General features: G+C 52.7%; 2 protein-coding genes across 2 annotated transcripts; one reads left to right on the forward strand and one right to left on the reverse strand.

The window, feature by feature from the left end:
* The first annotated feature begins 11,205 nt into the window (after positions 1-11,205).
* Positions 11,206-14,132, forward strand: LEP (leptin). The gene is made up of 2 exons (XM_035127222.2): positions 11,206-11,349; positions 13,692-14,132. The coding sequence occupies exons 1-2, from the start codon at positions 11,206-11,208 to the stop codon at positions 14,049-14,051; spliced, it is 504 nt and encodes a 167-aa protein (XP_034983113.1). The 3' UTR covers positions 14,052-14,132.
* Positions 14,133-26,073: 11,941 nt separating this feature from the next.
* On the reverse strand, positions 26,074-55,109 carry RBM28 (RNA binding motif protein 28). The gene is made up of 19 exons (XM_060279355.1): positions 54,908-55,109; positions 53,419-53,571; positions 51,549-51,643; positions 49,984-50,059; positions 49,549-49,641; positions 48,259-48,333; positions 47,136-47,256; positions 46,739-46,947; positions 46,262-46,340; positions 44,174-44,283; positions 42,564-42,637; positions 42,293-42,428; positions 41,982-42,046; positions 39,128-39,286; positions 37,995-38,144; positions 37,722-37,796; positions 35,397-35,740; positions 34,512-34,611; positions 26,074-32,570 (listed from the first exon to the last, which is right to left on the reverse strand). The coding sequence occupies exons 1-19, from the start codon at positions 55,047-55,049 to the stop codon at positions 32,430-32,432; spliced, it is 2,397 nt and encodes a 798-aa protein (XP_060135338.1). The 5' UTR covers positions 55,050-55,109; the 3' UTR covers positions 26,074-32,429.
* Between the last annotated feature and the right edge of the window lie 14,673 nt (positions 55,110-69,782).

A 69,782-nucleotide genomic window follows, 5' to 3' on the forward strand; every position in this document is an offset into this window, starting at 1 on the left:
TCCACCTCTCTGGAGACGTCGAGCATAACTGGGGTGGGGGCAGAAGCAGAAAAAGTGGGAGCCCCCATTCTCTCCTCCCCATTTACAGCCGTGCTGCGCAGACGGGCACCGGCGCCTGAGGTCTCGCACAGAATCCTCTCCCGGAAACATCCCAGAAAGGCCCCACCTAACTACGCCCGGACTCCTCGGATCGCTCCCTGGAGCGCAGAGCGCCACGTTGGAAAACGACCGCATTAGTGCAGGCGCGTCTCCAGAAGCTGCAACCCTCCCTAGGCGCACTTCATAGGCCCCGGGCCCAGTGCGCCAAACGGGGCTGGCTTCCGAGTCAAGGTGCTATGGATCGCGCTGCGCCGACCGCCTCACCGCCTGGGAAGAGTCCCTGGGCAGATTCTTCTGCAGCCGCTTTGGTCCAAGTTTGGGGGGGGGGCGGCTTTTGGTTTTTGTTTGTTTGTTTGTTTGTTTTTGGAACGCAACGAGAGGGGAAACATGACGTCACGAGGTGAGAGGGGCAGCTGCCGCCAAGGGACTTCGACTTTCTGAAGGGCTGCTGCCACGTGGAGGGGGAGCCACCTTGTTCTCCTGCTGCTTCAGAGCAGAGAACCCGACCCAGTGGATTCAAATGACAAGGAAGCCGATTCCTACTAAACCAGATTCCTGCATTGCAAGGGGGTAGACTAGAGGACCCTTGGGGTTCCTTCCAACCCTGCGATTCTATGACGGGGCGTTTTGTCTGCATAGATAAGTAGGAGAATCCAGAAATGGGGGTAGGAATGAAACCCCGAATTGCGTCATACTAGTCATTTGTGGAGAGAGCTATTACTACGCATTTTCATCGGACAAATAAACTCTCCTGGAGCGTCACGCGCATCCCAGTAGTTCCTTTGTAACTTCAAGGTGTTGGGTGTTTGGGGGCGGGGGGGCGGGTGAGCCATGTGGCCTCAGGTGGGCTCTCTGCGGTATTATTTCTTCCTCTCTGTTTCATTTTAGATATTTATATACCGCTTTTCGGGCAGACCCCACCAAAGCGGCTAACATAGGATGACCGTCAGGAGAAACGTCCCTGGGAAAAGCAGTTGTCCTGCAAGGCGAAGAAATGCGAGTGGCAGCGGAGAGACCAGGGTTCAAATCCTCCACTCGAGCATGAAGCTCGCGGGCTGTGACCGTCTCTCGTCCCGACCTACCTCACAGGGTTGTTGAGGGGATTAACGGAGGAGGAGGAGAGCCATCTTGAGAATGTGGGGTGTAAATGCAATACATAAACGAAATCAATGAAAGGTGTTTGTTTAGAAACAGCTGCCAGTGCGGGTTCTGCCCTCCCCTCGGGGCAGAGGAAGGAGACAACTTCGCAATGGCCATCCCTGCCTCCTGTGGCAGAGAGTTCCGTGGGTTAACTTTGCTCTGCGTGAAGAGGGACTTGCTTTGATCCGTCCTGCTTCCTCCAAGCTTCGGCTTCCTGGGATGTCCACGATTTCTCCTGTTCTGAGAGAGGCAATGAAACTTCTCTCTTTCTCCTTTCTCCTCGCCATTGCATAATTTTATAGACTTCCTGCCCCTCGCCTTTTCTCCGTTTCTTCTCAGGGATTCGCTCCGTCCCTTTTTTCACTCGGGCGGCCCTTTCCTGGCACTTTCATTAATAGAGCTTCCATGACCACCAAATGGCACCGGCGTTCGCCGTCCAAGGAGAGCTCTTCTCGGCCCACAAATGCAGAGCCGGAGAAGGGATTCCGGCAGACGCCTTTCTAAACCGATCCCGCGCCAGCTTTAAATCCCGCAGGATCTTCCCTCTTCCCTTTGCGGAGCTGGGAAGCGCGGGATCTTCCCGGGAGAGATCTCGCCGCTGCTGCGCCCGCTGGAAAACTCCCCGCTTCTTTCGCAGCCAAAGGTCCGAACCAAGAGTTGGCGAAGCCTGATCTCAGGCACGCGGCGGGCGATTCCAGTTCGGGGCCGCGGGCTTTAACTTCCCCAACCCCCAGTGATAGGGGAGGCTCGGCAGCTCGCCGGCAGAGCACCTGCCCTGCATTGCAGAGGGTTGGACTACATGTCTCTGGAGGTCCCTCTTCCAACTCCACTATTCTGTGCTTCTATGATTCCATGCAGAAGGTCCGGTCCCCGTTTCCAAAGGGCCACCAGGCAGGGAGCGGCTGGGGAGCTGCTCGGCGGGGCAAAGTTGGGATCGCTCCGTAAGGATGAGGAGCCTTCGCGTGTCATGCAGTCACAGTATCACAGAACTGTAGAGCTGGAAGGGGACCCTGCGGGGTCATCTAGTCCAACCCCCGGGGATCGCAGCCCAAGAATCCCTGACAGGTTAGCCAGCCACCCAACCTCTGCTTGACAAGATCCAAGGGAGGGGAATCCGCCACCTTCCGGTGTCTCCCTATGAGGCAGACTTTCGTGGCTCACGCAATTCCCGGAGAGGCCTGGCGTTCTCTAAGCTCCGTCTCAAATGCGACATTTCTAAGGGACGCAAAATCCCGCTTCTGCCGATTGGAACGTGGGCACCGCTTCGTGACCGCTAGAGTGCGGCTGTTGTTGTTGTTGTTGTTGTTGTTGTTGTTGTTGTTGTTGTTGTTGTTGTTGTTGTTGTTGATTTTCTTTGTTTACAAAAAGTACGCGCATTTTTGTCTCTTTTTCCAGGTTGTATAGAGCGCGGTTCTGAGGGGGCCAGATTCCAGCCCCACCTCGGAGAAGGTCCCCCTGGGCTCCTCCTTCCCGCGGTCCAATCTCAGTTATCCATCTGCAGACTGGGAATATAAGGATAACACGGCCGTGGGCGGGGGGAGGGCGATCCAGGGGCAAGGAACAGAAGAACCTAAGAAGAGCATGCCGGATCAGGCCAGCTGGACCATCTAGTCCAGAATCCGAGAGCAAGAGCCCCCCCCCGCCCCCCGCGGCTCCTAGCAAGTGACCTTCAGAAGCCTTGCCGCCTTCCACTGCGGAGGCTGAGCAGAGCATCGCGGCCAGGAGTCAACTCCCTCCAGCATTGGTCTTTTATAAAGCCGTCCAAGTTGGGGCCATCATTGCCTCCTGTGGAAGGGAGTTCCATAGTTCGTCTCTGCGCTGCGTGAAGGACTTTTTTTCTGTCTGCCTTGATTTCACCCACATTCAGCTTCTTTGGATTCCCACGAGTTTTGGTGTTATGAGAGAGGATGAAAAACATTTCTCTCTCCACTTTCTCCAGGCCAGGTATAATTTTATATACTTCTGACCTGTCGCCTTTTCTCCGGACTAAAAAAATCCCAAGCGCTGCCATATTTCTTCCTAGGGGGAGTGCTGTACCCCTTCGATCACCTTTTCTGAATATTTTCCAACTTTAGACCACTGGAAACCTCCCCAAACACGCGCTTATATTTCCTAGCCTAGCAATAGAATCCAGTGTTGGACAGGGGTTGAACCCTCGCTCCCGTCCCATTTCGAGGTGGGGGGGGGGGGATTCCACCAGGCGGAGTCTCTGCAAAGGGGGACCGTGGAAACTCGAGGCTTCCCGCCTGGCATATACTACTTGAAAATGCACCAGCGAAATTAAGCGTAGCATCGTTGCAAGCAAAAAGTCACTTTTGTTCCTGGCGTTAAATTATCCCTTGTTTTAACTTCCTGGGAGGGTCTTCGTTCACATTTCGTTACGCCAAAATTATCGCCCCCGATTGGGGGTTTATAAAGATTTTTCAAGGGCGCAAGGGAACGTTTACAAAAAGGGGATGGAGGCCGAATCAACAAATCCGAAATAATGCTGTAAAAGTTTCTAAAATAATTCTATTGACACGGAATGGCCGAGGATGGGATCCCCAGACCCCGTTTTTCCACCCACCCACCCTCTACGAGAGGCGCGCTACGAATTCGGGGTAGCCAGTCGAGCTGCAGTCTTTAAAACTTTCTGTCTTTTGGGGCGGAGGTTGGAGTTTCGAATTTGTTTTTTATATAGAATTTGTTTATATGTGCATGTATATAGAAAGCCAAAACGAATTCTCAAAGCGTTGGCTAATTCGGTTTTATGCTGTATTTTGCATTTGTAGGTCGCTTAGAGATAAATATCGTTAATAATAATTTTCATTGTGAAACAATATAAAGCATCGAGTTACGGTTTTCCTCTGGACGAGATACATGAGTTGAGGTTGTCAGCCTCGATGGCACCAGAACAACAGCTCAGCCACCGAGTGAAATCCAGCGACGACAGCACAGGAGGAGACCAGCGGCGGCGGATCGGGCCCAATCCGGGGTCCCCGCGCGGCGTCTCCGGCCCTCCTTTTCCCGCCCGGATGGATCCTCAGGATCTGGCATCAAGAAGAGGGAGAAGGAAGAGCCCCCGGTCAGTTACGGCCGCTCTTCCCACCCTCTTCTAAAGCCGCCCAAGTTGGTGGCCATCCCATCCTCCTGAGGGAGGGAGTTCTGTGGGTTAACTCTGCGCTGCGTGAAGGACTTTTGCCTGTCCTGAAACTGCCTTCAGTTTCGCGAGAGAGCAATTTTTACGAGAGCAAAACCTTTCTCTCTCTCTCCACTTTCTCCACGCCGGGCTTCCTTTTATACCCTCCTATCACGTCGCCTCTTCCTCGCTTTTTCTCTTTACTAAAAAGTCCCCCCCAAAGCTGCCCCCATCCTTCGCAGGGGAGTCGCTCTACCAGCTTCAGGATCTTCGACTGCCTTTTCCGAAACGTTTTGCGCCCGCAGCAGCGCCGCACCGCAGACTTGCCCATTCGACGCCGGCGATTTCATTTTCTATCCCTTTCCTTGTGATAAAGATCGTTGCTGGTATTTCCCCCTTGTTGTTGTTGTTTAGTCGTTTAGTCGTGTCCGACTCTTCGTGACCCCATGGACCACAGCACGCCAGGCACTCCTGTCTTGCACTGCCTCCCGCAATTTGGTCAAACTCATGCTCGTAGCTTCGAGAACACTGTCCTTCGAGAACACTTTCCCCCTTAAAAATCATTTCTAGAGATCACCAGAACAGCCTCGAAGCCGAGGGAGGCGTGGAACCGGAGCGGCTTTGGAGCGCGAAACCGGAGCGGCTTTGGAGCGCGAAACCGGAGCGGCTTTGGAGCGAATTCTGGACTGAATTCAAATCCGGGGGGTTTCCCCAAAAATCTGGACCAAAGGTCTCTCCCCCATCCCACGACCAGCGCGCACTGCCCCGATCCCTGAAGTTCACCAAACACAAATTCAGTAACCATTAATTAAGCTAAAATATTTTTAATTTTTTTCCCAGGGGTTAGTGGGGACATGCAAAAATACATTTCCTCTTTCTTGTTTTTTTTTCTTTCCTGGATATTTTCTTAGAAAAAGGCTTGGAAATAAACGCGTTTGGTTGCGGGCGGGGTCAGTTCCTACCTGGACGTCCCTTTGGGGCCCCTTTTCTCTAATACATTTGGGTGGCTCGTTCCCCCCAAAGTCTTGCCCCCCTCCCCTCCCTCCGGGGCAGCGCTCGGGGCTCCCGGGGTAGCGGCGGCGGCGGCGGCAGGGGGTGTTGCGCGCGCCTCGGGGTCCCCGCCTCCCCCGCCCGCCCGCGCCGCCTCCCCCGCCCCAGGCCGGGCAGGGAGGGGCCGGGCCGCGGCCGGGCGAGTTGTGCAACCCGGCGCGCCTTATAAAAGGGTCGCGGCGGCGATGGAGCCTCAGAAGCCCGGCGGAGGCAGCGCGAGAGAGGTGAGCCGAGCTGGGGGGAGGAGGCGGGGGGGAGGGAGGGCAGGGGTGATGGAGAGGTTGCTCCAGGGGTGAACCTCCCTTATCGATCCGCTTTGGACTGTCAGGACTCCTGGGGCCAAGCTGTTTGCTCGCACGGCGCTGGAAGCCCAAGAGTGCCTCTGAGCGCATGCAGACATCCTTGGTCGCTTGGTCGCAGGCTAGGCGTTGAGGCTTCCAGACTAGAGGAAAGTCACGAAGTTTTGCCTGTCCGGTGGGGTACCCGGACCTCTCACTTTTCTTCCCACAAATCCCCATCCCTCTGGGAGAAAAGGCTGGAGGAGCTCAGCCGGCCTTTCCCTCCACGTGCGTCTAGCTCCGGCTTTTTCCTGACTGCCGCTTCCCTCAGTTCCCAGCGGCAAGGTGGATTGTTTCCGCCTGTCCCGCCCGGGCACCTCTTCCGAAGGCCAGCCCTGCAAATTGGGAGGCTGGGAGGGGAGACGCTGGGCCTCCGGCGAGGGTGCGGTCTTCCCGGACCCCCTACCGTCTCCATCTCCCATTCACTGCCTCGCCAAGGAGACTGACCAGTTGAGGAGCGGGGGAGGGCAGGGCGGCGTGTGTTGGGGTGGGGAGTCGGAGGGCTTTCCGCCCCGCCCGAGGCCGAGGGGGCGTCCACACTGCCGCCCCGGACTGACCTCGCTTCACCCCGGGAGGCCGGGCTGGGCCGGTTCTGAGGAGGAGGACTAACTCGCTCCAGCTCCGCTTGCTTTTGCGAAATGGAAAAGGCAGATCAGCTGCCACGAAGGGAGGGAGGCGGAGGGGCCGGAGGAAAGACCCCGAGAGAGCATATGCAGAGCGCCCGTGCTGGGCTTAGCAGGCCTCGCGGTGCGGCTGGACAAGGGTGAGCCTCGGGATCTCCCGATTCTGAAGTAAAGAGGCGGGGAGGGGGAGGTCAGTCTGAAAAGGGGAGCCCCAGGGGTTTGTCCGCCCCCCCCCCTGGCATCCTTCATCCGAGCCCCCTCCCCCAAGCTCTGAACCTGGGAAATTGGAGCAGGATGAAGCCAAGCAAGCGCCCAGATTTCTCCCTGGGGCTCTGACTCTGAGAACTGCTCTTCTAGACAAGCTGGGCCTGGATGGGGAAGAGAGTGAGGAACGTGGGGTGTGGACTGGTGCATGAGAATTGGGGGTGGGGGTGGACTCTGCTCTCCTAGAAAATGGTCCCCCCAGTCTTTTCGGGAAGGTCAGTGGCTCAGTGCACTGCTGTGTATGTAGACGATAAGAAGAATCATGGAATGACAGAGTTGGAGGGGACCCCCAAAGGCCATCTAGTCCAACCCCCTCCAATGCAGCAACCACAACCAAAGAATCCCCAAAGAGCCTGGCAGGATCAGGCCAGGGGCCCATCTAGTCCACCCTCCTTTTCTCACAGCGGCACAGAAAGTCACCACAAAGGTCGCTGGCACAATCTCCATGGACAAGGCTGGGGGAGTTTCCCCACCTGAAATCCTGGAGGGTCCACTAGAACTAGACTGAGCCCAGTGCTCTGCCTCTAATGTAGGACAGCCGCTTCCTCCATTACTTATCTGATCTGCTGGCTCCAAGGTCCTACTTCCACAGGAGGCCTGTCGGCACCAGGCTCCTGCAAACGAAACAGACCAGGGGGTAGCCTGATCAGCCCCAAATGCCAGGCTGGGCAGTGGGCACCGTCAGGTGGCAGTGGAGGGGCAGAACCCAAGTGGTGAGTGACCCAACTTTGCAGGCCATGGGTTTGGGTAGCCTTCTGCTCAGGTAAGAGGGATCCTTAGATATCCTTGGACTCTGGGTTTCTCCGCAATACTCCAAGCGCAGGCCTAGCATTGCTTCGCTTTCTTAGGCCCATTGAATCCTAGAATCGTAGAGTTGGAAGGGACCCCAAGGGTCCTCCAGTCCAAACCCCTGCAATGCAGGAATCTCAGCCACTGCATTCAATGACAGGTGGCCATCCAACCTCTGCTTAAAAGCTCTTCTCGGGAGGCACTTGGAGTAGCTTTTCGAGAGCTTAGGAAATTCCCTTTGGGTTTCAGACAGGGAGTCTCTCCCAACCCTAGCTGGTCAGAGCATGGTGCTGAGAACGCCAAGGTTTCAGATTTGATGAGCCCTGTAGGGAACAGCTGCATATCCCTGCATTGCAGGGGGTTGGACTGGATGGCCCCTTGGGGTCCCTTCCAAGTTCAGAGAAGCCTCCACTTAGCTGTGCTGCTGGCCCCGGATTCCTCATTTAGCCGTCGTGTTTCCCGCTTTGTTATCACTGCGGTCGGATTTATGTAACACCCGTTTGTGGGGGGGGGGTGATGTGCAGCTGGATGGCCACGGGCCTCGGCCCTAAGAAGGCAGGCAGGCAGGCAGGCAGGCTCTGTTCCTGCTTGCCACTGACAGCCAGATGTTGCCAAAACTGTCAACGGCACTGCTTGGAATTCTCAGAAAACACACATGCCCAACGGGCCCTGCGGATTTGCTGGGTTGCCTTAATTTCCTGCCCACCTCTTGCACGGAGTCCTTCTTCCTTGAGATGTTTTTGAAGGGAAACTCCAGAAACATTTGGATGCGGCCGGGATCTTGCCATGGTAAACACCGTCAGTGGGAACCTGAGCGGGGGAGGCAGAACCGCCGGTGCCCTTGGTGTGGCAGCTGCTGGGCGCCACGCCTCGTGCCAGGCAGCTTGAAAGGCGCTTCCTGGAGGAGCCTTCCCTCATCCCTCGCAAGACCAGCACTCATGAGAGCCATTCAGACAGCCAGTGTGGTGTCGTGGTTAGTGAGTGTCGGACTGGGGCCTGGGAGACCAGGGTCAGTCGCAATGCCTCTCAGCCTAATCTTCCTCGCAGGGTTGTTGTGTGGGGAGGGAACTGTGTGAGCCAGCCTGGATAGCTCAGTTGGGTAGAGTGTGGTGCTGAGAACGCCAAGGTTGCAGCTCTGGTCTCCATATGAGACAGTTGCATACTTCTGAATTGCAGGGGGTTGGACTGGATGACCCTCGGGGATCCCTTCCCATTCTGTGATTCTAAGCCACCTTCAGCTCCAGGGAGGGAAAGGTGGGGTGTAACTCTGCTGGGCCATCCAGGAAGCTGGATGTTGGAAGATTGGGGACTGGGGTTGCGTTCAACTGAGTTCAACTTAGGGTAGACTCAGGGCCGGATTTACGTATAAGCTAAACAAGCTATAGCTTAGGGCCCCACTCTCTTGGGGGCCCCCAAAAAATTAAAGGGAAAAAGCTGGATGTATATTTCAAAAATATAAGATAAAGAGCAATAAAATAAAACCTACATACAGCAACAGTGTTTTGTGTTGTGTAGGCTCCTAGGATGTAAGTCATGGGCCCCTAGCCTGCTTCCTCAAATATCCCTGGTTTGCTCATTTCTATATATTAGGTGCCTACATTCTGCATGGACTGGTTGCACGGCAGCATGTGCAAATGGCTTGAGATTCCTATTAGGTCCATAAGGTAAAGGTAAAGGGGCCCCTGACCATCAGGTCCAGTCGTGTCCGACTCTGGGGTTGCGGCGCTCATCTTGCTCTATAGGCCGAGGGAGCTGGCGTTTGTCCGCAGACAGCTTCTGGGTCATGTGGCCAGCATGACAAAGCTGCTTCTGGCGAACCAGAGCAGCGCATGGAAACGCCATTTACCTTCCTGCCGGAGCGGTCCCTATTTATCTACTTGCACTTTGATGTGCTTTCGAACTGCTAGGTGGGCAGGAGCTGGGACCGAGCAACGGGAGCTCACCCCGTTGCAGGGATTCGAACCGCCGACCTTCTGATCAGCAAGCCCTAGACTCTGTGGTTTAACCCACAGCGCCACCTGGGTCCCGTAAATGACCATATAGCATATATTCAACACAAAAAACAGCGATCATTTGTTGTTGACAAAGCTTAGGGCCTCATCAAACCTAAATCCGGCCCTGAATAGACCCGATGAAGTCAGTGAACCAAAGTTAGCTATGTCCAATAGCATCAGTGGTCCTACTCTGAGTAGGGCCAGCATTGGACACAACCTAGAGGAAAAGGAAATACTTTTTTCAGACAGCACAAAACTACTGTTGAATTTTCTTCCCCAAGAAGTAGCAACTACAATGGACTGTGATGTGTATTCTGTTGGCTTAGTGAGCACGCAGGATGGTATCTACTTATGGAGGCTTTGTAGATTGAGCATCTTTGGTTTTGAGAAATGGGCAGGTGTGCAAGGGCAGGAAATCCCTCCCCTACTGCGAAATTTCGCAACATACCTTTTGGCATCTGGGGTCCAGGTGAGCCCCATCACTCCTCTAACCAGCCGGCCTGAACTTTCAGGTGCACATCACCTCCCTCTGTTGTTTTACAATGTCACTCATTTGTGTCACTCTAATTTTAATTTGCTCCGTTCATTAAGTTTGTGCTGGCATTACTTTTTGCACACTGTAAGGAGGAGGTGGGGGTATATAAGGAAATTGATTCTCAAGGGCCTCTCACACCCACCTGCTTTGGCAAACTTCTCATCCCAAGTGGACTTTGCTGCCTGGAAGCCAGCTAAGATCCCTTCTAGATAGTTGAGAGGAATTAGGGAAGCAAGACCCCCACCAGGGAGGGGTCTGTCACTCCAGAGGTTGACCAGCTCAGCACACCCAGCTCCTTTGCCAACAATGTGATGAGTAGAGAGGCCAAGGAAAAGGTTAATATGCAAGATAATAAAAAAAAGGACAACTTAGAATCATAGAGTTGGAAGAGACCACAAGGGCCATCCAGTCCAACCCCCTGCCAAGCAGGAAACACCATCAAAGCATTCTTGACATATGCCTGTCAAGCCTCTGCTTAAAGACCTCCAAAGGAGGAGACTCCACCACACTCCTTGGCAGCAAATTCCACTGCCGAACAGCTCTTACTGTCAGGAAGTTCTTCCTGATGTTTAGGTGATGTTCTGTTCTTCCCATTTTGTTTTTCACTTGTTTTTCCCTTCAGGGAGCGTGATGCATGCCCCCCCCCGCCCCATCTTTTATCTCCCAACAACAGCCCTGTGAGGTTGTTCACCTGTGCATTTGTTTCTAAAGCACCCTTCGAAGGTTAGTCTCTTTTCAAGTTTAGGAAGACTGAGACATAGTGGAATGGAAGGGACCTCAAAGGCTCCTCTAGTCCAACCTCCTGCAGTGCAGGAATCACAGCATCTGGTCCAAAGTCAGACAGGGAAGGAGTCATGGCTGGCCAGGAGATCCCACAAGCAGGATCCGAGCACAAGAGGCCTCTTCCCCAGCAACTGGGGATTCAGAAGCATCGCTGCCTCTGACTGTAGAGGGCAAGCCAGCAAAAGCCCTCTCCTCCTCCATGTCTCCTTCTCTTTTAAAGCCATCTAGTTTGGTTACCTTTATTTCCTCCTGTGGGAGGGAGTTCCATAGTTCAACTGTGTGCTGCATGAAGAAGTCCTTTCTTTTCTCTGTCCCGAATCTTCTAACTTTCGGCTTCTAGTGTTACAAGACAGGGAGAGAACCTTCTCTCTCTATCCACGTTCCCTGTGAGGAAACCTGAACTCACTTTAGGAAACCCAGAGGAGTTCCCCTAACTGGTTTCCCTCTTTATCTGCGCAGGCTGAAGGAGAAGATGCGCTGCCCCAACGTCTCCTTGTGTGGTTTGCTATGGATCTGGCTGCCCCTCTTCCACGGCCGGCCTGTGAAAATCGACAAGGTCGTAGCTGACACTAAAAGCCTCACCAAGACCATCATGGCCAGGATCCAGGAGCACCAGGTAAGAACAGGCTCCGCCCCCTCCTTCCCACCTACTTATAGAAACATTGGATGGTAGAGCTGGATGGGTCTCCCAAGGGTCATCTAGTCCAGCCCTGCAAAAGAATCATGGCCATTTGGTGTCTGACTGTGTCTTCCTGGAGCTCACTGCAGTCTGCAGGACGTTCTGCTCTCCTCCCAGCTGATGAGAGCAAGCCAGGCTTCTCCTGCATTAGTACTACGGTAGCTACCCAGGCAGACGGCATAGTCAGTCTCATGGCACACAAACCAGACAGCCCCGAATGCCCCCTCCTCGGTGCCTGTCTGCTGCAATGGGCTAACAGAGTAGGGAGTGTGGATGAATTGCACCAGAGCCCAGGCTTTCAAAGGGATTGGGTGCTGAGCTTTCATTCAAAAAGAACTAGGCTGCTAGGCTTCCTAGAAGGAAGTTACGCAACAAAATGTGCAGGCAGCCTTCTGGGTGGTTTCTGTCAAATGAGCCGGCCTGGCTGCCCCTGTCTTTGTGTTTTAGCCAATGAGTGAAGTCAGAACTGTGATTGATGAGTGAGTTGTTTGGAAACCAGCCAATAGACTTTCCTGGGGTCCTAAAGAACTAGTGTTTTCCCCCTTCCTTTTAGTTCCCTCCCTTCCACCTTGTAATCTAGTCTTTTCATCCCCCTTCCCCTTTCCATTCTCCCTAGCAACCAGGACACACCTTTCCTGTGGTAGGTTCACTGCGGTCGGGTACACCCTAGAAGCTATTTTATGCAAATACTACTGCACAATAAGTGCAGCTGGATGTTACATAATTCTCCCCCTGCAAGCGGCAAATGCAAAGAGGCCTCGGACGGCAGCTCTTTGTGCACGCTAACCTGGGAATATGCTCAGCAGAACACAAGTGGTTCTTAGGCATCTGAAGCATGCAAGAACTAGGCCCAATTAAGACCAATTGAAGCCTTGGAGCTGTACTAATTTTCAGGGTTGTAGAGGAGAATAATATGCAGGTGCTTGGAGAGTTGATTTAGGTCATGGGCCAGGACTTCTCTGTGGTAAACATTTCAACCCTCCCTGCCAAGCCTGCCATAACAACAACAACAATAATACTTCATTTCTTGCACCCCGCCCATCTGACTGGGTTCCCCCAGCCACTCTGGGCACCTTCCAAGAGAGGATGGGTGTCAGTTAGGCATTCTGGGTAAAAGTGTTCAAAGCATGCGCCTGCCTCATGAGCTCCAGAGTGGTATCATAGAATCGTAGAGTTGGAAGAGACCACAAGGGCCATCGAGTCCAACCCCCTGCCAAGCAGGAAACACCATCAAAGCATTCTTGACATATGCCTGTCAAGCCTCTGCTTAAAGACCTCCAAAGAAGGAGACTCCACCACACTCCTTGGCAGCAAATTCCACTGCCGAACAGCTCTTACTGTCAGGAAGTTCTTCCTAATGTTTAGTAATAATAATAATAATAAATTTTTATTTATACCCCGCCCTCCCCAGTCAAAAACCGGGCTCAGGGCGGCTGACACCAACAGAATTACAATAAAACATAAAAACAATTAATTAAAATACAGATTAAAATACAGTATTAAAATTTAAAGTGCAGCCTCATTTCAAGTAGGCCATAAATCCAAGCCACGAGGGAGGAAAACACAGGGGTCAGGCTGAGTCTAACCCAAAGGCCAGGCGGAACAGCTCTGTCTTGCAGGCCCTGCGGAAAGATGACAAATCCCGCAGGGCCCTGGTCTCCTGGGAAAGAGCGTTCCACCAGGTTGGGGCCAGTACTGAAAAGGCCCTGGCTCTAGTAGAGGCCAATCTAGCCATCTTATGACTCGGGATCTCCAGAATATTATTATTTGTGGACCTTAAGGTCCTCCGTGGGGCATACCAGGAGAGGCGGTCCCGTAGGTACGAGGGTCCCAAGTCGCATAGGGCTTTATCTCGCATAGGTGGAATCTTCTTTCTTGTAGTTTGAATCCATTGCTCCGTGTCCGCTTCTCTGGAGGAGCAGAAAATCTTTCTCCCTCCTCTATATGACATCCTTTGATATATTTGAACATGGCTATCATATCACCCCTTAACCTTCTCTTCTCCAGGCTAAACATACCCAGCTCCCTAAGCCGTTCCTCATAAGGCATCGTTTCCAGGCCTTTTGACCATTTTGGTTGCCCTCTTCTGGACATGTTCCAGCTTGTCTGTATCCTTCTTGAACTGTGGTGCCCAGAATTGGTATGAGCAACAACACACTGGGTGACACTCTTGCTTTGGGCAAGCAGCCCTTCCTCCTTCCCTCCATTCTCCTTCCTCTTGCTGTCATCTGCAGCAGAGCTTGGCTTAACCGCCTGTGATTTCCCTCTTCCCGTTGCAGTTTCCTCCAGTGAACTTGAAGATCAACGGGTTTGATTTCATCCCTGGGCAGCTGCCGGCAGAAAGCCTGGAGTCCATTGACGAAACCCTGCAGATCTTCCACCAGGTCCTCTCCAGCCTCCCTTTGGAGGCTCCCGTGGCACAAATCTCCAACGATGTGGAGAACCTCCGCAGCCTCCTTCAGATGCTGGGCTCCCACCTGGGCTGCCCGCTCCGCAGACCTTCTACGGCCGACAGCCTGGGCAACCTCACAGAGCTGATGACCGTCTCCCCGTACACGACAGCCGTGGTGACCTTGGACCGACTCCACAAGTGCCTCGAAAGCATCGCGAAGTACCTGGACCACGTTCAGAACTGCTAGGGTGTGTGCAAACGCGCAAGAGTCCCTTTGTTTTCCTGGCCGGGTCAAACTCACCCACAGGGGGCGACACCTATGCAAGAAGCAAAACTCCTCAGGTTACGATATCTGTGACGACAGGAAAACCAGCCTCGGAGCAGAACAGTCACACATTCACTTGCGCCAGGAACTGATCTGCGAATGTTTTTGGACCATCCCTGTGTTCCTGGGCATCATCTCTCAGGGTAGACTTGACTCGGTTTGGGGGCAGCTCAGTTTGCAGGGAGGGACGGGGGGGGGGTCACTCGATCGTGTCTGGTTGTGGTTTGCATGAACGGGAGACTGCAGGGGAATCTTAGAAGGGTACTGTTGGCAGGGACCCCTAGAGCACAGTGGGACCTCGGTTTACAAACACAATTGGTTCCGGAAATCTGTACTTAACCTGAAGCGAACTTTCCCATTGAAAGTAATGGAAAGTGGATTAATCCGTTCCAGACGGGGTCCGCAGAGTACTTAAACTGAAAATACTCAAACCGAGGCGTACTTAAACCGAGGTATGACTGTAATCTAGTCCAAACCCAGGAGCTAAGGAGCTCCGGACTGACGGCCAGTCAACATCCATTCCACTGTCAAATGGTTCTTAGTATCAGGAGGCCCTTCCTAATGTTTTGTTTGAAACTCCTTCCTTGTCATTTGAATTCAATGGTTCGGGTCTTCCTCTCCAGAGCAGCAGAAAACAAGCTTGCTCCCCGTGAAATGCGTGGTTCAAAAAGGGGCACTCCCTATCCCTTGGAGGGGCTTCCATTTTTTCTTTTTCATTTCGGAGGGCCGGTTTGGCTATCTCGTGCTCTCTGGTGTGACTCAGATCAGGCAAAGTGACCCCCACCCCACCCCCACCCCCACGAAACCTGAATGCCAGAAAACAGGAGCAGAAGTTGTTCGTGACTAGCACCGCAGGGAACCCCACAGCCCTCTTCTTCTCTGCCTGAGCAGAGCCTCCAGCGGCACAGAGCTCTTCTGCGGGGCAAGACAGGGCAGGGTGGGGCTGGTTTAAATTTCTATGGGTGGGGGGGGTGAGTTGTTCCAGGGGGGGGAGGTACAATTCCGCATGGTCCAAGTCTTGCTTTCGGATAGGTTCAAGGTTATATACTGCAAAAGAAAAAGAAAGGAAGGAGCAACGTATTTGAAGAGCTGGTCTCGCTGTTAACTTTTCAGACCTCGGAATAACTGATGTAGCAATATCCCCCACGTGGATCCTAATTAAGCCAAACTGGGGCTTGTGTCTTTGGCACACAGGGCAAACCAGTGCTTCCTTCTCATTCTTCAGAATCACTGCTGGGCAAACGACACTTTAGTGCATGTAATGACGAAACCCACAATTTAATTATTATTATTTTGTTATTTTCAGCAAAATGCAGCCTCAGGTGTGTGTGTGTGTGTGTGTGTGTGTGTGTGTGTGTGTGTGTGTGTGTGTTTCTGAGCTGAGCAGCAGGGCAAGCCAGGGGGTGTGGGCGTGGGAATGTTTGGTGATTCCCAGTCCCCATTTCACGCAGAACATGCCCCTACGGCTCACCCGGGGCCCGGATTCATGTTTACGAAGGAAGACACGTTAATAAGCAACAGGGCATTAGACGCAGGCCGTCCCAGACTTTCCACTTCAGAGTCAGAATTGGAGAATTATCTGGTCCCAACCCCCTGCAAAGCAGGGATCACGGCTGAATTATCCCGGGCAGGTGGCCAACCAACCTTTGCTTTTAAACCTCCACCACCTTCTGAGGGAGTCTGTTGTGCTGCCAGGCAGCCCTTCCCACCAAAATGTTCTTCTTCATGCTCAGAAGGTTCTTCTCCTGCAGATCGAGATTCCAGAAAATGCCCACCTCGCCCTCTGTGGATGGAGATGGTGGTTTGTGGAAGAGTTCACTTCCCATGTGCAAAGTGCCTGCCTTCAGTTCCCCTCAGACAAGTTCTTGGAACAATGGGGAAGCCTTCGAAATGTGCTCAGCAGAGGGAAAGGATTTGGGGGGGTGAGTATCCACACTACAAGCAGCACCCCTCTCCCCCCCCCCATTTCCTACTGCCTTCAACCCTCTGAGAAAAATGATTGCTGAGGGCCTCTCAGCTGCAAGGCAGGGGGTTGGACTGGATGACCCTTGGGTCCCTTCCAACTCTACAGTTCTGTGATACTAAGGCAAGTGGCACAAAGGAGAAAGAGAGGAGCTTGGCAGCTTCTCCGCCAAGTGGGGCATCCCTTCTGTGATTCTGCAGCAGGCGGTTTTCCTGCACCAGCTGGGGGTTGGGCTGGATGACCTTTGGGGGGATCACTTCCGATTCTGTGATAGTTCTTAAAGCTGTAGTGAGTGGGGAATGGATGGGCCCCACTGCAAACCTGCCTGCCTCAGTCCAGGCTTTCCGCTCTGCAAAGGTCTCTCCCCCACCTGGGTGCTCATGGATTCAAGCACAGCCGGGCGCAACCAGGGCCTCATCCATGACTCTCGCAAGGAGGAAGGAGGCCTCTGTGCCTTTGCACACAGGGTGCCCTTGTCTGACTCCCTTCCCTTTGAGGCAGGGGGAGATCCCCTCCTCCGCCTCCCTGCGTCTGCTCTCAGCACCCGGGGGTTTCGGTGCAAGGATGGGTGGGAGAAATTCCGCGTCAAGGGAGCAGCTAAGGTGCTTCGCTCTGACTTCTTAGAAAGAGCCTTTTACAACTCTCCCATTTCCCCTTAGGTGGCATTTCAGTTGCAAGACCAAAACGTTTTTTCCGAGGGTGTGATGGGTCATTCAGGGTATTGCATTCCTTCCCTGCTCTGTGAGCTGGAGGGCTCTCTTGCTAGTGTGTGTGTGTGTGTCTTGTGGGGAGGGCTGCTCTGAAAGACTCAAGTCAGGAAGAGAGCAGGGGAACTTCCGAAGCAGACCGGAGAAAGCCTCCGTACTGTTAAACTCGCCCTTCTTATTTATTTTCGTTTTCCATTATGACGTTTGTTGACGATTTTTGCTTTTCTTTCTGTGTCTGGAATAATATTTATATTTTATAAACATGTGCTGCATTTTGAATAGTGACGAGTTTTTGCTTTGCTGGCCCCCAGGATCCTTTGGGGGGGGGTAGTTTTCTTTCTGGTGGGTTGTCATGGGTGGAGCAGGGATAAGGAAAAGGAGGAGGAGAACATTAACACATTCAGGGTAAATGTATGAGGTGGGGGTCCTATTTCCACCCTGCACTCAGCTCTCACCTGTGGCTCCTAGAAGCTGTCCGCATGCGACAGCAGCCACAATCACGGAAAACGGCTTTGACTGGCTGGCTAAACCAGGTGGGGAAGTGAGGTTACAGGGAACCAGGCAGAGGGCCTTCTTGGTGGTGGCGCCCTCCCAGCAGAGGTCAAGGCAATAAACACCTGACTTTTAGAAGACATCTGAAGGCAGCCCTGTTTAGGGAAGATTTTAATGTTTGATGTGTTTATCGTGTTTTTAATATTCTATTGGGAGCTGCCCAGAGTGGCTGGGGAAACCCATCTGGATGGGCAGGGTATAAATAAGAAATGATGATGATGATGATGATGATGATGATGAAGCTGATGCCAAATGTCCCCCTTGGCTCTGCTATCCTTTGGACCTCATCTGTGTCCCCCGGGGAGGTCAATCAGTGCTACAAACACAGCAAAACAGCAGTGGTCCTTGAAAGTGTCGTGTAATCCACAGACATAGTTATGAGAGGTAGACAAAGGAAGGAGAGAAAGAGACAAAGGCTTTGCAAAGATTCCTTTCTCAGTTTAGCTGGTGAGTCATCCGAAAATCTCCCTCCTTGCCAAGCCAGGGAGCTCTGGGGTATTCCTCGACTTTCGCGGCGTCTTCCAAATATGGTTTTAAAGCTGAACGTCAGAAGATTCAGGTCCGATCAAGAAAGTCCTTCATGCAGCACCTGGTTAAACTATGGAACTCCCTGCCTCAGGAGGCAGCGATGCCCACCAGTCTTTAAAAGAGGATTAGGCCAATTCCAGGAGGACTATGGAAGGCTGCCAGCCGTAATGCTGGACTAGGTAAGCCACTGGCCTGATCCAGAAGGCTCTTCCTACTTATGTTCTTATAGCCTCCTTCATGATTACTAGCCACCGACTGTCCTATTCTCCATGAATTTGTCCAGTCCTCTTTTAAAACCACCCAAAAACCATTGGACTCTGTGGAGCTGTGGGGAAAGGAGACAGGGCCTTTTTGGTGGTGGTCCTCAACCTTTGGGACTCGCTAAGGAGAGCAACAGGCCCGTGCCTTGTTTTGCAGCAACAGGCCTCCCCTGGTTCCCTTGTTACGAAACCAACTGCCTGAGTCACGAATGTCCATGGGGGCGGGTGTGCCTGTTTTTGTTATTCTGTGAAGAGCCAGAGAAGAAGCTGCTGGATCAGGCCAATGACCCATCATCCTGTTCTCAAAGTGGCCAGCCAGATGCCTTCATTTTGTGGTGGTGACTCAATGTGCCACTTCCTCCAGATCCTCCCGAATAGCTTTCTCAACCTGGTAGGGCTCCCATCTGCCCCACCCTGGATGCCAGGAGATTCAGGGAAGGCTGTCCCAGAACTATGCCCTATCTAGGGCATTCTGGCACAGCAACATGGGGGTGCCAGGAGGCGGGTGCCCCAATCACCTCCCTGGGAGCTTTATCTCCAGCTTCTTATTTGTAAAAGCATTTATACAGGGCCACATCAGAAGCCAGCAGGGGTTTTTCTTTATATTGCCTGGCCAAGCGGGAAGACAGGAGGGATAAAAGAAAGAACTTGCTGGCTTTCAAAGAGGACTGGGTAAATTCATGCAGAAAAAGGCTATTGGTAGCTTCTTGCCATGATGGCTCTGCTCTGCCTTCAGTCTTGGGGGCAGCGACGCTTCTGGGAGCCACAGGAGAGGAGAGTTGCTCTTGCGCTCGGATCCTGCTCACTGGTTTCCCATAATGGGAGGAGAGGCACATTGGTGAGGAGAAGATGCTGGACTGGATGGGCCGTTGGCCTAATCCAGCAGGCTCTTCTTCTGATGTTCCTCTAAGACAGGCGTCCCCAAACTGCGGGCCTCCAGATGTTTTGGCCTACAACTCCCATGATCCCTAGCTAACAGGACCAATGGTTGGGGAAGATGGGAATTGTAGTCCAAAACATCTGGAGGGCTGAAGTTTGGGGATGCCTGCTCTAAGACATAGGTAATGGTAAAGGTAACCCGACCGTAAGGTCCAGTCACAGACGACTCTGGGGTTGCATGCTCATCTCGCTCTATAGGCTGAGGGAGCCGGCGTTTGTCCGCAGACAGCTTCCGGATCATGTGGCCAGCATGACTAAGCAGCTTCTGGCAAACTAGAGCAGCACACGGAAATGCCATTTACCTTCCCGCTTGGAGTGGTACCTATTTATCTACTTGCACTGTGTGCTTTCGAACTGCTAGGTTGGCAGGAGCTGGGACCGAGCAACAGGAGCTCACTCCGTCACAGGGATTCGAACCACCGACCTTCCAATCAGCAAGCCCAAGGCTCAGTGGTTTAGACCACAGCGCCACCATTAACAATCCATGCAGGTGACTTGCTGATGAAACCAACCAGTCAGTGACATTTAATAGCTGCTGTGATTTACTAGAGGCATAAAGGAGCAGAGCTGGTACAACTACTGGGCGGAGGGAGGCAACTGCTCCAGGTGGCAGTAGCTGGGGGGGGGGGCGAAGCACCACTTCCTTGGCTGCTCCCCTCTCCTGGTGAGCAGGAACAGGAATGTTCTGCACCCCCTAAACTAGCCAGACACCCTTGGGTGTGCTGGGGGATGCTGCTATCCTGAGTCATCTCTCAGAACATGGAAGGGACACACACCGAAGCTGCTGAGGATGTCAGAAGGGAGCCTGGCCGCCTCGGCTGCGGTAGCTGCCACACTGCATGCCCAGGAGATGAACCAAGTGTGCCACTTTGAACTCCTTGTTGTTGTTTAGTCATTTAGTCGTGTCCGACTCTTCGTGACCCCATGGACCAGAGCACACCAGGCACTCCTGTCTTCCACTGCCTCCCACAATTTGATCAAACTCGTGTTCGTAGCTTTGAGAACACCGTCCAACCATCTCATCCTCTCTCGAGCTCCTTAGAGCAGTGTTTCCCAACCTTGTGCCTCCAGCTGTTTTGGGACTACAACTCCCATCATCCCCAGCTAGCAAGACCAGTGGTCAGGAATGATGGGAATTGTAGTCCGAAAACAGCTGGAGGCACAAGGTTGGGAAACACTGCCTTAGAGGATATAAATGCAAATGATAGATAGACAGACAGACAGATAACCATAGAACTGTGGAGTTGAAAGGGGCCCTGGGGTCATCTAGCCCAACCCCCTGCAATGCAGGGTTTTTTTTGCCCAACATGAGGCTTGAACCCACGACCCGGAGATCAAGCGTCTCGTGCTGTACTGGAGCCAATCACTTCCCCCTTTGCTGTTAAACAAATTAAAGTAAAACTAATAAACTAAATTAAAATAAAAGCAGGTAGACCACTTTACAAAGAAGGCAGGAGACCACGGAGATGGCAGATTTTCCTCCCTAGCCTAGGGCAGGGTCTCCTGGAGGTATTTCCTGGAGATCGGACTAAAAGCCTATGATAGAGATAGATAGATAGATAGATGATAGATGATAGATGATAGATAGATAGATAGATAGATGATAGATAGATAGATAGATAGATAGATAGATAGATAGATAGATAGATAGATAGATAGATAGATGATAGATAGATATAGATAGATAGATAGATACTTTTCCGGTGGAAATGGGGCTTGCTGAGGTTCTCCGTTCCTGCCCCGGCCGCGTGCGCCCCCGCCTGTCCCGCCCCCTCCTGCGAGGGATCATCCTGCCTTGGCACAGGATCACGCGCTCCCTTCAATTAAGCAGGCGACTCCTCCTTAGCACGGAAGCCCCCAGGTGGGGACCCGGGCCCGGACTTGGCAGCCGGCCAGAAATTTGGGGAGGGAGGGGGGGCGCCCACGACCTCCCTCCCCTCCCCTCCCCGCTTCCTCCCTGGGGTCCGCACAGCCCGCGCAGCGTTGCTGCTGACTTTGCAAAGGGGGTGGGAGTGGGGGGTGGGGGTGGGCTTCGCTGGAAAGGCGCTGCCGGCCCCCAAACAGGAGCGGGAGGGTGAAGTCTGCTGCAAAGAGGGCCTGGGGCTTGGCTGCCCTCCAAGGAAAAAGCCGCCCCCAGCCGCGTCCTCCCGTAACCTCCTCCCCCCCCCCTCCCCACGGCAGTCAAGGAGGCCTCTCGCGTGTGTCACGGCAAGAGGCCACGTCGGGACGCACCTGCACCTGGGACGGGGAGGGAGGCGGGGCGGGGAGGAAGAGGGGGGGCTGCTGCTGTCACCGCCCCTCCCCAACCCCAAAGCAGCTCCCTCCCCGCAGAGCGCAGGATTCCTCGGGGTCAAGAGGCAGGCTGCGGAAGAACGGGAGAAGGGCTTGCAGGATCAGGCCCATCTGGTCCACATCCTGATCTTTCCCTCAATGGGAAACCCTCAAGCGCGACCCCCAAGAAGATTATTTTACGCTGGATACTGCCCTGCGATCTTCCAGTGATAAATAAATAAAGGGATAACTAAGAAGACAGGAGTGTCTGGCGTGCTGTGGTCCATGGGGTCGCGAAGAGTCGGACAAGACTAAACGACTAAACAACAACAAGAAGAAGAGCCTGCTGGATCAGACCAAGGGCCCACCCACCTGTCTACCTGCAACAGCAGCCACAGCCCAGGAACAGCTTCAACCGGCCAGCTAAACCAGGTGAAGATAGCTGGTGGCCCTCAATTCCTTGGTGGGTTGGGGACTTCTGCTGCGGATGAAGGCAGGCCCTGGTGGATGGAGAAGATGAGAACAAGTGTGGATCCAACCGTCAAGAAGGTAGTTTTTGCAGGTGCTGTAGAGGGAAGTGAAGGGCAGATGGACTCATCCGCCTGGGAAGGGAGCCCGTCCAGGAGAAGGAAGGACAACTCTGATCCTAAAACGCCACTGTCTTGTGGGATATCTTTGGGAGAAGATAAGGCTCAGGAGTAAACCCTACACAAATCTGGAGTGGAGTCCCTAAGGTGCTTGGATTGCACCTCGTATAGCTCCTTCCCACAACTCCTGCAGCCAAGCTGGTGCTTCCATCATTGAGGCTGGGAGAGGGGTCTTGTCTTCTGGGCAGCCTAGGCCCTCCAGGCACACACGGCCCAGGCTTTTGCCCTGGGGAGGCCACTTCAGTGCTGTTAATGCAAGGGTTTGACTCTCAGAGGCAGGTGGATGCCAACAATACGTCCCATGGAAAGATGGAGCAAGCTCGTTTTCTCCTGCTCCGGAGAGGAGCGCCTGAACCAGTGGATTCAAGGAAGGAGATTGAGAGGAAGTGTTAGGAAGAGCTTTCTGAGGGTTAGAGCTGTGGAACGGACTCCCTCGGAAGGTGGTCAAAGGTGGCATGGATTTTGAAGACCCTCGAACTCAGGGCGAAAGGGAGAAACGTGCTAAGAGGAAGGCACGCTTGGCAAACCCTCATCGTGATCAAGTCCTGCTTGGAAGCCAACGTCCCCACTGTGGAAGGACGTGTGGATCCAGAATTGGCCTCCACAGTCACTTACAGACTCACCGTTAAGACCGCGTACGTGGAAGACAATCTTACTCGGCTACGAGGGATCGCCAAAGAAGAAGAAGTTGAGATTCCTGCATTGCAGGAGGTTGGACTAGAGGACCCTTGGGATCCCCTTCCGACTCTACCATTCATCGAAACTTTGCTGCAGTTGCAGCTCCCGTGAGGATCAGGTGCCGGGAAGCCCAGGCCTGCAGGGTGGAGGAGATGGCATCCGCCAGGCGTTAAGTTGCAGCTGGCGTCTCCACGGCAACCCCAGGTCACCGGAGGATACTCCGAGTGTGAACACCGGCCAAGCCCTTGGCTCCTCCGTGAAAGAGAGAGTAGCTGGCAAGCGGCCAGACCAGGGCTGGGGGAGAAGAGAGGGGAGACACGCAGGAGGAGAGACTGCCAGCGGCACGCAGAGCAAGGAACAGGAGGAGGAGGAGGAGGAAGAAGGTGCAGGCCGGGGGCTGCTCCTTCTTGGCAGCCTCCCCAGCAGCATCACATGACCTGGGAGGGGAGCCCAAAAATGGTGGCACTTGGGATGACGTGGCCGGGGAAAGCTCAGAGTCACCGACCTCGCATGACCTGCTGAGGAATGAGAGAAGCTGCTGCATCATCTCTCACCCAGAAGCAGCTGTCCTGGGCCAGGCTCTCTGCTTCCCTCCAAACCTCCCCCCCCCCCGTGTTAGGCCGCCTGCCCACAGCCCCACCCGGCAAGGGTGTCGTCATCATGCACCGTTAGCCCTGGCTTTGCTGCACCCTCCATGGGAGGAATGTCAGAAGAGCCTGCTGGATCAGGCCAACAACGGCCCAGCTAGGCCAGCATCCTGTTCTTCTCACAGTGGCCAACCAGATTCCTCACTGGGAAACCTGCAAGCAGGATCCGAGCACAAGAGCAACTCTCCCCTCCTGTTGGAAACTGGCCTTCAGAACCATGGCTGCCTCTGGCTGGGGAGGAAAAGCAGAGCCAGCCATGAATTTCTCTAACCCTCTTTTAAAGCCATTTAGGTTGGTGGCCATTGCTGGACTAGATGGGCCACTGGCCTCATCCAGCAGCCGAGATCGTCTTATAAGCAACTTCTTAACAATATCAGTGTGGCAGCCAACTGAAGCCCTAGGAGCTGCTTGCTGAGCTAAATGCAGGACTCCCCACCCCACCCTCGCCATATATCTCTTACTGAGTTTCTAGGCAGACTTGTGCTGCTGGCCGGCTGCCTTGAGCCTGGGGGGAGAAGTTCGCCGAGACATATCCAGCATTCAGCCCCTGCTGCAGCTGAATGATCTAAGAGCGCCTCGGGGCAGAGACCCTGGCATCCACCCCCACTGCTGCCTGCGCCGCATGGGCGTAGCGTGGGTTGCCAGTGCCCGGGGCAAGGCAAGTGTTGCGCCCTGCTGGTGGAGTGGTGTGTCCCTTTGCCAGCCAGCGTCTCATCAAGGGAATCTCTCCTTGCAACTAGCTCCTACCTGGGAGCAGAGATAAGGCAGAGAAAGCGCCACCATGCCACCTCACCAGGGCCGTCTTACCCATAGGTGCTTGGGGTGCGGGGCACCCAGGCACCGGGCTCTTAGGGGCGCCAGGCCAAGAATCCGGGGCCTGAGAGTTGAGCTTGGGGAAGAGCCCGTCTGTCCGTCGGAGCGCCATGGCAGGCTCTCCTGATGCAGGTGGCTCTGCGCCACGAGTATAGGGGTTACCGAGCCAGCGAGACACTGAGGCGGCCAGCCGGCTCTGCCCTCCTGTGTGCCTGGGACTGGGCAACCTGGGGGGGGGAGACGGGCAGAGCTTTGCACCCCGGCGCCGCATATGCTTAAGACAGCCCTGCACCTCACCCTCCTGTCCTTGCAGTGAGGCGCTCTGGGCAACGCACATGGCTCCGGCAGTGCTTTCCTACCTTCCTTTTCCTCCCTTCCTTCTCGGGGGGCGGGGGGCAGTGGTGCTCTCCCCTCATTGGCAGGCTGAGGCAGAGCATGTGGGGGCATCCCTTGGCCAGCTGCAAGGAGGCAGCGCTGCAACCTCCCAGCCTGGGTATGGCTTGCTTCCCTACGGTTCTGGCCTCGACAAGGGAGCCTGTCCTGGGGGCACTTGGTTTCACCCCCTTTTCAATTTGCACTCGGGGTCACAGCCCCGTGTTACTGCTGCCCAGCCAGAGGTGCAGCTAGGTCTGGACTTTGAGGTGAAGGCCCACTGCTTACAGAGTCCCTAGACACCCCCTTGGAGAGAGGGAGGCAGTGTGGACAAAGGCAAGCGGGCCCAAGTCCCCCCCTGGCCTGCTGACCTCCGTAGCGGATGCCTCTGGTCACCATTTTTAAACAAGAGGTTATTTTAAACGAGGTTTCAAGGTTGGAGGGTGACGTTTGGGCACGCTCATGGTCGCAGAAGCCCCTTTCATTCTGCTCGCTTGGAGAAGAGCCTTATCTTCATTTTGCTGACTTGAAACATTCCGAGGCCGCCTTTCCCGAGGAGATGCCCTTCGGAGGAAGCTCGCAAACAAAACAAAAGATGATAAAAATAGAGCAAAACTAAAATCAGGGCAGGCCAACTGTTCTTTGCTGCTCTAATAGGAGGAAGGTTGAAACCGCATGAAATTGCGGGGAGAGAAGGGGCATGCAAAAGAATTTGTGCCTCACAACGGAAGGAAGGAATGCTCACGGCTGCCTAGAGCCTCCCCCCAGAAACCCCTTCCCAGCAAGGCCATCAGGCCCTTGGGTCTAGGACAACCTGCCCGCCCCCGTCACCCTCATCCTATTTCATCATGACGCAGAGGTTGGCTCTTGCCTGAGCCAAATAGAAACGGCTCCCTTCTCGCCTCGGGGTGAGGAAACAGATCCTGGGCTCCTGGCCCAGACTGTGTTGCCCGGGCCAGCCCAATGTGAGCGTTTAGCCCCCCCCCCCCGGGAGCTTCCCTGGCAGACAGGAGACGGGGATTTTAATGAGGCAGAGCGAGAGGCATGAAATGGCAAAGGTGCTTGACGTCAGCCGTGACGTGAGGAGGATATCGACCGGCAAGTCAGCATATTTAGGGACTGCCCTCCTGTTTAACCGCAATGGGTTTGTGTTTCGGGATGGGAACTGTTTCCCTAGAGTTTGAGAAGTTAATTTGAAGTTCACGTGATGGGCCAGAGTGATTTGGGTCTGGCATGGCAGAGAGCTGTCTGTCTTCTGGCAAAGGAGCGAAGGCCTCTGGGAAGGAAGGGCAAGAGCTACTGGGCATCTAATACATGCAGAAAAGTAAATTAATAAATCCCACGAGATGAGCCCAATGGCCCACCTAGGCCCGCATCCTTTTCTCACCATGGCTGAACAGTTTATTTATTGAACTTGTGTTCATCCACCTTCATCCACAAATCTCAGGGGGGTTCACGGTGTTATAAGCTCTTACAACAACGGCATAAAAACACAAAACACATCATAAAAACAAGAACAAAACAAGCCAATATCCCCCCTCCCCCCCACCTCCTCTGCACGTTCGCCTCTGCAAAAAGCAGCAAGCAGGATCCGAGCACAAGAGCAACTCTCCCCTCCTGTGGTTTCTAGCAACTGGGATTCAGAAGCACAGCTGCCTCTGACTGTGGAGACAGAGCAGAGGTGGGCAGGAGCTATCCATTGCCCTCCAAGAGTCATTTCGTTGTCTGGAGAGGTCACTTCCTGGTTTGCATGGACATGCCGTTTTTAACAGAGCCCAGCACCGGCTGGAAGAGCGCAGCTGTATGGAGGCAGAACCGGGGGTTGAAATTTTGTGCCCCAGACAATTTCGCACCCCTGTGGCCCCCCCTCATGCTATGCCACTGTTCTGGTGCTCAGATCTTCCTTGTGGGTTTCCCATTGGGGCATCTAGTCAGCCACTGTGAGAGCAGGATACTGATGCTGCTACTACTACTACTACTATTTATACCCCACCTATCTGGCTGGGTTTCCCCAGCCACTCTGGGCAGCTTCCAACAGAATTAAAAGCACAATAAAACATCAGATATTAAAAACTTCCCTAAGCAGGGCTGCCTTCAGATGTCTTCTTAAAGTCGGATAGTTTTTTCTTCCCTTGAATAAGGGCGTTCCACAGGGCAGGCACCACCACCAAGAAGGCCCTCTGCCTGGTTCCCTGCAACTTGGCTTCTCGCAACGAGGGAACCGCCAGAAGGCCCTCAGAGCTGGACCTCAGTGTCCGGGCTGAACGATGGGGCTGGAGACGCTCCTTCAGGTATACTGGGCTGAGACTAGATGGGCCATTGGCCTGATCCGGCCTGCTCATCGTAGGTTCCAATGTAATTATTTGCATCTTCAGCTTCCCCCTGCTGCCCCCTCGACTCTTAGCAACCCGCTATGTAATCCTACTGCCCCCCCGGGGGGGTTGCACCACCCACAATGGGAGCCAGGGCATTAGATCTCTCATGTAAGGCCTGTAAAGTGGAATAAAAGGATGCCCAGGTGGCGCTGTGGTTAAACCACTGAGCCTAGGGCTTGCTGATCAGAAGGTTGGCGGTTCGAATCCGTGACGGGGTGAGCTCCCGTTGCTTGGTCCCAGCTCCTGCTAACCTAGCAGTTCGAAAGCACATCAAAATGCAAGTAGATAAATAGGAACCGCTACAGCGGGAAGGTAAACGGCGTTTCCATGTGCTGCTCTGGCTCGCGAGAAGCGGCTTTGTCATGCTGGCCACATGACCTGGAAGCTGTACGCCAGCTCCCTCGGCCAATAATGCGAGATGAGCGCGCAACCCCAGAGTTGGTCATGACTGGACCTAATGGTCAGGGGTCCCTTTACCTTTACCTTTACCTTATGTATCTGAAGACGTGTGCAAGCGCACGAAAGCTCATACCAATAACAAACTTAGTTGGCCTCTAAGGTGCTACTGGAAGGAATTTTTAAAATTTTATTTTGACTATGGCAGACCAACATGGCTACCTACCTGTAGCTAAAGGGATGCCTGTTCCTCCTACATTGCAGGGGGCCCCCCGGGAGGTCCCTTCCAACTCTCTGATTGTGCGATAGATGCTCAAGGACCACAGTGCCTTCCAACGCCAGCACCCCTGGCTTCTGAAGCAGAGCAAGAGCAGGATCAGAACCCGTGAGTCAGGGCTCTCTCCCACGTCCCCATCTCCTCCTGCATTTCTCTTGCATCAGCTTGCAGCTATTACGCCGCCGCATGTCTCTGCTCTCAATTACCCAGCGAGGGAGCGGAGGGAGAGCGGCTGGCCTTGCCCCTTCCCAGAAATCTGCCCGAGGTGCCGGTCCCCTTGGGGCGCTCTGGTGCGTAAGAGGCATCCGACTCATTGGGCTGGGTAGTAAGCCTGTGCCACCGTCACCTCCCCGGGACACCCTGCTCTCCCACACCTGGCACTGGCTACGAGAGGGTGGTGCCAGAGCCCGGGCCAGGGCGCCGGATCTCTCCCCCCGCCTTCTTGGAAGGTGAGAAGCCAGGAACGCAGCAGGCCACCCGCCAAGGAGGCACAGCAGCTGGGGGAGAGACCCAGCCAGAAGGCAGCTTGGCTGGGAAAGGGATTCTGGCAGCAGAGGACCAGCAGAAGCAGCTGTTGCAAAGCCACTGGGCTGCCTTGTTATTTATTTCTTATTTATGATAGTCTTTCTGTACCGCTCAATCACAGAACACACTGAAGCGGCTGACTACATTTAAAAAGATCTTGAATGAAAGCGTTTTTTAAAGCCATTCAAAAGCAGAACAGCAAGCCTCCACAAACCATGATGCGAGATGTACTCGATTGCCTGTGTGGGTCCTGGAGGAATGGGAAAAGCTCCCAGCACTTGGCGTGGAAGGAGCCTGTTGTCAAACGAGCCTCGCTAACTCGGGGAACATTCCCTCTGAAATCTGAAGGTGGGAAAGAGACCTTTGCCTTTTGCATTAAAGCCAAGTGGTTCACACATACGGGGCAGGGGGAGAGAAAGAGAATCTGAATCTGTTTCACTAAGGACCACTGGACAAGTTCCCTTTCAAGTCTGCGGTTCAAACAACCCAGAAGTCACAGCTTTACATGATTAAGGACTCGCACCCATAGAGTCGTAGAGTTGGAAGGGACCCCTGAAGGTCTTCTAGTCCAACCCCCTGCACTTCAGGGATCTTTTGCCCAACATGGGACTCAAATCCACGACCCTGAGATTAAGAGTCTCCTGCTCTACCAGCTGAGCCATCCCAGGAAAGATTAATTCAAATTCAGGTTTCAAGTTCAAAAGTTTATTGTTCTAGCCAAAGGCCATGACAAACCTGTATTAGGCAATAGTATTAATAAAATAATAATAGAGAACATCCACCCACAATATAAAAACCCATAACATTGAAAAGACTTTGCCAGGTTCCTGAGCATTAAAATAATTAAACCTATGAATCACCACAATTTATAGTGATTTAATCTAACTCCTTTTTCCTGATTTTTTTTGTTTGCTTGCTTGTTTTGCCGCCAGTGCATAGAGGGCTACTGTGTTGGGAAGCTCTTATTGTGTCTCAAAAGAAACCAAACAGCTTCTGCCAGGTGTGCCTGCTTACTTGTGTGAACAAAGTTTTCAGAAAGCAATCTCTTGGTTCTCTGTATAAGGGGCAGGCTAGCAGGTGACGAGTCATGCCTTCCACCGGAGGTTATGTTTAGCCTGGAGAAGAGGAGACTGAGAGGAGAGAGGATAACCATCTTCCAACGTCTCAAGGGCTATCCCATGGAAGAGGGAGCAAGCTCGCTTTCTCCTGCTCTGGAGGGGAGGACTCGAACCCATGGCTGCAAGGTACAAGAAAGGGGTTTCCGACTCAACACCAGGAAGAGCAGAGGTTGGACGGCCATCTGCCATGGATGCTTGAGCTGAGATTCCTGCATTGCAGCGGGTTGGACTGGATGCCCTCTGGGGGTCCCTTCCGACTCTACCATTCTGTGATTCTATGGTTCTGTGTTCTTCCCTCTAGCAGCACAGAGCAGCATCTTCAGTTCTGCTAATCGTGGCGCTTGACCAGTCAGCCATTGCCCAGACATAGGGACTCGTTGGGAAAGCTTGTTCTACCCCCACAGATATGGGAACCCAAGAACTGGAAGAGACCCTCACCCTGAAGAAAACCCTATGTTGTTAGGCAGACATCCCACTGTTCTGCACAAATTTTCAAAATCTGACAGGCAGGCAGGAAGCAAGCAAAGTATTGCTGGCCTCAAAAATCACACAGAGTGATGTGAATTCAAACAGGCCATGCCTCTTTTGAAAACCCCCAAACCCCTTGGGTCTTCTGGTCAGACTCTCCCAGCCCTGCCAGTACGACAGGCCAACTTAAAAAACTGTAGGTATCCTACAAACATGTCGGCACACGGATTTCCATTTGCACAGTGGGACTTTCCACCTCTCCGCAATGGGAGTCCCACGCCCTCCCCAAACCTGCTCCAGGGGGTTGGGGAAAACCCCTGGAACAGTTTTTTTATGGGGGGGGGGAGAGAGAGCAGAAATCCTCACACTGACCGTGGTGCCACATGGCATGAAACCCAGCTTTCTTAACATTTAAAAATGCTTTTTGGATGTTTGCAATCGTTTGCAATTGCATTTCATTCTGAACTGTATGGGTTTTTTTTATTGCTTTGCTGCCCAGGGCTCCTTGGGGAGGGCAAGGCGGAATTTTAATAAATAAGAAAGGAAAATGAGTCAGTGGCAATGGAAGCCACAGCCGCCTCTGGCAGGCAAGGAAGGCCATCCGCATCTCCACTGAGAACTCGGCAGAAAAAAAACAAAACGCGGAATGTAAGAGCACAAGGAGAGCCCGGTGGATCGGGCCTATGGCCCCTCTGGTCCAACATCCTGTTCTCACAGTGGCCGAGCAGATGCCCCAGAGGGAAACCAGTGGCAGGATCCGTGCACAAGAGCAACACTCTCCCCTCCTGTGGTTTCCAGCAACTGGGATTCGGGACTGTGGAGGCAGGGCAGAGCCATTCTGGCTGGGAGCCACTGAGAGGCTTCTCCCCTTCCACAAATTGTCCAATCCTCTTTTAAAGGCACCCAAGTTGGTGTCTGTCCCTGCCTCCTGCAGGAGGGAGTTCCGCAGTTGAACCATGCACTGGGCAAAGAGGTTACTTTCTCTCGTCTGTCCTAGCTGAAGCGAAGGATGGAGCAGACCTGCTACCTTGTGGAACCGTAAGGAAACGAACCAGAGGAATTTGGAGACCCCCCAACGCCTGGCTTTGGGAAGAGGGAGCCTGCGGAAGTCACTAGAAGTTGCCATTTCGGCTGAATTTGGGGGAACCATTTGAAGCATCCATTGTATTGGGCAGCTGAGCTATTTCAATGGCTTTTTTTATTTATTTGCTCATTGCAAACAGCTTACGGCCTGTAAAATTTCGATAAGAAACCTGATTTGCAATGGGGGGGGTTGAATAATTTCCGATTGCAACTGCAGACTAATAGTAGCAAATGGGCAACCAGGGGCAAGCAGCTGGCGAGGCCTCCCTCCTGGCAGCAATCGCGCGGCAGCATCCTGCACTCCCTGCGGCCTCGTGGTCAAACGCAAGGGAGGCCCCACGCAGAGCACATTGCAGGGCTGGGATTTAAGAAGCTGCACTTCTCAAACCTTTGGAATCTGGCGGTGGCTTCCCTCAACCCCACGGACAGAAAGCCTGAGATGTACAAAAGCCTCAACTCCAGCCGGTCCCAGCTGTGCTGGCTGGAAGCTGATGGGCGCTGGAGTCTACAAACATCTGGTTGGAACAGATTTGGAGACAGCGGGGGACGGGGGGGAGTTGCGCTTGCAGCAATATTTCTGTGTGGGCAACAGCTGGAAGGGTTTTGGCTCTCCACCACGCCTGGCCTTGGGTTGCTGGGACATCCCAGGAGAAACCGTGAAAGGTGCTGAAGGAGCAAGGGTGGATTTGAACTCGTGCACGCATGGCCTACAGCCAGGGTGAGAAGGAGCCCGCCAGGGCCAGCCGGAAGAAGCTGCTCATTTCTATATCCATTGCACCTTTTTTTCCTTCCAAGGGGCTCTGAGGTGGTGGTGGGGGGTTCTCTTCCTCTCAATGTCATCCCCACTGCGGCCCTGTAAGCACACACCCTGCAAAGGGGAGCTTCATGGCCAAGTGGGAGCATTCGAACCCGGGTCTCTACCAGGTCCCTGTAGTCAAACTACTCTGACCACTGCACCACACTGCCTCTCGACTGCTCTCCCCCACCCAACCCCCCACAAAAATGTGGTTGGCTGCTTTACAATAAATGAAACTGAAGCAGTAAAAAAACCCCAGCGGGACTTTGGGCTGGGAGATCAGGGAGAGGGAGAGAGAGGTGGCCTGCCCCCCCACCCCCGTGCCCTCCAGCTAGCCAACCTTGCCCAGAGGTGGAGGGCGATGGGGGCCGGCGACATCTGGAGGGGCAGAGAGCCTCCCCTCAGCCCTGTTCCATGGATCGAGCGAGGAAGGTGGCCCCCCGAGACTCCCTCTGTTCCTGGGGGGGAAAGGTAGATTTTTAAATAAAAACCCTTTTATTAAAAAATGTCTGAGGTGATAACAACAGAGGCCTCTCTTGGTCAGAGATGGCAAAAATATACGGGGCAAATTTTCACCCGCAACACCCTCCTGTTTTCTGTCCTGCTGGTGCGTGTGTCTCTCCCCAATCCTGGGTCCTGCAAGCGCTTCCCGAAACCTCTGCCAACTAGCCCACTGGGCCAGCAGAGGGGGGCACTTTGGGGACCAGACCCCCCTCTATGTACCCTTGCAAAGAGAGCTCAGGAGGCTTCCTTCCACTGTCCAGTAGTCCCAAATGGCAGAGATAGGGGGTGGGGTGGATGGGTGGACGCTGTCCTTGCTGGGGCTCAGCCCCAGCCAGCCGTCCCTCTCCCCCCTCCACCCTCCTGGTCCCCCCAGGGCCTCCTTCAGTCCTCAAACCATTTGCTCCTCCTGGCCGCCACCTTGCTGTTGCCGCCGCCCAAGATCTTGCGTTTGTACTGCTCCACCAGGTGCTCAAAGCGGGTCTCCGCCTGGCTGCGTTTCCCCCGAGGTTGCTTCCTGGGCGCCTGCGAGGAGGAGGAGGAGAAGGAGAGCTGGGTCAGGAAGGGGGCGCCCCGTGGCTTGGCCAGGGAGGTTGGGGGTAGGGGCACTCGGGCAAACCCAGGGGGCAGGGGCGAGGGGAAGAGCGAGCCGGTGGAGAGCAGCAAAGCAGGTTTTTATCTCAGGCACCCCCTGCCCCGGGGAGGAGAAATCTGTCCAACCTAACCTTCCTGAATCGCAGCGGGTTGGACTAGATGACCCCAGGGTCCCTCTCAACTCTGCAAAATTCTAGGGTTCTGCAGAATACAGACCGCAGGCCTATCCACCGGGTTTTCTATGCTTCTCCGATTTTTGCAGTTTCAGCTCTGGCTTAAGGGGATCCACCTAGAAGTTGCCTTGCCTGAGGACACCCCCCCAAAAAAAAACATCCCATTGGCTGGCTTTATCTTTCAAGCCAGGGATGGGGGACATGGGGCCCTCAGCTGGTTTCGGGAAGGTCACCTGTCCTAGTCGCCAGGGCTGATGTTCAAAACACCCTTCTGTGTGCTGTTTGCAAGGCAAAGAATCCTAGAATCATAGAGTTGGAAGAGACCACAAGGGCCATCCAGTCCAACCCCCTGCCGAGCAGGAAACACCATCAAAGCATTCCTGACATATGCCTGTCAAGCCTCTGCTTAAAGACCTCCAAAGAAGGAGACTCCACCACACTCCTTGGTAGCAAATTCCAAACAGCTCTTACTCTCAGGAAGTTCTTCCTAATGTTTAGGTGGAATCTTCTTTCTTGAAGTTTGAATCCATTGCTCCGTGTCCGCTTCTCTGGACATAATAAACGGAGGCAAGCTTCTATCACCACCTAGAGACCTGTCTAGTCACAGAATCGTAGAATTGCAGTTGGAAGGGACCCCGAGGGTCATCGAGTGCAAGGTCTGAACCTGTGGCCGTGGCATTATCAACACCACGCTCTGACCAGCTGCACCAACTGGATTCCATCAGGCATTAAGGGGCTCCTAAAATCCATCACGTCCTCCTGTTTTATTGTTTAGTGCTATCTAACTGGACATTTTATTCTGTTTTTCCTGCTGCACTTCCTTGTATGTTTGGTTCTAAATGCCTGCATCTTGATTTCTCTTCTGCTTTAAATTCTCTTGCTGCGCTTTCTGTAAAACCACTTAGGGATTCTGCGTGTTCAGCGGTACATAAAATCACAGGCTCCTCCTAGAGCTGGAAGGGCCCAATCCCCTGCAAGGCAGGAATCACCATCAATATTAGATGATGAGAATGGGCTCCAAAAATGCATGCAAAAATGTGTGTTCTATGAAAGAAAAGCAGAGGAAATGGCTTCCTTTAGGGGAAGAGCAGGTACAAAATACATGAACAGTTCCAATGCAATTTTGGGGGTGGGGGTGGGGGTCTTTTTGTTTTTTCCTGCAGAACAGCCAGAGCAGAACTGAAGGTTGGAGAAAGCTGCAGGACCTCACGATGTGGCCAGGGGCCAGTCCCCCCCCCCCCCGCCCTCTGCATACGGAGAGCGGATTTTACTATCCATTAGGTCTCCAGGTTGGGAAGATTCAGGGCTGAGAAGACAAAAGTCCTTCTTCAAGCAGCACAGTTGAACCTGTGGAACTCACTGCCACAGGATGGCTTTGAAAGAGGAACAGACAAATTCATGGAGGAGGCGGAGGAGATGGCTACAGGATGGCTCCGCCTCCACAGCCAGAGGCAGCCAGGCATCCGAATCCCAGTTGCTGGAAACAGCGGGGGGGGGGGAGAGAGAGGAGAGAGTGTCTCTTGTCCTTGCAAGCTGCTTGCAGACTTCCCGTTTAAGCATCTGTATGTCCTCTGGGAGAAGAGACTGCTGGACTGGATGGGCTGCTGGCCTGATCTGATCCCTTCGGCCTGATCTTGGGTTTGGCTGTTGGCATGAAAGAGGCCGCCCCCCCCCCACATGTCCCCCACAACCTACTGACCTGCTTGGGCCCCTCGCGGATCTTCTTCTCCTGCTTGCGCATTGGGCCGGAGGGCGCCATCTTCTTTGCGGGGGGCTTCACTCCTCCCTTGTCCCGCTTCCTGCCGAGAGAGAGAGAGACGCAGCTCAGCAGACGGAGGGAAGAGGCCGGCCCACGGCTGGCCTCCCTGATCTAGGGGAGACCCAGGGCCCCAGAGGGGGCTGCTGACCCCCCCCCCGGACCACCTTCCCAACTCCCCCTCCAGCTCCCTGTCCCCCTTCAAGACACACCACATGTCCAAGCAGACAGGCTCTGGTGAGCACCCTCACCAGACCCTGCCCTGTGGGAATCCTGGAGCTCAGAGGCCAAATGCGGCCCCCCAGAGACCCTCTCCCTCCAGCGCCCTTGCCTGGCTGCAACGCGGCCCCCAAGCGGGACGACGCTTCTTCCTTGCCCAGAAGGAAAGGGCTGTGTGTTGTGTTGCGTTGCTGCAAAAACCGCCGCTTTCCGAGTGGCCGGGATGACCCCCCCCACTGTGCCAGAACTGCCCCCCATTGCTCCACCTTGTCCCACCCCCACAGGGGCGTGGCCCCCCGAAAGGATGCGCACGAGGGAACATGGCCCTTTCTCTGTATTGGCTTCCCCACCCTGAGGGCTGTGCTCCCTTAGCAGGAAAACATCTGAAAATGGGGGGGGGGGAGGCAGAGGAGGTGAAGAGCGGCCGGGGTTGGGGTTGGGGGAGAGAAGAGCAAAGACGGAAGGGAAACCGAGGCAGGGGCCAGGCAGGAGGGGAGGCGGGTCCTGAGGCCTTGACACAGAGCAGGGGGGTGCTTGTGAGTGGCTGCGGCAGCACCCTGCTCCCCCCCATGGGTTCATATACCCCCCCATTCCTGTTTCGGCCACTACCTGATCTTGGGGCCCCGTTTGGAGGGCAGAGGCAGGACTTTGCGCCGCTTCCTGCCGTCTGGCAGCTCCACCTGTTCCACTTCCGCCCGCGTCTGGAAACCCGCCCAGGGTATGGCCCCCTTCGCCGGCTGCCGGGGGGCTTCCGGGCGCTGCTCGGCTGCCGGGGAGACCCTGGGCTTCTTCTCGGGGGGCTCTGGCAGCTCCTCGTGCCCCTGAGGTGCCCCGTCCGCTTCTTTGGCCTTGGGGGGCTTCTTCTTCCATCTTCTGGTCGGCTTTTCGGAGGTGCTGGCGTTGGGCTGCTTGCCGGCCGCCCCCTCGGGGGGTTGCTTCTGCCTCAGCTTTTGCTGCACAGGAGAAAAGGGGGGCAGAGGTTTGTCCCACTGCAGGACCTCAAGGGAGCCCAGCGAGGGAGGGCACCCACTTACCGTATATTCTGGCGTATAAGACGACTGGGCATATAAGATGACCCCCAACTTTTCCAGTTAAAATATAGAGTTTGGGATATACTCGCTGTATAAGAAATACGACCTGGCGTATAAGACGACCCCCAACTTTTGAGAAGATTTTCCTGGGTTAAAAAGTAGTCTTATTCGCAGGAATATACAGTGTTTTTCAAATACAGTGGTACCTCGGTTTATGAACACAATTGGTTCCGGAAGTCTGTTCATAAACTGAAGCGTTCATAAACTGAAGCGAACTTTCCCATTGAAAGTAATGGAAAGTGGATTAATCTGTTCCAGATGGGTCCGCGGCGTTCGTAAACCGAAAATTCATAAACCGAGGTGTTCATAAACTGAGGTTCCACTGTACCAAAGACCCTTCTCTCCCCCCTCCCACCAGAGCACCCATTATTTTTTATTGATTATAGTTTGGTAATTCTTTATTGTAACGGTTAAGTGTAAACTGTTTAATCATTATGTCCTGATGCTTTACTGTTTACTATGATATTATAATGGATTGTTGAATATTCCTTTATTTGAGATAAGTTGCTTATTTCAAAGTTATGTTTCTAGTATGACTTTCTTTACACTGGATCAGGCAGTTATTACATTTGTGATCTTTGCTGCCTATTTTGTTGTTTCCTCAGCTTGTAGACTGCCTTGCGCAAAGTAATATAGAAAGGCAGTATACAAAACCGAAAGTGAAATGAAATGAATGAAAATCCTGCATCAGGATCACAGTTTGCAATATTCCAAGAATTGTAGAGTTGAACTGTAGAGTTGGACGGGACCCCTGAGGGTTAAACCCTGCTTAAAAATAGGGTTGCCATACGTCCGGACATGACCAGGATTCAGCCGTCTGGGCAGGAATTTCTTTAATGTCTGGGAAAACCTGGACATTAATTAACAACTTTTCAGTCCAGATTTTCACTTTCTATTTAAAACCTCCTTTGCATGAAAACGGCAATAAAAGCGGCCATAGGCTAATAATTAAACCAAGTTCTGACCAGTCAAAAGGTTAAAAAAAGAGGAGCAACGGGAATTGATTTGGAAGGACAACGGAGCATTTGGATTCCAGCTGTTCCCCCCAGTCACTCAACTCCTCCAAAGACAAAGTGGGAAGGTAACTCTGGAGGTGCAATGGCAGGACCCCACAAACAAAGGTGCCCCACGCAGGCTCCAGGGGGTAAGCAGAAATTTCAGACCTGCCTGGAGATACCACTGCAGGTGAGAAGAATGCGCAGAGCCCTCTGCCCTGCGGGTCAGGACCCCGGCCCCAAACAGCACCCTATGAAACTTCCCAGGAGGCTGCAAAGCTGGTAAAAGGTAAAGGTAGAGGACCCCTGGACAGTTAGGTCCAGTCAAAGGGGTTACGGTGCTCATCTCACTTTCAGGCCGATGGAGCCGGCGTTTGTCCACAAACAGCTTCCCGGGTCGTGTGGCCAGCAGGACTAAACCGCTTCTGGCGCAACCAAACACCGTGACAGAAACCAGAGCGCACGGAAACGCCGTTTACCTTCCCACCGCAGTAGTACGGGAGCTCACTCTGTTGTGGGGATTCGAACCGCCAGCCTTCCAATCGGCAAGCCCAAGAGGCTCAGGGGTTTAAACCACAGCGCCACCCGTGTCGCAAAGCTGGACACCCCCCAGAGCTGCAAAGGCCCCTTGCCAGGGCTGAGTCCCAACCAATTCCTCTCCTTGGTACAGGATTCCCCCTCCCCTCGCCCTCGGCAGCCATTCGCAGTAATGGCGCCTCCTTCTAAGGCGGCGGAGGTCGGAGGAGCATCTGACTGCGATTGCTTCCTTGCCAGGGGTTGGACTAGGTGAGCCTGGGGGTCCCCCCTCCAACTCTGCGGGGTTCTCAGATTCCTCCTGCTTCTCCTACCAGGCTGCGCTGGGCTCGCTGCTCCTTCAGCTTCAACTTCCGGCGGTCCTCCAAGGAGAATTCCACGATGGGACGCTGCGGGGAGAAAGAGCAGCTTGAGAACCCCAGGAGAGCCCAGCCTCCTGCTCTCACGGGGGCAGGCAGGTGCCCCAAAGGGAAACTAGCAAGGCGCTGCCCTCCTGCCGTTTCCAGAAACTGATATCCAATCGCCCTCTCCTCTGTGAATCTGCCCCACCTCCTTCTGGTGCTCTGCTTGGAGTGGGGGAACCTTACCTTCTGGTCTCCAAAGACCTGGGGGTTGTTGTTGAGGTGGCGCAGGGCAGCCAGGGCCTGCTCATGTTCCTGGAACTCCACAAAGGCATAGCCCAGCGACTGGCCCTTCCCCTTCCCAGCCGGCGCCTTCAGGTCCCGCATCACACGGCACTGGAGAGAGAGAGAGAGAGAATCGCAGAGCTGGAAGGGAACCAAGCATCATCTAGTCCAACCAGGGTGGATAAAAATCAATGATTAAAAATATATATAAATCAGATTTTTTAAATTTAAATCAGATTCTTTTGATTTAAGTTGGACTTTCAAAATAAAATGCTTTTGGAGAAAAAAATCTTTCTAAAGATAGTTTTCCATTTAAGTTACATTATAGTCCAAAGGGTATTCATCAGGAAATAAGGATTTCTTTTAAGTTTTTCATGTGGGCTAAAACACAAGTCTGTTGGTTTTTTTTAAAAAAAAATTAACCACATCAGTTAATAAACTTGGCTACATATGCTATAAAGTTATTGTTTTAGTTAAATAAATTAAATTGTTATTAAGAAAATGATTATTTTTCTCCTTCCAATAAAGTACAGCAGAAAGTTGTCCCGATATAAATGCTTCACTTATTAAACCTCACAATAATTTCATAATTATCTGTCTATGTATTTCTTAATAGCATAACCAAATCAGTGATTTTTGATATAACTGTAATAACTACTCTGAACATTTACTATTCCAAAAATGAAACCTTCGTCTGGTTGTAAATATTAAGACTGTACCAGCAAGAATGAGTCTTTGTGTTAAAAAATTATTTAAATCAAGTCTTACTGACTAGTGATTTAAATCAAGTCTTACTGACTAGTGATTTAAGTTGTGCTTTAAATTGGTTTGATTTAAATCAACTCCACCCGGAGTCCAACCCCCTGCAAGGCAGGAATCTCAGCTCAAGCGTCCGTGACGAGGATGAAGCCAGAAGCTCAACGGGTGGCTCTTGGCAGGAGATCTGAGTGACGGGAGCTGTTTTGCTCATTTCTTGCATTTCTCCCCCAACATATCCTTCAGGGTGGCATGCCTGGTTCCCTCCCACCCCTCCTCGCTGAATCCCTGCCCCCACCCTGCGGGGTAGGGCTGCGCTGAGAGGCAGGCAGGCTCACCTCCTTGAGCCGGAGGCCGGGGGTTCCCTTGGCCGCCTCCAGCATCAGCTTCCGGAGCCGGCCGTCGTCAACGCCTTTGGGCAGGTTGTGGACGCAGAGCCTGGTCCGAGACACGAAGATGTTCTGGTCCTTCAGCTTGTGACGCTTCAGCTCCTCAAACTGGGGGGGGGGAGGGAGATGGAGGGGTCACTGCAGCCTTGCGAGGGGAGAAGGCCAGCCCACCGCTCTGCTTGGAAGACTCTCCTGCTTTTGCAGGTTATCTCCTGCTTGGACTACTGCAACGCACTCTAGTTGGGGCTACCTTTGAAGGTGACTCGGAAACTACAACTAATCCAGAATGCGGCAGCTAGACTGGTGACTGGGAGCGGCCGCCGAGACCACATAACACCGGTCCTGAAAGACCTATACTGCCTCCCAGTACGTTTCTGAGCACAATTCAAAGTGTTGGTGCTGACCTTTAAAGCTCTAAACGGCCTCTGCCCAGTAGACCTGAAGGAGCGTCTCCACCCCCATTGTTCTACCTGGACACTGAGGTCCAGCACCAAGTGCCTTCTGGCGGTGCCCTCACTGTGAGAAGTGAGGTTACAGGGAACCAGGCAGAGGGCCTTCTCAGTGGTGGCACCCGCCCTGTGGAATCCCTCCCACCAGATGTCAAAGAGAAAAACAAGTAGTAGTAGTAATAATAATAATAATAATAATAATAATAATAATAATAATAATTTTTTATTTATACCCCGCCCTCCCCAGTCAAAAACCGGGCTCAGGGCAGCTCACACCAACAGAATTACAATAAAACATAAAAACAATTAATTAAAATACAGATTAAAATACAGTATTAAATTTTAAAGTGCAGCCTCATTTCAAGTAGTCCATAAATCCAAGCCATGAGGGAGGAAAACACAGGGGTCAGGCTGAGTCTAACCCAAAGGCCAGGCAGAACAGCTCTATCTTGCAGGCCCTGTGGAAATATGACAAATCCCGAAGGGCCCTGGTCTCCTGGGAAAGAGCGTTCCACCAAGTTGGGGCCAGTACTGAAAAGGCCCTGGCTCTAGTAGAGGCCAATCTAGCCACCTTATGGCTCGGGATCTCCAGAATATTGTTGTTTGTGAACCTTAAGGTCCTCCGCGGGGCATACCAGGAGAGGCGGTCCCGTAGGTACGAGGGTCCCAAGCCGCATAGGGCTCTAAAGGTCAAAACCAGCACCTTAAACCTGATCCTGTACTCCACCGGGAGCCAGTGCAGCTGGTAAAGCACTGGATGAATGTGATCCCACGGCCGGGACCCCATAAGGAGTACCAGACTTTTAGGAGACATCTGAAGGCAGCCCTGTTTAGGGAAACTTTTAATGTTTGACGGACTACTGTATTTTAATATTTTGTTGGAAGCCACCCAGAATGGCTGGGGAAACCCATCCGGATGGGCGGGGTATAAATAATAATTTTTTATTCTTATTACAGAATCACAGAACTGCCGGGTGGGAAGGGATCCCCGACGATCATCTATTCTGACCCCCTGCGATGCAGGAACCACAGATCTCTCAAGCAGCACCTCCTCCCGCAACCCAACTCTGAGCTCGGCCAGAGGAGTTCATGCGCCGGTTACTTCACGGCAGGATTCCTGCAATGCGCTCTATGTGGGGCTTCTTTCGCGCTTGAGCCAGAAGCTGCAGCAATTGCTGACGGGAGAGGGAGGCCTTGCCGATTTTCTACCAGGCCAAGTTCAAAGTGTTACTGTTAGCAGTAAAGCCCTCAATGAGGCGGGACCACGAGATCGCCTTGTCCCGTAGACAATCTCTGGACCACTTCAACTTACAAAACTTGCGCTGCCACTTAATAGCCATTCCATGTCGGCAAGAATTCGATCTCGGAGTGTGGCAGCATCTACACTTTGGAACTCCCTGCCGATTGATATCAGGCACTGAACACTTTCCAGCGCCTGCTCAAAACATTTATGTTTAGACGAGCCCACCCAGATGTTTAGAAAGTGTGCGGGGTTTACGATTTGCTTTAGTCTGTTCTCTGGTGGCTTTAACTTTCTGTATGTTGTAAACTTTTCTAGACTTTGTTTTGTAAATTGCTTCGAGGCTTCTTGTTTATTTACACTCAAACAGCGTGTGATTCATAAAATTCATATGCCGTTTGCGTGTTTAAAAGAAACCCCAGTCAAAGCGGTTTAAAAAAGGACAAAACAATATAAATCAAGAACTGTTTACTTTTAAAGCATACAAAAAGTTAAAATAGTTTTTTTAAAATTAAACTCCCATCAACTGGGCAGGTTTTCCTAAAAAAGAATGTTTTTAGCAGGAGCTGAAAAAAGACAGTGAAGTCGCCTTCTGGAGTTCCAGAGTTGTAAGGGCTGCCACAGAAAGAAATGCAGAACAGGTATCATGTGGGAAATAAATAGGGAGAGAGAGAGAGAGAGAGATTGATTCAGCAAATTTATGGCTCTCCAGATGATGCCCTCTTGCTCCGTGGAGAGTCGGGGCCCTCAGGGGGGCCCTCCGTGTGAGGGGCAGAGATTTGTAAGCAGCAGAGGGCTCCTGTCCATCAGAGACAGGCTAGATTCAGCAGACCCACCTTGACCTGGCCCAGCAGGGGTCTTCTGGCATCCTTAAGGAGGGAAAGGTTGGAGCCATGCCTAGCTTCTCGGCCTTGGGTTCCCAGATGTTGGCCTACAACTCCCATCAGCCCTAGTGAGCAGGACCAGTGGTCAGAGATGATGGGAGTTGTAGTCCCAAGCTTGAGAAAGGTTGGGCTAGACACACACACACCACAGAGAGAGAGAGAGAGAGAGAGAGAGAGAGAGAGAGAGAGAGAACGAACGAACGAACGAACGAACGAACGAACGAACTTACCCGTGCCCTCTTGGCCAGGTCAGCATCGCTCATCCCCTCGGCAGCTTTTGTGCCAGCACGGATCACTACAGAGGAAAAAGGAGCACCCAAGTATAGAATCCCAGACTGGGAAGGGACCCTCACAGGTCATCTAGCCCAACCCCCTGCAATGCAGGAATCGCGGCTAGAGAATCATTGGCACAGGGCCACCCAAGGTTAAAAACCTCCAAGGAAGGAGAGCCTGCCACCTTCTCAAGCCCCTTCCACCGCTGCTCATGGTAATGAACACCCCGTTGCCCTGCACACAAGGCAAGGTGAGCCTTCACACTCACGGCCTTCGCGCGCCAGGTACAAGTTCCGGGTGCCGGTGGGTTTCTTCGTCTTCTGGCTCCGCAGCTTCTGCGCTTCCTCCCGGCTGACGGCCAGGTCCACTCGCAGGCGGCGGCCTCCCAGGTGCAGCCCTGCGCCCTTCCGGGGAGAAGGAGAGAGTGAGATGCAGGGAGGCAAGAAAGGGGCACCCACGGGTGCTGCCAGTCCCGGTGGAGGCAGGAGGAACTACCATGCTCCCACCCCGCCGGGGGCGGGGGGAACCCCAACTCTCACCTCGCTCTCATCCTGAGCCACTTGAAGGCACTTCTGGGCAGCTTCCTGGGACAGGAATTGGGCAAAGGCACAGCCTGGTGGTGGGATTTTGGAGAGTGGGGAGGAAAGATGCATGTTTAGGAAGCTGTCTTACAGTGACCCATGGCATCATAGAATTGTAGAGTTGGAATGGACCTCAAGGAATGCAGGAATCTCAGCTAAACAAATACAATACCTTGTTACGCAGATTCCATAGTTGCAGCATTATTGGCCGAGGGAGCCGGCGTACAGCTTCCAGGTCATGTGGCCAGCATGACAAAGCCGCTTCTGGAGAACCAGAGCAGCACACAGAAACGCTGTTTACCTTCCCGCTGTAGCGGTTCCTATTTATCTACTTGTACTGGCATGCTTTCAAACTGCTAGGTTGGCAGGAGCTGGGACCAAGCAACGGGAGCTCACCCCGTCACAGGGATTCGAACCGCCGACCTTCTGATCAGCAAGCCCTAGGCTCAGTGGTTTAACCACAGCGCCACCTGGGTTCCAGAGGCAAGGTATATAATCTATTTAATTACCGTATTTTTCCGTCTATCAGACGCCCCCATGTATAAGACTCCAAATTAAGAAAACACCCCTCAGCACTACCCATGTATAAGACGAGCCCAAATTTTAAACCTAGTCTTATACACAGAAAAATATGGTAAACCCAATGCAGATATATTTCCTTTCTTCATACATTCTTGTTTGAGTTCATATATTACACTGTGGATAAGAAAGGTCCCCGGAATGTCATGGACAATACAGCTGATGTTGGCTAGTGTGGGCAGCCGTCACAGGCAGGCTGGCTCAGGCAGCTGGCTTGGGCAGAACAAGGTTTCCGGATATTTCCTTGTTTCGCCCTTAAAGAGCTTCCTCAGCTATTAAAAGTTCTATATAATATAAACATAAACACTTGATAATACAAGGATTTATATTTGATAGGTAGAAATTACAAATTTAAATCTGTTACATCATGACTAACAAACAAGAGTCCATACATTATTAAGCATTATCAAGCATTAGAAGATACAGAGGTTGTACATACCACCAAAGTGTGTAACAGATTACGTAAGCAATGATTCTTGGACGATTTTCAATAGTAATGGCCAAGATAGGAAGAAATATCCCTGCATTGGATTTAATCACCGTAAATAGGCATCTCAGCTACAGCATCCCGGACAGATGGCCATCCAACCTCTGCTTAAAAACCTCCCAGAAAGGAGAGTCCATTATTTGCCACACACTCAATTTCCATACCTTTTCTGATACCAGAAAATTACCACCTCAGTGCTGTATAGTTCATTATAGTAGTGGCCTCTTATATAAAAGAGAGTTATTGTGCGAACGTGTTCTTAGCAAAAATAAAGCTCAAAATAAGGAGAATAATGTAACCCCAATAATGTTTATTTAAACAGATATAATACAGCCACTCCCTGCAGGACATTTTTTTTTTTAGTTGCTACTTTTGAGGCGGGACCTGAACTCAGGTCTCTGAGGACTCCACCCCCCCCCAAAAGCGCCTAATACAAAACTATTCTGGCTCAGTCTGCCCCCCTCCCCTCCAACCTCCCCCCCCCCTTTGTCAGCCCCATTACCTTTGGAGTGCTCCGTGTCCGGGTGAAGCACGATCCGCACGTACTTCAGGTCTCCAAACTGCTCCAGCAGCTCCCCCAGTTCCTCCTCCTCGCTGTCGAAGGACAAATTCCTGGGGGGGGGGAAGCAGGGGGCACATGAAGATGGGCCCCACACCCAGGGACAACAAGAGCGGGTTTGGATCCCAGTAAAAAAATATGTCCGGGGGCCCCCCAGCAAGGGCAGACTGGCAAAAAGGTCTTTGCACGTGATAAAAAACAACAACACGCTTTGATTTCATGTTAATGATCAATATGAAAATATTATTACTGTTGTTGTTTATTGAATTTATATACCGACCACAGCAAACTATGGCAAGTTCTTAAAGAAATGGGAGTGCCTGATCACCTCATCTGTCTCCTGAGAAATCTCTATGTGGGACAAGAAGCTACAGTTAGAACTGGATATGGAACAACTGATTGGTTCAAAATTGGGAAAGGAGTACGACAAGGTTGTATATTGTCTCCCTGCTTATTTAACTTATATGCAGAATTCATCATGCGAAAGGCTGGACTAGATGAATCCCAAGCCGGAATTAAGATTGCCGGAAGAAATATCAACAACCTCAGATATGCAGATGACACAACCTTGATGGCAGAAAGCGAGGAGGAATTAAAGAACCTTTTAATGAGGGTGAAAGAGGAGAGCGCAAAATATGGTCTGAAGCTCAACATCAAAAAAACCAAGATCATGGCCACTGGTCCCATCACCTCCTGGCAAATAGAAGGGGAAGAAATGGAGGCAGTGAGAGATTTTACTTTCTTGGGCTCCTTGATCACTGCAGATGGTGACAGCAGTCACGAAATTAAAAGACGCCTGCTTCTTGGGAGAAAAGCAATGACAAACCTAGACAGCATCTTAAAAAGCAGAGACATCACCTTGCCGACAAAGGTCCGTATAGTTAAAGCTATGGTTTTCCCAGTAGTGATGTATGGAAGTGAGAGCTGGACCATAAAGAAGGCTGATCACCAAAGAATTGATGCTTTTGAATTATGGTGCTGGAGGAGACTCTTGAGAGTCCCATGGACTGCTAGAAGATCAAACCTATCCATTCTTCAGGAAATCAGCCCTGAGTGCTCACTGGAAGGACAGATCGTGAAGCTGAGGCTCCAATACTTTGGCCACCTCATGAGAAGAGAAGAATCCTTGGAAAAGACCCTGATGTTGGGAAAGATTGAGGGCACTAGGAGAAGGGGACGTCAGAGGACAAGATGGTTGGACAGTGTTCTCGAAGCTACGAACATGAGTTTGACCAAACTGCGGGAGGCAGTGCAAGACAGGAGTGCCTGGCGTGCTATGGTCCATGGGGTCACGAAGAGTCGGACACGACTAAACGACTAAACAACAACAACATATACCGCCCTATACCAGGAGGTCTCAGGGTGGTTCACAGAAAAGATTAACATGAAAACCACAATATATATAATCAAAATAAAAACAACCACCCAATAACACTCCCCCTTTACCTGTTGAGAATATTAAGATCTTAAGGGCTAGTATCAACAACAGAAGCACTCACATGAGTGTTGCTGTACGAACCTGACACTTGTAAAACTTGTATGGATTTTTAGGAAAATATAAATATTTGCACCTGTTGAGAATATTAAGATCCTAAGGCAGGCATAGGCAACCTTGGCTCTCCAGATGTTTTGGAACTACAACTCCCATGATCCCTAGCTAACAGGACCAGTGGTCAGGGAACATGGGAGTTGTAGTTCCAAAACATCTGGAGAGCCAAGGTTGCCTATGCCTGTCCTAAGGGTTAGCATCAATGAGGGCCCAACCCCCTGTGATGCAGAATGTTAAACGATATACTGATGCATGGAATGACTTCCTTCCCATATGGTATTACATATATGTCTATAGATAGATATTTTGCTGTAAGTCACTTGGAGACGTTCAGATGACAAGCAGCTAATAAGCTTAACGAGTAGTAACGATAAACAGCCATTAATGTACGCTGGACCACTGTTCTCTAAGCCCCGTAAGGATGCAGAAGGAGCAGGGCAGCAGCCTCCCAAGGCGATGCTGAGCCCACGGCCTTCGCCCACCTGATGAAGACAGTCCTTCCTTCGGTGACGTCTGATGGGAGCTTCTGGACTTTTTTCCGCTTCGAAGGGACATCAGCTTCTGGAATGGGAGCAGATCGGGGAGAGAAAAACCATTAGCAAGGCATTCTCCAAAGGCAAGAGCAGGACACAGAATTGTTGGAAGGGACCCTGAGGGTCATCCAGTCCAACCCGCTGCAATGCAGAAATCTTTGGTAAATATTATTATTATGCCGCTCTCCCTGGGCAAGGTGGCAGTGCCCAGTCTCCAAAGACCAAGGCAGAGGAGGGCCAGGTTCCCAGCAGAGGCCATGAAATTTCACGCGGCGGCTGGCAGCTTTCGGAAAGAGGAATGCTGGGTTGAAATTGGTTTTTTAAGCAGACCCAACAGGTCTCTCCAAGCGCTCCTTTGAGGCGCCAGGTTTTTAAGGGTTCGCCACCTGCCCTGGCATCCAACTCCTCAGAATCTGCAAAACCAACCTTCTTCGTCTTCCTCGTCGTCGTCGTCATCTTCTTCCTCCTCCAAGCTCATGGCTTTGCCAGGCTCCCCTTCTTCCTCATCGGAGTCCTGCGTCCTACCAGGCCCCTCTTGCTCTTCCTCCTCCTCCTCCTCCTCTTCCTCCTCCTCCTCTTCCTCCTCCTCCTCCTCCTCACTATCCGCAGGCGGTGGAGCGAGCTGCTCAAAGTACCTGTACGAGAAATCATGCAAGGAAAGAGCCATCAGCCGCAGGCAGCTGAACTCTGCGCCCAAAGGGCTTAATTCCGGGGGTTCTGATTTGGCACAGAGGGCGGCTTAGTGTGCCCCCCCCCCGGATCCCCACATCAACAGCAGAGTGAGCCCGTCCCAGGTTCTCCGGAGCAAGCCCCCTGCGCTCACCTGCCCTGCCTTGCTGGCTCAGCAGGCTCTGAAGTTTTGTCTTCCAGATCATCGTCGTCGTTGCCAGCCTCAGTTGTGTCCGCTTGCTGGGCCTGGCTTTGCTTCTTCTTCTCCTGGACTCCTGGTTGGGGAAAGAGAGTCAAAGAAGCAGAGGGGTGAGATGCCTCTGCCCAGTTTCTCTCAAGCTTCCCCCGCCCATCCCGCCCCCCCCCCATTTTAAGCTTCACCCATTAATCCTGGCGAATCTTGCCATCGCTGAGCCCTGCGTGCTGCCTTCCCATAATAGGCACCTGGTTGGTCCCTGGGAGAACAGGAGGCTGGAGTAGATGGGCCCCCTTTGGCCTGATCCAGAGGGGGCATCTTGGGTTCTCGCCAAAAGCCATGCCAGGGAGGTCCCTGAGGCCAGATCCCAGACGGGCCACAGAACCCAGAAACGGGAGTCCAAACCAAGGTGCCACACCTGCAAAGCCTCAACTGGGCAGGGATTTTAGAGTTGGAACAGAAGGGGGAGGCTTTCTAAGGGCACAATGGCTGACAGGAGAAAGACCCTGTTGGAACATGGCACTTCCAATGCCCAGAGATCAGCCCTGGTTGCCCAGTCGCTACCAGGCCAACATCAAGGGCTTACTGTTAGTCTGTAAGGCCGTTCGCAACGTGGGACCCGTGAGATCACCTGACCCAGAGACACACAACAACAACAACAACAACAAATAATAATAATAATAATAATAATAATAATAATAATAATAATAATAATAATAATATTTTTATACCCTGCCCATCTGGCTGGGTTTCCCCAGCCACTCTGGGCGGCTTCCAACAAAAGATTAAAAATGCATTTAAAAATACATTTATGAAATGAATAATTCCATGCTTGCTGGGCAGGGAGGGGGGGCCTGTTGCTTCTGAAAGTCAGCTCTGCTCTCAGAACCAGACAGTCTCACACAGGCAATTGCCTGGCTGCAAAGACTCGGGACAAATGGTCTCAGTCTCCCCGTCACTCTCAGCTGGTTGGCCTGAGGTCAAGATCGGGCCTCTTCACCCACCCCTCAACAGCACAAACAGAGCAAGGCCACCTGCCCGAGATGCCCAGAGCAGGAGGACTCCCCCCTGAGCCACTCACCTGCCGGAGATGCCACTGCCTGCATCGCTTGGTACTTCTCCCGGGCCACAGCCCAGTCCACGGCCACCGGGCGCTCTGTGGAGGGAAAAGGGAAGCTCTGAGGCTGGCTTGGCCAGGGGGCAGCGCAGCTACAAATCCTGGGGACCGATTCCATTCGAGGAACTGCCACCACTGTAGGTGCCACATGGCACCTGCTTCCCATTCGTAAGAACTCAACCGTTTAGTGTGGCAGCCGCTACCCTCTGTAACTCCCTGCCTCTTGACACCAGCCTTTGCTGTACAATTTTTGGCACCTGCTAAAATTGCTTAGACAGCCCTGTCCAGATGCTTAGAAAATGGAGGTAATTTTAATCCGTTTTAGTATTTTAACTTTCCTATGTTTTAAAGGAGGGTTGCAATCCCCACGCCAAAAAAAAAAAATCATGTTTCAAATTTTTGTAACCCACTTTGAGGCCTTTTTTTAAAAAAACAATCAAGCGGTGTGCAAATTTTATGAAATAAAAAGTCATGGTGTCTGTGTGTGTGCCGAGGAGACCCGAACTCAAGACAACCCCACTGCCTGAACACCCCTGTATATTCAACTGTCCTGTGGATGTTCTAGCATTCCCAGCACAAGAGGATCAGCTAGACCAGGCATCCCCAAACTGCGGCCCTCCAGACGTTTTGGCCTACAACTACCATGATCCCTAACTAACAGGACCAGTGGGTCAGGGAAGATGGGAATTGTAGCCCAAAACATCTGGAGGGCCGAAGTTTGGGGGTGCCTGAGCTAGAGAGTCAGTGGTGGGGAGTGGGGAGAGCGTCGGAGGACCCCCGGGAGACCAGGGTTCAAATCCCTTGCGCTCGGCCATGAAGCTCGCTGGGCCAGTCGCTGAATCTCACCCTAACCTACCTTGTTGTAGGGATTAAATGCCATGTTCAAATATATAAAAGGATGTCATATAGAGGAGGGTGAAAGATTGTTTTCTGCTGCTCCAGAGAAGCGGACACGGAGCAATGGATTCAAGCTACAAGAAAGAAGATTCCACCTAAACATTAGGAAGAACTTTCTGCCAGTAAGAGCTGTTCGGCAGTGGAATTTGCTACCAAGGAGTGTGGTGGAGTCTCCTTCTTTGGAGGTCTTTAAGCAGAGGCTTGACAGGCCCTTGTGGTCTCTTCCAACTCTATGATTCTATGATTCTATGAAATATTATTTCGCCTGCCCCTCTGCACAGGCAGCTCCCATCCGACATAAACACACAGAGAGGACCTCAGATCGCCCGGCTCCTTTGAAGGAAGTCTCAGACTCACCCTTGATCTGCTTCATGTTCATCCCCTTCAGGGCCTTCCCTGCTTCCAGGACGTTCTTGAACTGCACAAAGGCGAAGCCACGCATCTTTCCATCTGGAAGCGACAGGAAATCAACTTAATTCTGATTGTTTTTTTAAAATACTTGTAGCCTGTGCATGGGATTCCCCTTATCGGGAGACAGGAACAGCCAGAGCTGTTCAAGAAGCCAGGTGGGACGTCGTTCTTCGGCTTAAGACGGCGGACAGCAGAACCATTAGCCAGCCAGTGCTCTAATCTCCGATGTGTGCAATTCCTAGTTCCAAAGGGGAACGCAGTGATCCATGAATGGCTCAGGATAATCCGGGACAGGGTTCCAATTTCAATGGGATGCTACCGTATGTTCCTGCCCCAGGAGCAGCCCCACTGGCCCTTTCCCACCCGGCCACCTGGCCATACCTGGTTTCTTGGGGAGCGTAGTTTCCAGCACTGTGCCAAACGGAGAAAATGCAGCCTTCAGGTCATCTTCTGTGCACTAAGGAGAGCAGAAACGAGACCAATGGCAGAAGTCATCACAGTGCAATGTATATCTTTCAACAACAACAAACAACCCAAAGTCTTAGGAAGGATCTGGGCTGCTTCTCCAACGTTCTGTGAGCAGACTATGCTCTCTCCAAAGGGGGGGGGGGCTTGGAGCTCCTATTACTGCTCCATTAAATGGAGCACTCAGCTAAGAAATGGATAGCTGGATGGCCATCTCTCCGACTAGGTGACCCTGGGGTGTCCTTTCCAATTCTACAGTTCTGCAAATCAGCATTATGTCAGTGCTCTGAATCTCAGGCAGGAGGGTCGTGAAATATTAACCCTGCCAGGGCACTTTTCATAGAATCATACAATTAGAAGAGACCATCCAGTCCAACCCCCTGCCGAGCAAGAAACACCACCAAAGCATTCTTAAGATATGCCTGTCAAGCCTCTGCTTAAAGACCTCCAAAGAAGGAGACTCCACCACACTCCTTGGCAGCAAATTCCACTGCTGAGCAGCTCTTACTGTCAGGAAGTTCTTCCTAATGTTTAGGTGGAATCTTCTTTCTTGTAGTTTGAATCCATTGCTCCGTGTCCACTTCTCTGGAGCAGCAGAAAACAACCTTTCTCCCTCCTCTATATGACATCCTTTTATATATTTGAACATGGCTATCATATCACCCCTTAACCTTCTCTTCTCCAGGCTAAACATACCCAGCTCCCTAAGCCATTCCTCATAAGGCATTGTTTCCAGGCCTTTGACCATTTTGGTTGCCCTCCTCCGGACATGTTCCAGCTTGTCAGTATCCTTCTTGAACTGTGGTGCCCAGAACTGGACACTGAACTCCAGGTGAGGTCTGACCAGAGCGGAATACAGTGGTACTATTACTTCCTTTGATCTAGATACTATACTCCTATTGACGCAACCCAGAATTGCATTGGCTTTTTTAGCGGCTGCATCACACTGTTGACTCATGTAAAGTTTGTGGTCTACCAAGACTCCTAGATCCTTTTCACATGTACTGCTCTCAAGCCAGGTGTCTCCCATCCTGTATTTGTGTCTTTCATTTTTTTTGCCCAAGTGTAGTACTTTACATTTCTCCTTGTTAAAATTCATCTTGTTTGCTTTGGCCCAGTTGTCTAATCTGTTAAGGTCATTCTGAAGTGTGATCCTGTCCTCTGGGGTATTAGCCACCCCTCCCAATTTGGTGTCGTCTGCAAACTTGCTCAGGATGCCCTCAAGCCCATCATCCAAGTCATTGATAAAGATGTTGAATAAGACTGGGCCCAAGACAGAACCCTGTGGCACCCCACTAGTCACTACTCTCCAGGATGAGGAGGAGCCATTGATGAGCACCCTTTGGTTTCAGTCAGCCGGCCAGTTACAAATCCACTTTTAACAGCCTCGTTCCAAGAAAAGAATGGGGCTGGCTCAGAAAGAGAATTCCAGCGCCCCCCCCCCCCAAGAAGCAGACGACTCCTCTGCCTTTGGCTCGTACCTTGAAGCTCAGATTGCGAATGATCAGCCTGGCTTTTTTCGAGGCTCCTTTTGCCTTGGGGGGCTTCTTCGCTCGCTGGGGGGCCTCAGAGGCACCTGGAACCAAATCAAATGGGACACAGCAAGGATGACGACACAGCAAGAACGCAGCGGAGGAATCCTCCCTAGGCACAAGGGCTGATGCGCTCAGGTCACACCCACCAGCAGAGCAGCGTCCCAGGGGCCCAAGCATCTGGCTGGCAACACTGAGAGCAGGAGGCCGGACTGGATGGGTCTGGGGTCTGCAAGGACCGTGGACTGTAATAGGACTGAGCTTGCATCTCTCTTGGAGAGTCTGCACAAAGGTGGGTGAAAAGGGTGAAGGAAGTATGGAAAGTGCGAGGGTTTTGGACTAGCAATGCTGCTTCCCTGTGTTTTCCCCACAAAGTTATTTATATTGTTGTTGTTGTTGATTGGATTTGTATACTGCCCTATACCCAGAGGTCTCAGGGCGGTTGACAAACAAAACCATAATATACAAAATCAAATTAAAAACAAGAACCCCATAAAAGAAGCCCCAAAAGAGCCACGTTCTAAAAGGGTATTGGATGTCAATCAGATCAACCAAAGGCCTGGTTAAAAAGGAACATTTTTGCCTGGTGAATAAAGGCGAACTTCCCCGGGGAGAGCATTCCGCAGAAGGGGAGCCACTGCAGAGAAGGCCCCGTTCTCGTGTTGCCACCCTCCGGACCTCTGGGGGAGGAGGAGGCACACAAAGGAGGGCTTCAGAAGATGATCTCAGGGTCTGGGTAGGTTCATATGGAAAGAGGCGGTCCTTGAGGTATCGCGGTCTTGAGCCATTTATTTATTGTGGTTTCTTATTAACCAGTTGTGAGAACCTTGCTATACCTACAGAAGACGTTAAGTTCTGTATGTAAGCCGAACAGTCTATGGATCAGCTCAGAAGAGAGTCTAGCTGGTGGGGGTCTTCTCCAACGCAATTGCCTTGTCTGACTCAAGGTGGGAGGATTGATTTTTTTTCTTCTGCAACTGGCTGTGACCCCCTTTGGCCTGATCCAGCAGCCAAAGAACCCCGCCACCATGCCTGGAGCAGAAGGAAAACTCCAGCAGACAAGGCATCTTCTCCCTTTGCAAGCAGCCAGGCAGGACAGACAAAGCGTAAAGGCGCTGCTGGAGAGGCGAGTTAAGGCAAGGAACAACTGGCTCCTCTGCCGGCTCCGCCAACAGTCCTCCTCTTCATACATATAGCCCAGATTTGTATTTACAACTTGCCTGGGAGCCACAGCTGACTAGGAATCCCAGACAGGTCATTAAGTGGGAGTGAACGGACCGCTCCATCCCTCCTCGGACTGCCAGCTCACCTGGTTGCTCTGCTGGTGGGGGGGGGGAGCCAATTCCTTCATAGCTACCAGCATAGGAAAGAAGCAGGTTATTGGAGGAGAGGCAGGTGGCTGTATCCCTCCTACCTCAGGAGGCCTGACAGGAATCCTTTTTCTTTTCCCCTAGCCTGTTAAGTGGCAAGGAGCCTACACTTCCCTGCTGGCTGTAGAGGCAGTTTGTTCGACTGCAGAGGTAGAACTGGGAATGTCTTGGTCTCTAAGGTGCCACTGGACAATTTTTTAGTTTTAAATTGATTGGGAATGTCTTGAAATGGTGTACTGTAAGGAAATCAAAGCCCATCTTCTGGACTGTAAAAGCATGTCAGAAAGGGTACTAGAAGCCTCAGAGGCAGCACAGGTCATGTGGGACCAAAGACAAGCCACAGTTAGAAAAAAACTGTGCTCAGCAAAACTGGCGCTAAGTGTCGACAGCAGTGCACAGAAAATCCCGGCACCCCACAAAAAAAAAGAAAAAAAAGACCTTGAACTTACCTTCTTTCTTCTTTCCTTTCTGCCTTGGTTTTGGATTAGCAAGGGCTACTGTGATCTTGCGTTTCCCAAAGACTGTGATCTCCTGGATGGCTCTCTGAGCATCTTCCGACAAGGAGAAAGTGACAAAGCCAAACCCACGACAGGTTTTGCTGCCTATCCAATAGATTTAAAGGCATATTGACATTATTCAGACTGGTTAAGTTTATTAAACGCCTTTTTCTCGCCACAAGGAGCTCAAAAAAAAAGAGACAAACAAAACATAGAGCAAAGGTCAGCAACTTGGCCAGGGAACAAATATCACATTTGAGATGAGAAAAGCCACTTCACTCCACCCACCCTGTAATTCAAGAGAAAGGCTTTTGGGGGGGGGTTAGGTAGATAACCAGAACCATACAAAATATTTTAAGCATGGGTTCATCATGAAGAAAGATGCGCTGCTTGAAGGAGACGCCGTCGCAACCTTATGCCAACTGGTTCTACTTGGGGTTTTTTATGAACGGCAGGGTATAAATACAAACTAGGAGGAAGCAGCTGCTCTGGTGGCCTACGCCTGGGAGGGTCAGGATCCAAACATCCACATTTCCAACTCTATCAGTAGGAAAACCAATGGGCAGCAGACTCTGATAGCATTTCAAAGGTAAAAATAGGGACGCAGGAGTGACATTCATATTCTTTTTCTCTGGCCTATGCTACATTTTAAATTGAAACAGGGATGTGGGAAACAGGATGTCGGACTAGACTGGCCCTGTTTGGCCTGATCCAGGAGCCAGTCCCTGCTTACCGGTAGGTTGGTGAGCCAGTGTGGTGTAGTGGTTAGGCTGGGATCAGACTGGGATCTGGGAGAGACGCTTCAGGTTGCGTACTTTCAGGTTAAGTACTCCGTGGACCCGGAAGTGTTTACTTCTGGGTTCCACCGCACGCGTATGCACAGAAGCGCTCTATCAGCACTTCCCGCATGCGCACTATTGCTGCTTGGGTTAAGTACTTTTCGGGGTGCAAATGGCACCCCAGAACCAATTAAGTACTTAACCAGAGGTACCACTGTATTATTATTATTATTATTATTATTATTATTATTCATTGAGGGGCAGTATTTCAATGATTAAGAAAATGAGAGTACCCCTAAACATTCTTTTAGAAAAAAAACTGATAATAATAATAATAATAATAATAATAATAATAATAATAATAATGGTGCAGCACTGCCAGGAAAGATGCCTTGTGGGGGGGGCTCATTCTGGCGCCAGGTGGGCTCATTGAGAGGCAGTATTTCAATATGAATAGGAAAATGAGAGTACCCCTCCCTAAACATCTTTTTGGGGGAAAGCACTGCTTATAACAAGGGGTCCCCCGGGGTCATCTAGCCCAGTCCCCCAAGCCCAACCTCAGAGGAAGGGGGCGGGGGGGGCAGACCGCTCGTGGGCCGTAGGGGGGGTGGAAGTGGCCCCGGCCCGCCTGGCCTCTCCCCCCCCCCCCGGTCCCCGCTCACCGGGCTCCGTCACGGCCACCGCCCGCCGCACCGGCCCCGCCCGGCCGAACTCTCTCTCCAGCTCCGCGGCGGAGGCCGAGGGCGGCAGGCCCCGCACCAGCACCGTCCGACCGGCGCCCGCTCCCGCTCCCGCCGCCGCCATGGCCCCGCCGATCTCAACTCGGCCAGCACGTTACGCGAGCGTGGGCGCCGCCATGTTGGGTCCGCTGCTCAAAGGGGTCCGGCCGGAAACGCGGCCCGGCGCGCGAGAGTTCTTTCCGGAATCGGAGTGGGCGGGGGAAGAGAGCGCCCTCTGCCGGAGAGGAGGAGGAGGAGGCGCGGGAGGCTGCTCATCGCAGAAGGGGCTCTCTGCGCACGCGCGGAAGTGCCTCTGTCCTGGGAATACGCTGCGCGCGCCTCTGCTTCGCCTTGCCAGCGATGTGCACGCTTTTTTATTAAAATTATTGCAACAACTATTTTTGGGCGGGTGGGGCAAACGAATTTCCAGTGTTTAGTGGCATGGAAAAGAAAGCTTGTTTTCTCTTGCTCTGGGTGGTAGGACTCGAACTCATGCCTTCAAGTTGCAAAAAAGGAGATTCCGACTAAATATCCAGAAAAAAAATTTCTGGCAGTAAATGCAGCTTGGCAGTGGAACAGTCTCCCTCAAGAGGTGGTTTTTAAACAGAGGTTGGCTAGCCATCGGCAGGGCCAGATTTAGGTTTGATGTGGCCCTAAGCTACTGAAGGTAAGCATCTTAAAAAGCAGAGACATCACCTTGCCGACAAAGGTCCGTATAGTTAAAGCTATGGTTTTCCCAGTAGTGATGTATGGAAGTGAGAGCTGGACCATAAAGAAGGCTGATCGCCGAAGAATGGATGCTTTTGAATTCTGGTGCTGGAGGAGACTCTTGAGAGTCCCATGGACTGCTAGAAGATCAAACCTATCCATTCTTAAGGAAATCAGCCCTGAGTGCTCCCTGGAAGGACAGATCCTGAAGCTGAGGCTCCAACACTTTGGCCACCTCATGAGAAGAGAAGACTCCCTGGAAAAGACCCTGATGTTGGGAAAGATGGAGGGCACTAGGAGAAGGGGACGACAGAGGACGAGATGGTTGGACAGTGTTCTCGAAGCCACCAACATGAGTTTGACCAAACTGCGGGAGGCAGTGGAAGACAGGAGTGCCTGGTGTGCTCTGGTCCATGGGGTCACAAAGAGTCGGACACGACTAAACGACTAAACAACAACAACAACTTTGTTATGTTTGTAATTATGTCCGTCTTTTCATGTTGTGGGCTGTCTTGAGCTTGGTTTTAGCTGTGGGAAGGCAGTATACAAGTAATATGATGATCCATTCCACATCTGATTAAAATCCTCCCACGAAGGAGTTCACCACCTTCTGAGGGAGTCCCGTCTGCCCCCCAAATTAAATCTAAAACGAACAAGAACTGCAATTAATATGCAACTTTGTCTCTAAATGCCCAGACCTCTTGCCATTAGCCTCTGCCTCCAGAAGAGGGCAGCAACGCCTCATGGACCAGTTGCTAAGCAACACACACACACTCTCTCTCCCTCTCTTTCTCAGGTGAGTATGAACACAGAGCATCCAATGGCCTTTCCACCCACTGCAGTGGCCCTGGTGAAACAATTACGTTTTTCTCATACAACAAACAGTGTTCTTTAAGGTTTTGGGGTTATTGGGGGGGGGTGTTTCCAGGCCATGAAATTAGGGGGACCCAGGTTCAGATCCTTCACTCCCTGTGCCACTCTCAGCCTAGCCTACCTCGCAGGGCTGGAGGGAGGGCAAACAGAGACAGGCAATTGCTTTAAGCTTCCTGGAGGAAATGGAATATGATTAATAATAATAATAATTTATTATTTATACCCTGCCCATCTGGCTTGGTTTACCCAGCCACTCTGGGTGGCTTTCAACATAGCATTAAAAACAGAATAAAACTTCAAACATTAAAAACTTTCCTAAACAGGGCAGTCTTCAGATATCTTCTAAAAGTCAGGTAGTTGTTTATTTCCTTGACATCTGAAGGGAGGGCGTTCCACAGGGCGGGTGCCACCACCGAGAAGGCCCTCTGCCTGGTTCCCTGTATCTTCGGTTCTCGCAGGGAGGGAACCGCCAGAAGGCCCTTGGAGCTGGACCTCCGTGTCCGGGCAGAATGATGGGGTGGAGACGCTCCTTCAGGTATACTGGACCGAGGCCATTTAGGGCTTTAATAACAGGGGTCAGCAAACTTTTTCAGCATGGGGCCGGTATACCATCCCTCAGACCTTGTGGGGGGCCAGACTATATATATTTTTTAAAAAAAATATGAACGAATTCCTATGCCCCACAAATAACCCAGAGATGCATTTTAAATAAAAGGGCACATTCTACTCATGTGAAAACATGCTGATTCCAGAATCGTCTGCGGGCCGGATTTAGAAGGCGATTGGGCCGCATCCGACCCCCGGGCCTTAGTTTGGTGACCCTGGCTTTAAAGGTCAGCACCAACACTTTGAATTGTGCTCGGAAATGATTCATTTGTGTTCCCACAATACCTGGAGCTGCGGCAAGGTAAAAATCTTAGGGAGGGGTGCATACAAAGGAGCTGGGGGGTCTGGAACTGGCAATGGGCCACCCATTGTATTTCTGAGAGAAGTAGAGGAGAGAGAAGAGGTGGCAGAGAAAGAGAGAACTCTCTCCCTGCCCTCTTTTTTCCCTTCTTCATCCCCCCCCCCTCAGTGTGGCTACTACCCACAATGGCTCTGCCCTGCAATGCTCCTGAATGCCAGGTGCTGGAAACCACACAAGGGAAGAGTTGTTCTTGTGCTCGGATCCTGATTGCACACCTCCAGCATTCCTCAGATGAAAATAGGGACATTCTCCTCCACATCAGCATCCCTGCTAGTTAATTGCATTTATTGATTGGGGGTTTGCTTTTTCCCTCGGGCTTCCCTAAATGCAATAACATCCACTTCGTTGGACTGGTCATGTTGGGCGGATGCCTGATGATCGTCTTCCAAAACAACGACTCTATTCCGAACTTAAAAATGGAAAGCGTAATGCTGGTGGTCAACAAAAGAGGTTTAAAGACTGTCTCAAGGCAAATCTTTAAAAATGTAGTATAAATACTGACAATTGGGAAACACTGGCCTGAGAGTGCTCCAGTTGGAGAACAGCCTTTACCAAAAGTGTCCTGGACTTTGAAGATGCTCGAACTCAGGGCACAAGGGAGAAATGTGCTAAGAAGAAGGCAAATCCACACCGTGATCAACTCCCGCCCGGAAACCAATGTCCCCACTGTGGAAGGACGTGCGGATCCAGAATTGGCCTCCACAGTCACTTATGGACTCACTGTTAAAACCGTGTTTGTGGAAGACAATCTTACTCGGCTACGAGGGATCGCCAAAGAAGAAGACATAAGTTCAAAACTATCTCTGCAGTTCTGTGTGTTTCCTCTAATAACTTTAGAGGAAGCTGGAGAAAATGCTCAAGCGGAGATACTGATGGAGAAGAGAATGTCCCTATTTTCATCCAAGGAATGTTGGGGCCATGTGCTTGTGGCTTCCCCCCAGTGGGGCACCTGCTTGGCCACTGTGGGAACAGGAGACTGGACTAGATGGGGCACTGGCCTGATCCTGCAGGCTCTTCTCTGGTTGTGTTAGGAATGAAAGGAAGACAGGGCAGGGGAGAGGCGAGGAAGGGTGAGCAGGCCTTCACCCTCTGCCCCAGGGGGCCAAATTTAATTAAAGCAGCAGGCCTTGGCAACTCATCCCAGAATCCGACCTCCTCTCCTCTGCTGACTCCTTCTTCCCTCCATGCTGGAGTGGCTGAAAGAATCAGGGCAAGCACCAAATCCCAGGGACTCATCAAGCCATCTCAATTAGCAGGCGGAAGTTTATTGCAGCCCAGAAATTGACGGATGGTGACAGGACCAGCCCGGCTGAGCACTTATTTTTCGTTTTTGGTTTTGCTGCCACGCAAGAGCCAGCCACCCAGGCGGCTGCTAGAGTCAGCGTTGTCCCCTGATTCTGAGGTCTCTTGTCCACTTTTTTTTTTAAAAAAAGTATCTCAATTAAATTTTATCCATATCAAACAAGCAAAAAAGAACCTCAGAAGACAAACACATGAAGACCAAACCCAGGCTGCCATGGGATGTTCCACTCCCAAGAAGAAAGGATAAGAAGCTGGTTATCTGGAGATTTGTGGTGCAGAGGGGGGAGAAAGGGGAGGGGAGGAGGCAAGGAGCAGACATCTCTCCTGCCCCTGAAGGGAGCATCCTGGGTAGAGGAGCAAGTTGCCACCTGAGGCAAGCCAGAAAACGGCATGCACAAAAATTTAACATCAGGATTTCTGTTTTGGTATGCATACTGGTGATGATCTCATCCTTTTATATTGCATCTTGCAAACAGTTTTTCCTGGCCTTGTTTACCATCTTTGCCTCCCACTTGCGATAAAGAGTTTTGCGCTGCCTGTGGACTGTTAACAAAAAAAAAATGTGTGTGGGAGTCTTGAGGGAAGAAGTAAATCGTTATTTGCCCTATATTTTTTTCCTGGGTGTGCTGCATTCATCAGCCTTTCAAACAACTAACTGCCACTGGCCCCAAAATGACATCTCTACTGCCGAAGATGCTTTTGTGATTCTGTTGTTGTTGTGCTTAGTTGTTTAGTCATGTCCAACTTTTCGTGGCCCCATGGACCAGAGCACGCCAGGCACTCCTGTCTTCCACTGCCTCCCGCAGCTTGGTCAAACTCATGTTCGTAGCTTCGAGAACACTGTCCAACCATCTCATCCTCTGTCGTCCCCTTCTCCTAGTGCCCTCCATCTTTCCCAACATCAGGGTCTTTTCCAGGGAGTCTTCTCTTCTCATGAGGTGGCCAAAGTCTTGGAGCCTCAGCTTCAGGATCTGTCCTTCCAGTGAGCACTCAGGGCTGATTTCCTTCAGAATGGAGAGGTTTGATCTTCTTGCAGTCCATGGGACTCTCAAGAGTCTCCTCCAGCACCATAATTCAAAAGCATCAATTCTTCGGCGATCAGCCTTCTTTATGGTCCAGCTCTCACTTCCATACATCACTACTGGGAAAACCATAGCGTTAACTCTACGGACCTTTGTCGGCGAGGTGATGTCTCTGCTTTTTAAGATGCTGTCTAGGTTTGTCATTGCTTTTCTCCCAAGAAGCAGGCGTCTTTTAATTTCGTGACTGCTGTCACTATCTGCAGTGATCATGGAACCCAAAAAACTAAAATCTCTCACTGCCTCCATTTCTTCCCCTTCTATTTGCCAGGAGGTGATGGGACCAGTGGCCATGATCTTGGTTTTTTTGATGTTGAGCTTCAGACCATATTTTGCACTCTCCTCTTTCACCCTCATTAAAAGGTTCTTTAATTCCTCCTCGCTTTCTGCCATCAAGGTTGTGTCATCTGCATATCTGAGGTTGTTGATATTTCTTCCGGCAATCTTAATTCCGGCTTGGGATTCATCTAGTCCAGCCTTTCGCATGATGAATTCTGCATATAAGTTAAATAAGCAGGGAGACAATATACAACCTTGTCGTACTCCTTTCCCAATTTTGAACCAATCAGTTGTTCCATATCCAGTTCTAACTGTAGCTTCTTGTCCCACATAGAGATTTCTCAGGAGACAGATGAGGTGATCAGGCACTCCCATTTCTTTAAGAACTTGCCATAGTTTGCTGTGGTCGACACAGTCAAAGGCTTTTGCATAGTCAATGAAGCAGAAGTAGACGTTTTTCTGGAACTCTCTAGCTTTCTCCATAATCCAGCGCATGTTTGCTATTTGGTCTCTGGTTCCTCTGCCCCTTCGAAATCCAGCTTGCACTTCTGGGAGTTCTCGGTCCACATACTGCTTAAGCCTGCTTGTAGAATTTTAAGCATAACCTTGTGATTCTGTAGCTAGATACTATTCTTGAAAGTGAATCAAAATAAACCCCCCAAATAGCTCATGCACACACACACCCCTCTGTCAACGCCTGAGGAGAGTGTGTCAGCGAGGCTAATGGGCAGGGCAGCCTGACTCTGTGGCCAGGGGTGCCTCCGACCGCTTTCATCTGGTTCTCCACCTTCGGCTGTTCCTGGACAGGAACAAACTGACCACAGTGGTCCAGCCATGAATTGGTTGGATCCCCTTGAAAGCCATCCAGGTTGTGCAGCCATCCATCCCTGCCTCCTGTGGCAGGGAGTTCCATAGTTCAACTGCATGCAGAAGATGCCGCAGGAGGGCACCCTGGGGTGGCAGAGGGGACCTCCGCCTTGTCCGTGGCTTCTTGTGGCAGCCCCCTGCCAGCTGCTCCCTCCTCTGCACAAGCGAAGGCGGTTCCTGACGCGGCCTCATTTGCCGGCTCCACTAATTCCCCTTGGCAGCCCTGCCAGGCTGCACGCTCCCCGCTCTCTCTCTCCAGCCGCTCTCTTGGGCTGAGCTCACCGGGTGCTTCTCCAGCTCATCTGCAGCTTGGCTAAGCAGCCCTTTCATGCCTGAGCTTCCATTGTCCTGTTGCCTCCAGCCTGTCTGCGGAGCAGGAAGTGATTTCAGGGCCTGGGATTTGCACGCTGTCCATCCCCCAGGCCGCCCTGGGGGTGCCTTTGTGTCCTGCACAGAATGCAGGCTGGCCGCTCGCTTGGCAACCCTTGCTCTCCCAGGAGGAGGGAGCCACGAATGAATGCCCAGCCATGGAGTCTGCTTCAGTAGCCACAGGACAAGGGGAGCCCTCCCCCTCCCCCTCCCCCTCCACAACTTGAGAATGTCAGAGGGAACTTGCGGAATTCCTTGCTGCAGGATCTGGCAGTAGCTGTAATGGTGGCTGTTTTTAACTCATTCCCCCTCTTCTCTTTTCCCCCATTATGGAACTCAATGTGGTATCATGCATTGGGGGGGGGGGTCCCCCAGGTGGTCTCCCTCCTGGCAAACCCCAGACTCTGCCCTGTTTAGTTTCGACATCAAGGGTTTCCAGACCCCAGAAAGGTCAAGGGGAAGGAGCGACTCTGCTATGAAGAAAGGTTGCAGCGCTTGCGACATTTAGTTTAGAGAAAACGCACGCAAGAGGTGGCTTGAAATTACGAAAATATTAATGGCAGGGGCAAAGTGGCTGGAGGGAAGGTTTTCCTCCCTCTCTCATAACACAAGAAGTCAGGAACACCCAATGAAGTAGAAAGTCTCAGTTTGAACCAGGTGCAGGGCCCCCACTGAGTGCTAGGACTCAGCCACTGGATAGAGGCTGCAAGAATGAGGAAGGCAGTGCCTCTGAGCATGAGCAGAGTGCACAGGCAGTGGCAGAGTCCCTGGAAGACAACTCCTCCCATCTGGACTCTCTGGAGACTTCCCCAGGCCTGCCCAAAGAGATCTCCATGCAGCCCCACTTGTTGTGGGGATTAAAACAGAACGATGTCCGCCACCTTGAGCTCTGAAGAAAAGGGCAGGGATATGAAGGCAATGAATTGAAATAAAATGAATATCTGAGGCACAGCGCATCCAGCTCCGAAAGGAAGGCTGTGCAGCACCTCCCCATATCCCCACACACACACGCCCGGTTCAGCCCCCACCTGCCTAGGACCCGGAGATCAGGCAGCCAGACCCAAAGCAGAGAGAGAACCAACTGCCTGTAGCATGAAGCCCTGGTTCTGAGTAACGCTTCTGGGGTACAAGCAGCCTCTGCCCCTGGCCCAGGCCCCGCTCCTCACCATCTCCCTGGCAACGCTTGGCACACGGGGAAAGCGCCTGGCAACAATTACATCACCTTCCTCCTTGTTCTCCTGCCTCCCCCCCCCCCCCGGCTCATTGGCTGCTGCTGCTGCTGCTGCTGCTGCTGCTGCTGCTGCTGCTGCTGCTCCGGCAGGAGGCCGAGAAGGGATGCCTGCAAAGAGACCACCGAGCAGCTGCCTTTTAAGAACTCCAGAAGAGCTGGCAGGATCAGGCCAGTGGCTCATCGAGGCTGGAGAGGCAGCCCCGAAAAATCTCAGCCCTGGGTGCGGCCCCAGCTGCTGCCGCCGCACATCACAGAATGTGGGATTGTGTTGAGATGGAATAAGAGCCAAAGAATATGGGAAGAGGCCAATGGATCAGGCCAAGGGGGCCCCATCCAGGCCTCACAGTGGCAGACCAGATGCCCCAATGGGAAGCCCCTAAGCAGCAGCTCTCCCCTCCTGTGGTTTCCAGCAGCTGGTGTTCAGAAACTGCCTCAAAACCGTGGAGTCAGAGCCCAACCATCCTGGCTAGGAGCCATCCATAGCCCCCCCCCCCTTCCTCTTCCATGAGTCTAACCCTCTTTTAAAGCCATCTGGGTGGGTAGCCGTCACTGCTTCATGGGGAAGGGAGTTCCGTAGTTTAACTCTGTGCTGTGAATAATTGAATCATAGAATTAATTGTAAAGTTGGAAGGGATCGTGAGAGGCGGACACGACTAAACGACTAAACAACAACAAATATACTATATGGTCATTTATGGACCTAATGGGTATCTAAAGCCATTTGCAACCAGTCCATGCAGAATGTAGGTACTCTATATATAGAAATGAGCAAGCCAGTGATATTTCAGAGAGCAGGCAAGCAGGCGGGGCCCATGACTTACATCACAGGAGCCTAGACAACACAAAACACGGTTGCTGTATGTAGGTTTTACTTTATTTGTTTTTTATCTTCTGTTTTGGAAATGTACATCCAGTTTTTCCCCAATTTTGTTGGGCGGCCCCAAGAGTGTGGGGCCCTAAGCTAGAGCTTGTTTAGCTTATACGTAAATCCGGCCCTGATCATGAGGGTCACCTCGATGGGTGAGGTATAAAATCATCATCATCATGTTGAACCCCCTGCAATGCAGGGATTTTTTTGCTCGCCGTGGGGTTCCAACTCACAACCCTGAGATTAAGTGTCTCGCGCTCTACAGACTGATGAAGGAAGTTGTCTGTCCTGAATCTTCCAGCATTCAGCTTCATTTGGCCAGTGGGATTGGGCAGACCTCAGGGTGGCAGGAGACTCCCCAACGCCTTCTGGGGTCTGGTGACATTTGGCTGCTAATTCCAGGGCTGTAGCCCCTCTGGGAGATTCCCCGGTGCCACAGGGCTCTTGCTCACGCTGGCAGCTGCCCTTCCCACCTGCCGCATGGTGCTGAATGCCAGCCATGGGCGATGCCAGCTTCCCCGGGAAGGGCAAATGAGTTTATCCAGGGACAGATCCCTCCCAGGAGAAGGAGGGGGGAGCTGGATCTTGAGAGTTCAGAGCGTAGCAGCGTGGCAAGGTCCCCGGCTCAATCCACAGCATCTCCAGGTAGGGCAATGGAAAGACCCCCTTGCCTGAGAACCCCAGGGAGAAGCTGCCAGTCAGTGTAGGCAATATTGAGCGAGATGGACCAAAGGTCTGGCTGAGTGGAATGTGGCTGCTTGTGGGGTTTTGGGGGGGGCATAACTCAGGGGTGGAGCATCACCCAGTTCCACAGGTTCATCTCCAAAGCCACAATGGCTGGGCATGGCCTCCCTGGTCGGAGGCAGACAAAATGCCCCCCCCCAGCACTTTGCATGTGCTCCAGTGTGAGTGCTGCTTTGTCCATTCATAGAATTGTAGAGTTAGAAGGGACTCCCAAGGGTCATCTAGTCCTACCCTCTGGAGCAGCAGAAAAAAAGATTGTGACAGCCCCTCAGAGCTCTCATAGGACATCTCAGTCTCCTCTTTCCCAGGCTAAACATGGCCAGCTCCTTCAACCATGCCTCATAAGGCTTGGTTTCCAGACCCTTGGTCATCTTGGACGTCTTCCTCTTTGCACCCCCTCCAGCTTGTGAACATCTTCTTCAACTGTGGTGCGCAGAACTGGACACAGTATTCCAGATGTGGTCTGACCAAGGCAGAATAAAGAGCGGGACTATTGCTTCCCTTGATCCAGGCACTAAACCTCTGTTGATGCAGCTTAAATAGGCTTAGCTTTTTTCGCTGTTGCATCACACTGTTGACTCATGTTCAGCTGGTGGTCCACCCAGACCCCTAGATCCTTTTCACATGTACTGCTAGTAAGCCAGGTGTCCCCAATCCTAATCTAATTTGTCCTAGAACCCTAGAATTGCCCAGGCTTGCGCCCCAGGGAGGTCACTTATGCTGCTAACACAGTGGTTTGACTTCACACCCGAGACAGATGAACGGCAACAAGAATGGTAGAGTTGGAAGGGCCCTGAGGGTCAACTAGTCCAAACCCCCTACAAGGCAGGAATCTCAACAAAAGCATCCATTTAACCTCTGCTTAAAAACCTCCTGTAGAACCTTGGATTTCTTCCTATTGAAATCCATTTTGTGAGTTTTGGTCGGTCCAATGATATCCTCTTGAATCCTCCTTCTGCCTTCTGCGGTAGCTCTTCAATCGCAGAGGTTGGTGGGTGGCCGCTGCTGCCGTGGGCTGGTGGCCCTCTGCACATGCTCGGGGCCCCTCTTCCCTTGAGTCTGAAGCCCTCTCCACAGTCCTCGGAGGACTGGGCTGCTCGGCGTGCCTGCGGCTGCGGCGAGGACGGCGATGAGCGTCGGGGCGCGCGCCAGTGGATGCGCACGGAATCCGGAGTGGCTCCGCGAGGGAGGGGGCGGCCCGGGCGCTCGCCTGCCTCCTCCGCGCGCTGCTGCGCGCGTCCCTCCGACGGGGGAGAGAGGAGGAGCCGCGGCCGGCGCTACTGCTGCTCGTCGCCTCCGCCTCGTCGTGCGCGGCGCCAGCCGAGGAGCCGAGCCCAAGCCAGGCGGCTGCGGCAAGAGCGCGTCCAGCCAGGTGAGCGGCTCCGGCGCGGGGCAAGGAGCGGCCGGGGCGGGAGAGCCCCCCCGACGGGTGGCCGCGGGCGGCGGGGCTGCGCTGCGAGCCAGAGGCGCCTTCCGTGGGGCGGGAGGGGGGTAGAATTTGGTGCAGGCTGTGTCGGGGGCGGGAGCGAGGGGGGGGGGAAGAGAAAGGCCGGCTCTGCTGCTGAAATGCAAGCTGGAAGTGGGGGGGGGGGGTTGAGTTGCCCGCAGGCGCCCTCGCGGGGGGGAGCGGGGGCACATCCATCCATCCCTCCTCCTGCTGAAGGGCAGGAGCCCTCCAGGATCGGGGCCTTGGGTTGGGGACGGCGCTCTCCGTCGCCTACCCAGCAAGCCCGCAGCCCTGCTCGCCTGCCCGGGACCGTCCGCGGGGCAAGGGAGCCGACGGGGCGGACTGGCCGGCGCTGATGTGCGCGCTGCTTCTACGCGCTCTCTCTCTCTCTCTCTCTCTCTCTCTCTCTCTCTCTCTCTCTCTCTCTCTCTCTCTCTGGGTCAACTGCGCTCCGCGGAAGATGCGCGCGGTGTGGTGTTTGGGGGGCTCACAAAAGGCCCTCTCGGCGTCGCGCTCTCTCCCCCTCCCGTGGCTTCATATGGCAGTGCCAAACGTTGCAAGGGCAATTTTCTCTGGATTCTGACTGGATTCGAGGCGACCAGAGTAGCCTTATCCTCCCCTCTCATGACTCCGGTTGTGTTCTGAGAAGCGGGCGCTGCTCCTCTCTTGCACGCAGCTTGGCTGGCTGACTAGAGCTCTCTGGCTCACCGAGGTTCCGCAGGCGCCTTGCCAAGTGGTCTGGCCTGCTTTGGGGCACGCGTGGACGGCCTCAGTTTCTCCCCCCCCCCTTCCCGGCATGTGGGTTGCTTTTAGGCTCCGAGGTGCTCCAAGTTCTCACCTCTCCTGGGTCTTAAGAGTTAATGCGAGGCATTAAGGGTGGCCGGACTCTGCCTCCCCAGTCGGAGGCAGCAATGCTTCTGAATGCTAGTGGCTGGGAAACCGCAGGAGGGGAGATTCGCTCCTCTTGTGCTCCGATCCTGCTTGCTGGTTTCCCCCAGGCATCTGTGAGGACAGGAGGCTCCGAGGAGATGAGCCGTTGGCCTGATCCAGCAAGTTCTTCTCACGTTCTCCTTCCACATTCCGTAACAGAGAAGGAGGAGAGGAACGCAGTGGGTGGGCTTCCTGGGCTCACAGCCTCAGTGGGGAAGGGAGTGCCACCAGCTGGCCTCTGGGGCAGAGCAGCCTTTTCCATGGGGCAATTTGCACAGCCACAAGCCCACACAGGGCAGAGGGAGAGGCTGTAGCAGAGCAGCCCAAAGATTCACTGGGGCCAAAAAAACGGGGCTTGCACCTGACAGCCACATGGCAGGGAGGTCTCTCCCTTCAACCTGCAGGTAAGGAAGAGGGACGGCCCCCTCCCATCTCTGGGGCAGAGGGGCTTGGGACCAGGGGCTTGGGGGCTGATTTCCTTCCTCCTTGAGCCACGTTTTCTGCCTGGGTGTTCAAAGCTTTTGTAGGCGATTTGGAATCTGCAGCTGGCCCTGAATACAGTCAGGGCCATTAACATGGATGGACTTAGTCGTGCCCCTTGATTTCAATGGGGATACTCTGAGTAGGGCTTGGGGGCAGATGCAGCCCACAGTATTTGCGCAGCCCTGGTGCCTGGGTCTCTTTGTGTGTAGTGGCTCCCAGTTTCTTTCCAGGCTCAACTCGGAGCGCTGCTTGGAAATCCCTCCTCAGCTGAGGAGGGGGAGGCCTGAGGGGCCCTCAAAGGCTCCCTGGGGTCCGTGTCATGTGCTTGTCCACATCGCACCAGGATCCTGTCTCTGGCGCTCCTGCCTCTGAGGGGTGGCTGGAGGGGTGAAGGGCCTTCTTGGTGGTGGCACCGCGACTTTGCAACACTCTCACGGCTTAGGGATCTCTCCCCTCATTTCCCCAGGCTTCCCAGTCCTGTAAATGCGGCTTTTCTCCTGCTGCTTCATACTGGAAGGTTGTGAATTTCCGCTTTGCAATTTAAGCTGCTTGCGTGAACCTTTTTGAAGGGAAAGGGTACTAAAACAAGGCAGGAAAGCAAAGGGCCACGGTTTGCATTGGGCCCTGGCTGGGGTCTCTTTCAGGGGGACTGGCAATTTGCCCTGCCCACTGTCTGCCCTCCCCTAGGGCACCCAGGACAGGGAGAGGCATCTGTTTGCGCTGCCCAGTTGCCATGGGGGAGAGGGTGCTGGGTTCACCAAGTATGTCCTCTCAGGCAGGCTCTGAGGACAGAAGGCATTCTGCACATGCCCCGAAGTGCTCTTGGTGCTCTGACTTCTCTTGGCCCCATGTTTTACGCAGGAGAAGTTTCACCCCCATACCTTTGCCCCAAAACCATATCTGAAAGGTGAGCAGCTTTTCATAACTTGGGGACCCTGGAGCTGAAAGGAAGATGCTTCTGGGCTCAGGTGGGCCCCTGTTCCCCCCTGTCCTCACACGCCCTGCCTGCTGTGTTTGGCGAGAGCCAGCTCCCACCTTGCCACATAAGATCTTAACGATAATCCTGCTGGATCAGGCCAAGGGCTCATCCAGTCCAGCCTCCTGTTCTCACAGGTGCCTGGGGGGAAACCAGCAAGCACAAGAGCAGCTCTCCCCTCCTGCGCTTTCCAGAAACTGGGATTCAAAAGCACGGCTGCCTCTGACTGTGGAGAGCAAAGCGTAGCCGTCACAGAATCTTAGAATTGTAGAATGGGAAGGGACCGCGAGGGTCATCTGGTCCAACCCCCCTGCAAAGCAGGACTCTCTTGCTCAATGTGGGGCTCGAACCCACAACCCTGAGATGAAGAGTTTCATGCCCTAGCAACTGAGCTATGGGCAGGGGCGGAGCAAGGTGGGGGCGGCAGGGGCGAACCGCGCCGGGTGTCATCGAGGGGGGTGACATTCGACGCAACTCCCGCCTACCCCGATCCGTCTGGGGAAGGGTGGGAGCTGTGGCGTTCCCCCCTTCTGCCTTCGTTTTTACAGCCCCTCCCTCACTCCCGGGCTGGTGGAGGAGGCATACAGGGAGAGGGCGCAAAGGAGGCAGGCGAGCAAACAAGCGGTGGGTGGAGGGAACTCTGGACCAAAAAGCCGAACAACTTTGGCAAACCCCAGAATCCCCAAAGAAAAGCTCAACAAGAAGATTTCAGGGGGTGGGGGTGACAAGAAATTTTCTGCACCGGGTACCACCTAACCTTGCTATGCCACTGGCTATGGGTGAGCACAACAGCTAGTAGCTACCCAGAGCCCTCTCCTGCTCCATGAATTTGCTCAGTCCTCTTTGAAAGCCGCCCTCCCCCTCCCCCCTCCCCCTTCCCCCTCCCCTCCCCCTCCTCCTCCCTTTCTGCCATGGTGACTGTTGTGGGTTGTGGGTGTGCACAGCTGTCCATACTGCCTCTTGCCGGGGCTGCGTTGTTTGCCACCCACCCAGCCCCGTGACTCAGGCGGCTTGTTGTCGAGGGTTTGGCTGGGGCTGTTTTGCTACGAGTTGCTTAGGGGGTGGGGAGACGGGGTGTGTGTGTGTCTCTGAGCTTACTCTGGGATTTAGGAGCCTTGCTGTCCCTGGGGCCAAGGCCGGCTCCGAGACCCAGAGGCCTCTGCAGGTCTGCTCCTGTCTCTCCTATTCCCCCCCCCCCTCTCTTTGCATCTCCTCACCTCTTGCCTGGTCCCTCCGAAGCAGAGGGTCCCATTCCCCCCCCCCCCACACACAGACAAGCTCTCCGTTCCATATGCACCCACATGCACCGGGCAGAGTGCATGCATGTCATAAGAACATCTAGTCCAGCACGAAAGGGGCTTCAGGTGTTGGCATTTGAGCGCCCTCTGCGTGGCCCATCCTGGGTAAATGGGGTTGCAGCGTTCATCTCCCTTTCAGGCCGAGGGAGCTGGCGTTTAACCCCAGACAGCTTTCCAGGTCACGTGGCCAGCAGGACTAAACCGCTTCTGGTGCAACAGAACACAGTGGCGGAAACCAGAGTTCACTGAAAAGCTGTTTACCGTCCCGCCGCAGTGGTACCTGTTTATCTACTTGCACTGGCGTGCTTTCGAACTGCTGGGTTGGCAGGAGCTGGGACAGAGCAATGGGAGCTCACCCCGTTGCAGGGATTCGAACCGCTGACCTTCTGATCAGCAA

This window comes from Zootoca vivipara, chromosome 10 (assembly GCF_963506605.1).
Source record: "Zootoca vivipara chromosome 10, rZooViv1.1, whole genome shotgun sequence".
NCBI classification, from domain to species: Eukaryota; Metazoa; Chordata; class Lepidosauria; order Squamata; family Lacertidae; genus Zootoca; species Zootoca vivipara.

What these genes read in the sequence shown, in the direction of transcription:
- LEP (XM_035127222.2), top strand. Translation starts at nt 11,206, where the DNA reads ATGCGCTGCCCCAACGTCTCCTTGTGTGGTTTGCTATGGATCTGGCTG. An exon ending in CCAGGATCCAGGAGCACCAG is followed by an intron (nt 11,350 to 13,691) that starts GTAAGAACAGGC and finishes TTCCCGTTGCAG; the next exon opens with TTTCCTCCAGTGAACTTGAA.
- RBM28 (XM_060279355.1), bottom strand. Translation starts at nt 55,049, where the DNA reads ATGGCGGCGGCGGGAGCGGGAGCGGGCGCCGGTCGGACGGTGCTGGTG. An exon ending in GGACACGGAGCACTCCAAAG is followed by an intron (nt 42,638 to 44,173) that starts GTAATGGGGCTG and finishes TCCCACCACCAG; the next exon opens with GCTGTGCCTTTGCCCAATTC. An exon ending in TCCGCGAGGGGCCCAAGCAG is followed by an intron (nt 32,571 to 34,511) that starts GTCAGTAGGTTG and finishes TCCTCCTCGCAG; the next exon opens with GCGCCCAGGAAGCAACCTCG.